This window comes from Mixophyes fleayi, chromosome 4 (genome assembly GCF_038048845.1).
Source record: "Mixophyes fleayi isolate aMixFle1 chromosome 4, aMixFle1.hap1, whole genome shotgun sequence".
Classification (NCBI taxonomy): domain Eukaryota; kingdom Metazoa; phylum Chordata; class Amphibia; order Anura; family Limnodynastidae; genus Mixophyes; species Mixophyes fleayi.
In genome coordinates, this window is record NC_134405.1 from 167,182,627 (window position 1) to 167,254,715 (window position 72,089).

The 72,089-nt window shown below is 41.0% G+C and overlaps 1 protein-coding gene across 4 annotated transcripts; it reads left to right on the forward strand.

Moving 5' to 3' along the window:
* The first annotated feature begins 21,106 nt into the window (after positions 1-21,106).
* CBLL1 (Cbl proto-oncogene like 1) lies at positions 21,107-35,529 on the forward strand. 4 transcript variants are annotated; one of them, XM_075208815.1, is made up of 7 exons: positions 21,107-21,208; positions 28,294-28,461; positions 28,861-28,961; positions 30,632-30,715; positions 31,647-31,720; positions 32,156-32,197; positions 33,935-35,529. In XM_075208815.1, exons 1-7 carry the CDS (start codon positions 21,121-21,123, stop codon positions 34,965-34,967), a joined length of 1,590 nt encoding a protein of 529 aa, XP_075064916.1. In that variant the 5' UTR covers positions 21,107-21,120; the 3' UTR covers positions 34,968-35,529. The 4 variants fall into 4 exon arrangements, with proteins under 4 accessions (XP_075064916.1, XP_075064917.1, XP_075064918.1 ...); XM_075208816.1 differs by having other exon boundaries at positions 28,864-28,961; XM_075208817.1 differs by having other exon boundaries at positions 28,294-28,452.
* Positions 35,530-72,089: the final 36,560 nt, after the last annotated feature.

Below are 72,089 nucleotides of genomic sequence, written 5' to 3' on the forward strand. Positions count from 1 at the left end.
TTTCGTGGTCGTCTATTTAGATGATATCCTCATCTATTCCAGATCTCTGTCTGTACATCAGAATCACGTTAAACAAGTTCTACGAAGACTGCGAGAGAACCACCTTTACGCCAAACTAGAAAAGTGTGAGTTCGAGGTGCAGAAAGTATCCTTTTTAGGTTACATAATCTCTTCTGAGGGATTCTCCATGGATCCAACTAAGGTTCAGGCTATTCTAGATTGGGTGCAACCAAACAACCTTAAGGCGGTGCAGAGGTTTCTGGGCTTCTCCAATTATTATAGAAGGTTCATTCCAGGTTTTGCGGACATCGTGGCTCCCATTGTCGCCCTAACCCGTAAAGGAATGGATCCAACTAATTGGTCGCCTCAAGCAGTAGCCTCATTCGAAAGCCTGAAAAAAGCCTTTGTCTCTGCTCAGGTCCTTAGACACCCGGATCCAGCTAAATCATTTGTTCTTGAGGTCGACGCCTCTGACGTCGGTGCTGGGGCTATACTATCACAGAAGGACCCTCATACTAATCGTCTACACCCGTGTGCCTATTTCTCCCGCCAGTTCTCTTCAGCAGAAGCCAACTATGATGTCGGGAATAGGGAACTGTTGGCAATCAAATGGGCCTTCGAGGAGTGGCGACATTGGCTGGAGGGTGCTCCACATCAGATCTCTGTCATTACCGACCACAAGAACTTGCAATATATACAATCGGCCAAACGTCTAAATCCCAGACAGGCCCGTTGGTCGTTATTCTTTACCCGGTTCAATTTCCTGATCACCTATCGACCGGGTTCCAAAAATGTCCGGGCAGATGCTCTGTCCAGAAGTTTCTTGGCACACCACGTTCCAGTTTCGAACCCAGAGCCTATTATTCCTCCTTCCATAATCATGTTGGATTAACCCAAGATCTGAGTATCACACTTCAGAGATTCCAGAAATTAGCCCCTGATACTACTCCAGAACAACATCTTTTTGTTCCAGTCCATCTAAGGAAGGCGGTTCTTGCAGAGGCGCATAATAGTAGGTCTGCTGGACACCCTGGAGTTTATAAGATGCTGGAGATCCTTTCCCGTACGGTCTGGTGGCCATCCTTGTTCGCTGACGTCAAGAGTCATGTCCTCTCGTGTGAAATTTGTGCCAGGAACAAAGTCCCCAGGACTCGCCCGGTGGGTCAATTGCTTCCATTGCCCATTCCTGCAAAACCTTGGACACATTTGTCCATGGATTTTATTGTTGATTTGCCACCTTCTGCAGGACATAATACTATTTGGGTTGTGGTGGACCGTTTCAGTAAAATGGCACATTTCATCCCATTAACCAGGCTTCCTACAGCTCGAGATCTGGCCATTCTCTTCATACAACATGTTTTCCGGCTCCATGGACTTCCTTCCGATATTGTTTCTGATCGTGGTTCACAATTCATAGCACAATTCTGGAAATCCTTCTGCACCCTCCTCGGAATCCGGATCAGTCTGTCATCTGTATACCACCCTCAGTCTAACGGGCAAACTGAAAGGGTTAACCAAGCACTTGAACAGTTCCTCCGATGTTATTCCTCAGAATTCCATGACAACTGGTCATCTTTGCTGCCTTGGGCAGAGTTTGCCTACAATAACTCATCTCACTCATCTACTCAAACTTCCCCGTTCTACTGTAACTTCGGTTTCCATCCCAGGTCTAATTCTCTGTACTCTCTCAAATCTGCTGGTATTCCGGAGATTCATTCCACAGTTGCTGATCTGAAAGTAATTTGGGGGAAAGTTCAGTCCTCCTTGAAAAAATCCTCATTGTCGGCCAAAAATTTTTCGGATCGCCACCGTACCACCTGCCCATTCAAAGTGGGCCAGAAAATATGGCTATCAACTAGAAATCTTAGGCTCAGACAGCCTTGTAAAAAACTAGGGCCTAAATTTATTGGGCCATTCATGATTACCAAACAGATCAATCCGGTAGCTTTTAGATTGAAGATTTCTAGTTCACTAAAAATTCCGAACACATTTCATTGTTCATTGTTGAAGCCGGTATTGTATCCTAGCCAATCCTCAACTGTGCCTGGGGGAAGTTCGAGTAAGCCACTAAGATATGTGGTTCAAAGGATTTTAGATTCCAAAAAAGTGCAAGGACAGGTGCACTTCCTGGTGCAGTGGAGGAACCGCGGGTTAGAAGAGCGATCTTGGGTTCCGCGAAGACAACTCCATGCCCCTAAACAATTGAGGGAATTCTTCAGGAGGTTCCCAAGAAAACCTGGATGTCGGGGTCCCTCGACCCCTCCTCAAGGGGGGGGGTACTGTTACGAGCCGCGGCGGTGCCCAGCCGCCGCGACTCACTCACCTGCGTCCCGGCCGTCGCTATGGCGACCGGGACGTCACTTCCGGCCCTGACCCGGCCGTTGCCGGGGCAACGAGAAGACGCTTCAGCGCTGCGTCCCGGCAATGAGAGGAAGCCGGGCGCAGCGCTCACCATATGTCCTAGCCTGTGGGCTAATTAATGCAGCCTATTAATTATGCTGGGGGCGGTGTCTAATTCAGAAGCTAGGCTCTGATTGGTGGCCACTGGTATTTAAGGCAATGAGGTCTGCTGCCTCATTGCCGGTTATAGCTCCTGTGTTCCAGTCTGCTAACCTGCTAGTTCCTGTCCTGTATCCTGATATCTCTATTTGACTCCCCGTGTATGACCCTTGGCTTTGATTTGGACCATGCTCGTGTTTCCTGTGACCCTGATCTTTGGCCTGTTTATCCGTTCTGCTATTTGCCTGTGACCCCTGACCTCAGCTTGTTCATCGATACTGTTGTCTGCTGCCGGCCCTTGACCTCTGCGTGGACCTGACTCCTCTTGCCTGGGTTCTCCCCAGCTGGTACGCACTTCACGACCCTCTGTCAGTCTGCGGCCCAGTCTGTCCCCACCATCAGGGGCTCCAGTGAACACCTGACTGGCAGAGTAGATTCCGGGTTGTGTTGTGCCGGCTGTAGGGGTTCCTAACACCATTACACTTCTATATCTGTAATAAAGTTAATAAAAGTTTTAATCCAACGCCTGAAATGTGCTCACCTTGCACACTCCTCGAGATCAGTTTGTGTTGTGGTCCCTCTAGCACATTTATTTTTTCTTGTTTGATAACAGGTGTTATTACATCAGTGGTACATACACTGGCCTTCTCACCGTTAGTTCTTGCTTCTGACAAAACAATAATCATGCGTTTGCATTGGTTCATGTGACAGTAGAATGAAATACATAAAGTCCTTCAAACAGGTACATTACATGACTACACGGGCTACTCACTTTTTTTTAAATGTTTCCTTGCCTCTTGTGAACTTGGAATTTATTTCTTTTCTTTCCAAGTTTTTCCTTCAGTAATCACAGTAGTTTTTGCATTATCAATTCTTTTCTATTATTACGTTTTCTGTACTTTCGCTTTTGACAGTCGTAATCGTACTGGTCCAGTACTTTTACCATCATCTCCATCTCTCTTGGGCACATTGACTTTGCTCTTTCAACTGCAGTGCATTCTTCTTGAGCATCTCCATCCCCTATCTTAACTTTTCCAACATTTGTTGGCCCTTCCAGCACCATTTGTGACTGCGTCTCCGTCTCCATTGCCTCAACCCCCACTAACACTTTCTCTTCACTCGCCATCTTCTCACGTTCCTCTGCGCCAGACAGGCTCCTCTATAATTTTATACACTCAGACATGGGCGTTTGTTTATGCTGTGTACCAATCAGTGATGATGCCCGCAGAGAATGGAGCACTGTGGGTGATGCCTATTCATGTATAATAACATCGTGTATGGATTTTTTTTTTTATAACTTTAACCCATTCATGACCATTACATACGAAGGGATTTTACGATTCTTCTGACCTGATCATTCGTTCACATATACGGTAAGTTCTTTCTGATTAGTGCATACATGTGTACTTGCATTGGTTTATTGTACAGCACAGATGGGACATATGTTTATTTTTATTATACCCAAACAGAACACAATGGCTTACAAAAGAAATGCTAACCTAATGAAGGATTTTATTGAGACCTACAGGGCTCACCCATGTTTGTGGAAAGCCAAATCCAAAGAGTATTCTAACAGAATGATGCGAAACATGGCGATGCAAGAGCTTGTAAAAGCATGTCTGCCATATCACCCTGGAGCAACTGTTGAAAGGGCAAAAAGCAAGATCCAGAACCTTAGGACTGTGTATAAAAAATAATTAAATAAAGTTGAAGCAGCCAAAAAATCAGGAGCTGCAGCTGAAGACGTGTATGTGCCAAAGCTATGGTACTTTGATCTGTTACACTTCGTGAGGGACCAGGTACGTCCACTAGCAGCATGCCCACAGACAGCAGTTCATCCACAGAGGTAGAGCAAGCATATGATATACCTGCAAGCGGCACAGTAAGTACAGTATATTATGATGTTGCCATGTAACAGATTTATTCATGTTCAAAGAATCAACAACACAATAACAACACATAACATGTATAAAAACAGTTGTCATAAGCAATCATTCTGCCATGGCACGACACCATCACCTTTGAAATACATAAGGTACGCTTCCCGATTTAATTTTGCCAATGTACTACTATTTTTAGAGTGTCCACATTCTAATGGTGTCAAGCCCACTACCTCCATGTCCTCGGCATTACTTTCCACATTGGCCTGAGTGGTACGTCCACTGTTGCTTTTATGCCCCACAAAGTTATGCAGAGCACAACAGGCCATCACTACTTTGTCGACTTTGTCCAAACGCAGGTTTATTGCAGAATGAAAAACTCTGAACCTGTTACTTAGAATCCCAAAGGCATTTTTAACTACACGCCGAGCACGTGACAGTCTGTAATTAAATATACACCTTTCAATGCTCAGATTTCTTTGTGGGTATGGTTTTAAAACATTGTTGTGCAATGCAAAGGCGTCATCTGCCACAAACACAAAGTTTAGTCCATATTTTGTGCTACTCCGCGATGGAAGGTTAAGAGCATTGTTTTGTCGTTTGTTATGGAAGGTAGTATGCTCCAATGCACCTCCATCTGAGACTCTTCCATTTTTACCAATGTCCACAAATAGGAATTCATAGTTCACATCCACTATGGCCATTAAAATAATGCTAAAAAAACCCTTTGTAGTTATAATAGAAAGATCCACTGTTTGATGGTGGCATAAGTCGGACATGTTTGCCATCAATGGCACCACCGCAATTTGGGAAATTCCATAGTCTCTCAAAGTCTTCCGCTATCACTTTCCAGTCTTCCTCTGTCGATGGAAACTGAAACATAACGATGTGTAAATAGTTTACATTTGAACATGCATGCAATTGCATTCCCTCATTCGTTTGCTCTTTTTCAGCCTGCACTACTGTCTGATGGGCTCTTGCTCGATGTTGAAGGCCAGGATGCTACAACAATTATTAGCACTGCACCTGAAAGCCAGGGAACTGCTGACAACCAGGACGTGACCCAAGCTGGCACACTAGCAAAAAACAATCAGAAGCGAAAGAGACGCAGAATAAAGGAAATACAAGAAACTGATGCACTAACAGAAAAGATGCTTAATTGCGCTAACACTTTGATAACAAAAACAAAGGAACAGGACACATTTGATTTCCTGGGAGCAACAATAGCTAGCAAAATGAGAAGTAGTAGCAAGCGCATACAAGCTGAAATGGAGCGGCTGCTCTGCGACCTCATGTGTAGGGCAACCGCTGAAGATTTGTGGCCGGACACAGTTATTTCCCCATCTAACCGCAGACACAAACAATCATACACATTTTACACAGCACAGTTGCAGCATGGTACCATGGGTGGACAAAGCATAATGTCTCAACCGTGTATGACATCCACACCAATAGCATCAGGAAGGATGCCACATAATGCAGGGGACACATCTGGAATGGACACAAGCGAAATTTTGCACTACCAACAATTATAAACTGTTGCTCTGGTCCAAATAATTTATGCATTGCATGTTACAAGTTAAATGTATTTTTACAATGTTATATATGGTAATATGTATGTTAATAAACCGCTATTTTTACAATAAATACTATTGCTTTTCACCAACCTTCATATACTGCTCACTAAGAACTTCGATGATAGCATCACAGGTGTCAGGTATTATCATGCCAAGAGCTTGAGGTGAAATAGCCGTGCTGTATTTAAGATCTGCAAGTGTTCTCCCTGTTGCCAAAAATCTTAGTGTTGCCACCAGTCTTTGCTCTGGCGGTATGGGTCTCCTTAATAGGGTGTTCTCCCTCTGGATGAGAGGGGTTACTAGTTGGAGCAGTTCCTGAAAAGTTTAATCATTTATACAAAGAAAATTCTTAAAGTCATCTGGGTTGTTGTCCCGTATCTCCTGTAGCAGGGGCATATGAGAGACCGTGTCTCTCCTCTTGAACCAATCTTTGCTCCAACAAGATCTACTCTTTCTCCTTCTTTCTCTTTGGTTCCGTACCTGCAGTCTTCTTGCCACAGCAAGCAGGAAAAGTGCAGTTGCTTGTTCTTGTACTACTGTAGCCATTGTAGGATTATAAATTGGAATGAATGAAGAGACAGTGTAGCCTTCTGTTTTTATGCTGTTTTGGGAGTTAACTATAGCGAAAGCTCTGCCCCTTTATGCTAATGTATTTAGTATCTGGTTACATTTACCACAAATGTCGCTTCAGTGTGTACGAAATTAAAATCATTGCTCACGACAACATGGCTGTAAAAAGTCGCTAAAGGGACGTCCGCTCTTCCCTTTATCATCCTAAACAAGGCTAGTGTGTATGCAGTCCACGGACCGAGCGATCGGACCATCGATCGCATGTAAAATCGCTCGGCATAAAAGGTTGGTCGAAATTTCTGTAGTGTGTACCCAGCTTTAGCCACTTCCTCAAATGTGGCAGGTCATCAAATATTACATGCTTTAGTACCAAATATAAAATAGAACTATAGGAATTATATGTGTTTCAGAATATTTATTTTGATTGCACTTACAACTGAAGTATTGTTGAATCGCATAATCTTGGAAACTGAGATCTTCTTGAGAGGGCACATGATCAAGGTTGACATTGTCTGCCATCTGGCCTCAACCTTAACCTTCTCCTTAAAAGACAGCACACCGCTAATTGAGATGTAAAGAATAATGCTACACATATCATCCGGCACATACAGGAGGGCTTCTCCAAACTGGTCAAGGCAATGAAGAAACTCAAAAGTTTGGTCAATGACCAACCTGTTGGAGGCATGTGCAGAATTATATGCAACCTGTGGTTCTGTGGCTGGTTTAACATATGAATGAGTAACCAGGAAAGAGTAAGTGTTTTCTCCTAAATGTAGAAGAAACATACTTTTAAAAAAAACAACCAACCTATGTGTGTATTTGAATACTACATTAATATAATTTAGTCTCAGAAATGTGTTGAATTACAAAATATTTGAGAAAGACCATGGTTCTACAAAGGTTAGCTGTAAAGTGAAAATGAGCTTAAAAAAACATGGAGCATTGTGGCGACTATAGTGCTATATGGCTAGTAATACTTCCATGATCAATGTTGTATTCAGTAATTTTCTGCATGGCCATGAACAGGGCTGCCATCAGGGTGGTACAGGGGGTACTCTTGTACCGGGCCCGGGCTCACCAGGGGGCCCGGCGGCACAGACTTAGCAGGGGGGCAGCTGCCGTCAGCCTGGCTGTCACTGTGACAGCCAGGCAGCTGAATGCGATCGCAGGGGCAGAGCAATCATTCCCCTGCGATCATGTGATCTGCCTGTGACAGCCAGGCTGTTGTCAATCGTGATCGCAGAACAATGATTGCTCCGCCCCTGCGATCATGTGATCCTCTTTCTCTCACGTGATGGGCTTCACACTGATGTTCCTGCCACCAGAAGAAGAAGCAGAGAGGCTGCAGCAACTAACATATTGTAAGAAATTTTATTTAGTTGCTAGTTAATTAAATCTCAGGCGCAAGATTGATAATATATAGACGATCCCAAAATAAGTGTGTTTGTGTGCTGTGAATGTTATTGTGTATACAGTTCCCAATTGCAAATAAAGGTAACAAAACCCATATTAATTAAATCAAATAGCACCAATTTGATTACCAACTGAAAGCTGCCTGCTACATTTCTGCTGCCACAGGAATGTAGCAGGCAGTCCACAGTAACTGTGTACTGGAAAGATCCAGATACACAGAAATGTAACACGGCCAACAATTTAGTTAGCAGTAGTATTGCTGTGTGAAAGTCAATCATAGGCTCTCGGTCAGTGTGCACTATCTGGAGAGTGTCTATGCAGGTGGTAGCTGAAAGTGGTATATCACCACTGCGCCTGGCATCCTGAATAGGCCTGCAAATCACCTGTTTACACAGTCTCTGGACCAAATTTTTGTTGTTGTATGTATATAGCCACTTCTACAAGAATGTTCTAAATGTCAGAATAGTGAGACAACAATTATTAAAAGGCGTACTAATAAACAATGCTGACAATAGTGAAAAAGAAAAAAAGACTATTAATATAATGTTAGCTAAAACATTATAATCAAAATATGTCATAACAAAAATATATCGTCTGAATAGAAAAAAAAGGCTATTATAATCATAGGAAAAGAAAAAAACCTTACTGCTGGTAACAATCCTGCAATGTTGTTTTTCCAAATTTCTGACTTTTAAATTTCTATTAAACTTAAAAATATCAAAGCTACACATAAGCCTAGACAAACACAATTGTACTGTAAGTGTTTGCTGACATTTGCAATTGGTATAAACAAAATATGTACCATTTACTTACCTCTACGGAAACGCTATGTAAATGCACAGCCTCCCACAAACAAAAGTCTGCTCTGTTAAGGGTAGAGTGAGATGCGCAACTGCTAGAACTGCTTTGCAAGATGTTCATCGTTACCAGCCCCCTTTCCGAGAAACTTGTTATGTTCCACAGTACTCAGTTGCCTCCAGGACTTAAGCTCGGGTGGTAACAGTTAATAATCTAGCACTTCAACAGTGGAGAGGACAGAACGCAGTGAGAGGTAGTGAGCAACCAGGATGTTATTAACAGGACTCTAAGCCAGACATACAAGAGTTAGTGTGGAATGGTCTGGCACTTGCCTGGTGGAGTGGACGGCACATGGTAGCAGGTAGTTAGTAACCAGACAGTAAATAGCAGAACTCTGAGCAAGACAGACAAGGGTTAATGCGGAGTACAGACAAGCCAGAGGTCAGCGTTAATGTACAGATATATAGGTGCAGATATGTTTCACAAGCCAAAAGGTCAGGACTGGAGAAGACAGCAGAATCCTTTAAACAAGCCAAGGGTCTGGACAGCTAGATAGATAGGTGCAGATCTGTTTAACAAGCCAAAAGGTCAGTACTGGAGAAGACAGCAGAATCCTTTAACAAGCTGGTTTCAATTCAGAAAGACAGAATCAGGTAACAATACAAAGGTACACTGGATCATTCAGTATCTATCACCGGCACTTGACTGACTGTTAATAGGACGCAGTTTATAAAGCCAGAAAAGCCAATCAGAAGATGTTGGATGATTAGAAGCAGTAATTGTACAACTACAACTACAACTATAACATAACCACTAGCAAAATCAGATAAACTGCAGAAAAATATCCTATTTCTTAACATGCTCAATCATGTAATAAAGTCGTGAGCAATGAAGGAAGTGGTATCCATGGCGAGCTCCACTATTAGGCATCTTTAGACAACTGCTTAGGGCTTCAGGCTCTGGTGGGACATCACTGTGGTCGAGTAAAGATTAATAATGTCTCAGAATGAGACATTGTTAATTTAGTTAATGCAGGCATAGGATCGCCGAGGGTGCATTACTGTCACGGGCACTAGGAGTTCTGCCCAGGATTCACCAGTTGACTATGCTTACCAGAGGGGCAGAGTCTGCACAACGGTCCTCTGGCAGCAGGGTGAATAGTGGAACGTATATAACAGCAGATGGAGAGAGGATGCCAATGGAATTGATGATAGTCAGTGACTTGCAGCTATACTGGTAGATGAGTCAGCAACTTGCAGCTATACTGGTAGATGAGTCAGCGACTTGCAGCTATAGGGGAAGGCTGGTTTCAACCATGGAGAGCAGGGTGGACGTGAGCAGGTGAAGGAAGGTAATGGGAGAGTCAGTGGTCTGTGGATAGCAAGTTGTACCACTGCTGTGATGGGAAGACTTGTCCAGGTGCAGGTAGGTAGCGGGAAGTCAGTGGTCTGCGTATAGCAAGTTGTACCACTGCTGTGATGAGAAGACTTGTCCAGGTGCAGGTAGGTAGAGGAGGCGTCAGTGGTCTGCGGACAGCAATTTGTACCACTGCGAGGAGGTGAGGACTTGTCCAGGTGAGGATAAGTAAAGGAATGAATAGAGTCAATAATTGTATGAATACAATGAGAGCACAGAGGAACTTGCTCCAAACAGATATGCAGCGTTATAGCTAATAGTCTATGGCGGTATGTATACCGCTGCTGAGTAGAGAAGCTTGTCCACGAGGATCTGCAGGCACAGCAGGAGCACTGAACGGCTGAAGCGGGTATGGGAACCGCAGGTGAGCAGAGCAGGTAATCCAATAGACAGCTGAGGACACGAGCAGGATACAAGAGTCAGTAGCGGGTATGAGAACCGCTGATGAGCGGAGCAGGTAATCCAGCAGACAGCTGAGGATACGAGCAGGATCCAGAAGTCAGTAGCGGGTACGAAAACCACCGATGAGTAGAGCAGGTAATCAGCAGGAAACTGAAGACACGAGCAGGACACAGGAGTCAGTAGCGGGTATGGGAACCACCGATGAGTAGAGCAGGTAATCAGCAGGAAACTGAAGACACGAGCAGGACACAGGAGACACCTTCAGAGACTCACAGGGAATGAGACTCAAGATCAGGCAACGATGTAATGAGCACAGGTGCCTTAAATAGGGAGAGGTGCCTGATCCACCAATTAGATTAAAAGCAAGGGTCATAAGAGTTCTTGGGTGCTGCGCATGCGCAGTCCATCAAGATGGCGGACGGCCGCGGCTCAGGACAGGCGCCAGCAGGAAGGCTAGAGAACCACGCACCAGCGCAGATGCACTCACGGTCCGGTGAGTGACAATTACATTATCCATCCTGCAGAAACCCAGGTCTGCTTTGTGGTACTGTTAAAGTGCAGAGCATATGCTGTTTTACAGTTTCATGGCTATGGGTTCTAATCTGTGTTGAGTTCGTATGTTATCCCTTTTTTTGCCTGGGTTTCCTCCCACAGGCCAAAATTTGCTCCAAAACTTACTCTAGTGTATGTGTATGTGTTTGTTTGGTAGTGAATTTAGACAGTAAGCTCTACCGTGGCAGGAGCTGAATGATTAAACATTCTCTGTAAAGCATTTGGTCCTATATAAAAGATAATGACAGCAATCAGGAGCAGTGTCAGAGATTTGGAAGGAATCAGGGGTGCCTGTATAAGTGTTTGAACGTAATTCATGGATACATCAACTCTCCACTTTGAAGATGTACATCAAGAAAGAAGCTCCAACCACAATTAGCAATTAAGTGCTCCAGCATTACATTGGGGCTTACATAAAGGTATTTGCTTGTTACATGGCAACCCTTCATTTGATTGGGGGAACTTTAGAACATCACTGATCACAAAACAAATGGACTGAGTAGAGGGAGATATTCATTTATGACAATAAGCTTCATGAACATTCTAACTTTTCCCCTATAGGAAACATATATGGCATGCATTCAAAACTTACAGCACTACACAGCCTACCATGAGTGACCACAATGACAGTTCAATAACAGAAATAACTGAGACTATAAAGTAGGGATTCTTAACCTGCGGTTTTGGGCCCAAAACATGGGAAGCAGGGCCGTCTCTTCAGGGCACGATGGGCAGGTGCCCGGGGGCCCTGCAGGCAAGGGGGGCCAGTCCAAATCCTAAAAAAAATAATAAAAAAATATATATATATATTTTTTTTTTTTAAATACTTACCTTGCGGTCACATCAGCCGTGATCTGGCTCCCTCCCTGGTCCCCTCTTCCGTGCTGTGCTCGCAGTGAATGCTGGGCGTGATGTCACGCCCAGCATTCACTGCAACCACAGCACGGAAGAGGGCAGAAGAGACTCAGCGGCGCGGAAAAAAGAAGAGGATCGGACTTAAGGTAAGTTAAGGGGGCCCCTATATATATATACCCTATTTGCTGGCGTATAAGACTACTTTTTTACCCTGAAAAACATGCCTCCAAGTGGGGGGGTCATCTTATACACCGGGTCCAGTATCGCGCGGTATCCAGTGCGGCCGCGGCGGGTCAGCAGCGTGGCTGCGGCGAGCATCAGCAGCGATACAGGGGTGCCAGCCTTTTTTGGCGTGACCGGCCCGTCCTGCTGACAGGGAGGGCAGACAGGGAGCAGGGACCAATCCAATCAGGCTTTGTATACAGCCAACAGCCAACCACAGTACTGCACCATTGTACAGTACAATACAGCATAGAAAATGTCCAGCAGTCAAACCCCTATCAACCCTATCATGGCACCAGCAAAAAGAAAGAAATATGATGCAAGTTTTAAACTTAAAGTTGTAAACTTTGCCATGGAACATAATAATTGTGCTGCTGCAAGACAATATGGAGTAACAGAAAAGATGGTTCGGGACTGGAAATCAAATGAAAAAGCATTAAAGATTATGCCAAGGGGTAAGTGTGCACTTGCTCTCTCCCTCTATTTGTTATCTTACTTCTATCATTGACTAGTGAATTACGTTTAATAAACTTGCACTGTTTTATGTTTACTGTACATGTTTGATAACATACAGCCTTGTGACAGTTTTCCTGCATGTCATAGGCATTCGAATTTAAATTAACATGTTGAAATCAAATCTGATGTTCTTTTACAATTTATTTGGTGTGTGGAAGGTGTGCGGAAGAGGGGGTAGTCTTATACGGCGAGTATATAACAAACTCTATATTTTGAGTGGAAATGTTGGGGGTCGTCTTATACGCCGGCAAATACGGTGTATATATATATATATGTAAAAAAAAAGTGATTATATATATAATCACATTTTTTTTTACATACATATATATATTTTTTACACACACACACACACTATTATATATATATATATATATATATATATATATATATTTTGGTTTTTTTTTTAGGGGCCCGGTACACTGCATTGCCTGGGGGCCCATGAAGTAGTTAAGGTGGCCCTGATGGGAAGCCAGTGTGAATGCCCATCTACTTCTACTAAGCCAAGTGTATACTGTTATATACTATTACCTGATAAAAGAATACTCTTTTTTTGAATGGTATTATTTTGCAATTCTCTGTTTTAACAATAATATACTTACATTGTGGACAACAGTAAAGTGATTAAAAAAATGTACAAAGTTAAAAGCAAAACCATGCTGTCCCAAAGCTGATTCACCAATATTGTTCGAGCAGAAAATGGCTAGAAATCCACGCTGTATAAAGTTGAACTAAGCGGTATGACAACACTTACTTTGGATCCCAACCCATAAGGTAAGAACACCATATCGAGAACATTTTGACTGTATAGCGCTATTGTCACGGGCACTAGGAGTCTTGCCCAGGGATTCACCAGATGACTGGGCTTACCAGAGTAGTGAAGTTAACACAACAGTCCTCTGGTAGCAGGGTGACTAGCGGAACATATATCACAGCAGATGGAGAGAGAATGCCAATACAGAATAGGAAAGTCAGTGACTTGCAGCAATCTTGGTCAGTGAATCAGCGACTAGCTGATATTGTGGAAAGGCAGATTTGAACACGGAGATCAGGATGGACGTGAGCAGATGCAGGGAGGTAGCAGGGAAGTCAGTGGTCTGCGTACAGCAAGTTGTACCACTGCTTATGGTGAGAAGACTTGTCCAGGTGCAGGTAGGTAGCGGGGAAGTCAGTGGTCTGCGTATAGCAAGTTGTACCACTGCTTATGGTGAGAAGACTTGTCCAGGTGCAGGTAGGTAGCGGGGAAGTTAGTGGTCTGCGTACAGCAAGTTGTACCACTGCTTAATAGGTGAGGATGTGTACAGGTGTCGATGAGTGGAGGCATACAAAGGATAATAGGATGCAGACACTGAGAGCACAGAGGAACTTGATCCCAACAGATATGCAGCGTATCCAGCAAAGTCTATAACGGTATGTGTGGCGCTGCTTGGTAGAGAATTGCTCAGCACAGATATGCAGGCTAATAACGGATAGTCAATCACAATTATGCATATAACGACTGGGTAGTACGGTTAATTCCAAACAGATATGCAGCGTAACAATAACAGTCTATAGCGGGTATGGATACCGCTGCTGAGAGTGGAAACTTGTCCTAGCGGATATGCAGAGTAAACGTAGAAAGTCAATAACAGATAGGCATACTGCTATTCAGTAGAACAGTCTGTCCACAGGGAGATGCAGGGACTGCAGAGACGCTGGACGGCAGAGACGAGTGTAGGAACCACAGGTGAGTAGATCCGGTAATCAGAGTCCAGCTGAGGACACAGGCAGGAAACAGGAGACTGTAGCAGGTATGGAAACCAGCGATGAGTAGCACAGGGAATCCACAGGAACTGAAGACACTAGTAGTACACAGTAGACAATAGCGGGTATGGAAACCAGCGATGAGTAACACGAGGAATCAGCAGGAAACTGAAGACACTAGTAGAACACAGGAGACACCTTCAGAGACTCACAGGGAATGAGACTCAAGATCAGGCAATGAGGTAATGAGCACAGGTGCCTTAAATAGGGAGAGTTGCCTGATCAACCAATTAGATAAAAGCAAAGGTCACAAGAGTTCTTGGGGGCTGCGCATGCGCAGACCATCAGGATGGCGGACGGCCGCGGTTCAGGATAGGTGCCGGCAGGAAGGCTAGGGAGCCACGCAACAGCGCAGAGGCACTCACGGTCCGGTGAGTGACAGCTATTCACATCAGAGTGAGGTGGGGTGAATTGGGTGAAGGGCGCGGTGTTCCTGGACCAGCTCCCCATTGAGTGTATTGGGCCAGGTGGGTCAATCATTGACACAGGACTATTACGGGACTCCTGTAGCCTAAGGGATTTCTGTAAGACCAATATTGACTGATCAAAAGTGGTACCAATTCTGCTCAGCCACCGGATGCCAGCCCAAGCAATACAAAGTGAGTCATTTTGGTAGCATGCTCCCATAGGCATGGCTCTAGTGTTTGAACCCACCCTGCACCAGAGACATCTTGAGAAGGTGTAAGTCAGAAAAGACAAGAAAAAAAAGAAAGAAATTGCCCCTCTTGTGGTAGTACACACAAATTGTACCATAGTAATTGTGATGGTTCCAATTTGAGGGGGTCTGGGTCTTGCTGTCCCAACTTTCAGCACCTTTGTCCCAACAGTTGGAGTATTGACAGGTTTAATCTGGTCTGCTGTGGTGTTAAGGATGGCCTAAAACAGTGATGGGCAACCTTGTCTTTATCGAGGGCTGCATGTGGAACCCCCCATCCTTAAAAATGGGCGCAAAGAGGAAGAGCACACGGCGTGACATTTTTATATATTACCTCTCTGTCTGTATGTATTACCCAGTATTGTCTTATTGTCAGGCGCTGTCCCCGCACCTTCATTTGGTACCGGGGACGGACGCCTAATTCTGACGCACTTCCGCCTGGCCACCGGGCGCATGCGCGGGAGCACGCGTCACGTTGCCTAGCAACGGGACACTATTCTCCTCACCTGACCCCCGTTCTCCTATCAGGATCCAGCACTCCCTTTGTCAGGAAGTCTCTGGCACCATTAGGGTGCCAGAGTATCGTGGTATAGTTCCCCTGCTCCAGCGTTTTACAGTTCCCAGCTGTTTCCCGATTGACTCCTTGGCTCCCGACCCGGCTTATGTTACCTTCCCTGTGGGTCTCCCTTGGGCATTATTCTCTTCTTTGGCTTTGACCCCGGACCGTCTGACCACGCTTTTGTTCGCCTCCTCTGTACTGCGCTGCCAGCCCGGCTTGACCTCAGATTTCCTTACTACGTTTCTGCCTGACCCTAATACTGTCCAACCTCTGGTCTGCACAGTATCTTTTTTCAGCACCACTTCACTGGTGGCTAGCCTGGAGAGTGGCTACCTGCGTGCTCTTGCAGCGAATTCCAAACTTCCTTGTGGGGGTCCCTGGCAAAAACCAGGAGTACGTTTAGACTCCGCGCCTCCAGGTTAGCAGTGTCAATACCAGTAAGTGCCCTCAGTGTTTGAACCGTGACACCTATAAATATTTGTTCCCAATTGTAAATCGCTACGGAATTTGGTGGCGCTATATAAATAAATGTCGATGATATATGTATATTTTATTTTTAATTTATTATCTATTTTTATTTATTTTACACTACTTTCAAATTTATATTAGAAATGTACCAGATATTTTAATACCACACATTAACTTCATATATCCGCCCATGCTTTCATCCATCTTATTAACCACAATTGAAGCACACATCACTCTGAGCTACAAGATTATATGTATTGTATAGCAGTATGGGTTTTGGCGCTGCCTTAATTCTCTGTGGTAATTTGTTTTGTAGTAATACGGTTGTTTTTTGTATATTAATCCCCATGTAATGTGTACAAAGGACTACTAAACCAGTATGTGTCTGTTATTTATATCCTGTTTTGTTAAAGCAGAAAATAAGACTGAGAGCAGCTGGCTGGAGGGGCCGCAGGTGAGAGCTTGACAGACAGCCTGTTGCTCACCACAGTCCTAGAACAGAAGCCCTGGGGTGTGGCCACATCTCCATTGCAAAATGGCCACACCTTCATTTTAATGTGACCACGTCCCCTTACTGCACACATAAGACCTGGAGATAGTAAAAAGTTGGGAGATATGATTACGCACCCCACTGGGCATAAATTGCTTACAGAACTACAGAATTTTTTTTTTAAATAAATAATTTTTTATTGAATTTTTCAAAACATACAACAAATGGTAACATGAAAATAATTACTTAAGTAAACTGTACTAAGAAATATTTATCTAAGATATATAGATTTTTATAAATATCAACATTAATTGGATTGAAAATTAAATAGTGCTATTACAATTAAGAGCTTGTCATAGGCTGAGGTGTATAAATAACTAGCAGTATTATTTTTATAAACTGTAAGCATAGTACTCTTTGTATGTTAAATCTAAAAATATAATAAGTGCTGTCCTTATTGCTCTAAACGAATACCCTGTTATTATTATAATTTAATTATATAGCTCCACTAATTCCGCAGCGCTGTACAGAGAACTCACTCACATCAGTCCCTGCCCCATTCGGGCTTACAGTCTAAATTCCCTAACACACAGAGAGACAGACACACAGAATAGGGTAAATTTGTTAACAGCCAATTAACCTACCAGTATGTTTTTGGAGTGTGGGAGGAAACCGGAGCACCTGTAGGAAACCCACGCAAACATGGGGAGAACATGCAAACTCCTACCAGATAAGGCCATGGTCGGGAATTGAACTCATGACCCCAGTGCTGTAAGGCAGAAGTGCTACCACTTAGCCACCATGTTGCCCACACCTGTTTAGAATAGGTGGATTGCTTGGCTGTTTTAACCCTTGAAATACCAGTGTGGAAAGTGTTAACTATTTTCGCTATCAGAGCGCAGTGTGGGTTCAATTGGGTAATTAAGTCATAGGGCTAGATTTACTAAGCTGCGGGTTTGAAAAAGTGGGGATGTTGCCTATAGCAACCAATCAGATTCTAGCTGTCATTTTGTAGAATGTACTAAATAAATGAAAGCTAGAATCTGATTGGTTGCTAGAGGCAACATCCCCACTTTTTCAAACCCGCAGCTTAGTAAATCTAGCCCATAGTCTTGCTACGGGCCTTAGACATAGCTGATGGCAGTTGCAGAGAGGTGGGGAAGTGTGTGCCTGTCTTGGGAAAGGGACAAGTTAAATCTGTAGCCTAAGGGATCGGTGAAAGTGAGATTGAGACGAGACTGGAATCCTGTGTGTTACCTTACAGTAGAATTCCTAAGTCATGAGTTTACAGAGTGCAGTGTGTGACAGGGAAAGGTGGTCAGAATCGGTTTCCTGACAAAATAGAGCTGATATATTGTTTGACTGTTTGATTATATGATAAGATATTAAATCAGAGAGCTGGCAAAAATGGCTATCCCTGACACACACCTTTATCAATTAATTCAACACCGGTAACTGGATTAGGGGAACAATAAATTGTAAATTAGTTCAATGTTCAATCTTCTGTAATGTGTTGATTGTGAGTTTGTGCTTGGAGGTTTACCATGCTATACACTTATATTATCTATATTGTACATTATCATCATCATCAACATTTATTTATATAGCGCCAGCAAATTCCATAGAGCTTAATTGGGAACAAACATTTATAAGACAATACTGGGTAATACATACAGAGATGTAAGAGGGCCCTGCTCGCAAACTTAGAATCTATGGGAAAATGGGAGTTTGAAACACAGGGGCATGTGCTACATCATATTGCCCATTGGAACAGCTAGAATTCTAGTTCTATTAATAAATCCAATACAAATTTACCAATTTATAGATACCAAACATGTATAGGTCCAGTGGATTAATTGAGCTGATACTGATTTCCTCTCATTCCCGGAGTGGCAGACAGCTTTATTTGACATGTGGGTTACTCTTCATCATAGTATTTATGAACATGTGGTAGATCACTAATTATATTGATTGTAAGTTGTATTTTGGAAATGGAATTATATTTGCCTATATAAAATATAGCAAGCCATCATGTGGTCATCTCAACCATCACCTACTCAGCCCACCTCCTCTTGGACCGTCTTCCCTCTGACTCCTCTCGCTTTTCTCTGCACCTCTCAGTGGCTCTTAACCTGTCATCCGCACCCACCCTCTTGGGCTCAGGCTACCAGCTTGTGCTGAATATCCCTCACCCTTTCTCTCTAGCTGTGCTTTGAGTTTCTGGAGTTATAGAGCTTATTGTTAATTGTACCATGCTGTTTCACCTTGTACTGTACTATTGTTTGTTCTTGTACGGCGCTACGGACACTTTGTGGCGCTCTATAAAAAAAAAATAATAAAAAAAAATAATAATAAATGTGGCCTCCTTTTGTAAGACCACAAGCTGAGAAGTTCCTAAAAGCCTGTTCAGATGCCAAAAACCACTCTAGTACCCAGCCATATCTCATCCCAGGGGGCATTTGAAGCTGCTCAGTGTCCCCTACAGGTGAGAATGGTGTTTTGTAGCTCTTGAGTCTGCAGATCCACAGAATAAACATTAACCCTTTGAGAGCAAGGCTCTGCTTTTTCATTTTCCTTACACCCTAACTCAGTGGTTCCCAAACTTTTGCAGTTCGCGGCACCCTTAGAGTCTCCAAATTTTTTCAAGGCACCCCTCCAAAATAATTATTGAACAGTCCTGTTTTAGAAGTAGTTGGGTCAAAAAAATGTAATAAGTATTTAGGTCAGGACAGAAATACTTATTTAGTTGTATGCAAAAATGCCCCCTCTGCATCCAGACACTCTGCCCTCAGGCACTCTGCCCCCTCTGCATCCAGACACACTGCCCCCTCTGCATCCAGACACACTGCCCCCTCTGCATCCAGACACACTGCCCTCTCTCACACTGCCCCCTCTGCCCTCTGTCACGCTGTCCCCCCTCCTCTGCTCTCTGTCACGCTGTCCCCCCTCCTCTGCCCTCTCTCACGATGTCCCCCCCCCTCCTCTGCCCTCTCTCCCGATGTCCCCCTCCTCTGCACTGTCACACTGTCCCTCCTCTGCCCTCTCACGCTGTCCCCTCCTCTGCCATGCTGTCCCCCCCTCTGCCACGCTGTCCCCCCCTCTGCCCTCTGTCACGCTGTCCCCCTCCTCTTCCCCTCTCATGCTGTGTCCCCCTCCACTGCCCCTCTCACGCTGTGTCCCCCTCCACTGCCCCTCTCACGCTGTGTCCCCCTCCACTGCCCCTGTCACGCTGTGTCCCCCTCAACTGCCACTCTCACAATGTCCTCCTCCTCTGCCCCTGTCACGCTGTGTCCCCCTCCACTGCCCCTCTAACGATGTCCCCCATCCACTGCCCCTCTCACGATGTCCCCCTCCTCTGCCCCACTGTCACACTCCTCTGCCCCTCTGTCATACTTCTCTGCCCCTGTCTGCCCCGCTGTCACACTCCTTTGCCCCTCTGTCACATTCCTCTGCCCCGCTGTCACACTCCTCTGCCCCTCTGTCTGCCCCGCTGTCACACTCCTCTGCTCTTTGTTTTTTTCTATGGCTGGCTCGCGGCACCCCTGGGAGCCGCGGCGCACACTTTGAGAACCGCCGCCCTAACTTACAAACACCAACTATAAATGGATCATACTTGCCAACTTGATAATCTTGGAATCCGGGAGCCTGCGGAGGAGGTGGGCGGGGCTCCAAAATGTGCCCGCCCCATGACGTAATGCACAAACTAGTCATTTCGGGCGGGGGCGGAGCCAAACAAATTGCGGCGTTTGGGACCTAATTCTGCCCACTTCACTAGGAAGTGGAGCACTTCCTAGTGAAGTTAGCAGATCCGGGAGATTTCCACACTCCCTCGGGAGTCCGGGAGACTGTCGCAAAATGCTGGAGTCTCCCGGACATTTCGGGAGAGTTCGTAAGTATGAAATAGATTCATTTGATATACAATATTTACAAGGCAGTTACGATTATGCTTTATTCCCCACAATTATGTTATTTGTCAATCCTTAAAATGCCTCCCTGTTCACTACAGCGTGTGGTAATCAATCTTTATTACATCAAAAGCGCGATAACTTGGAAGTTTGGGAGTACAGCATTATGTACTTGGTTAAACTGATAATGATGGAGGACAACTTCAAGTACGGAGATTAACATGGCGCAAATATCAAAGATATGTTGTAACATATAGCAACCTGGTACCAGCTTGTTATCACTATGTAGGCAGGGAAGCAAAAGCTAATTGCTGATATGTTACAACATGCGTCCTTCATGCACTCTGTTGTATATGTATAATGTAGACATAACACCGACAACCATTGGAACAGTGGGCGCGCAGCGTTCAGAGCGGGAACCAGATCACGTCGCGCGCACCCTCTACTGTCAACAAAATAGTGCACGAGGCTTCCTCTACGTAATCCGATCGCGCTGAGGGCGTTCTTACTGAGCATGCGCATCACACATACCAGTGATTGCGCATGCTCATTCCGCAGCGACGTCGTCGTTCTTTCCGCTTCCTCAGAGCACTCTGTGACTTCCGCACTGGTCGCACCATGGATCACAGTGGTGAGTATGGTTGTGATTGATATGCGGGTTCATACTGCGCCCCCTCCACACTGCTCCCGGCCCCAGCATCTTGCGGGTCATGACGACTGCCAAGTCCAACTATGTGTTATTTCTATTGCTTACATGTAATCTGACGCTCGGATGAGGCCCTGCTGCGCCTTTAGTTCCCGCTGGTATAGCAGCCACTGTCCGTGAGGGCACACCGACTGCTGCTAAGCATAATGTTCAGCATATGAACCCTAATCTATGTTTACTGACCATTTTATTAAACATAGTACTGAGTAACTTCTTATTGACCTGTGGTGACAGCACACTTCACCAGAACTATAACTAAAGAAGCAAACAGAGGTGTCTACTAATGTACTCTGTTCAAAAAGCATTGGTTTGATATTTGTACATTAGTTTGTGTATCAAATGATGGCATTTTTGTCACTTAATCTGTAATAAATGTTGGTTTCTAGTATTCTTTCTCTTTGATATTTCACTTGATTTCCCCCCCCCCCCCCCGATTGTTACAGTTAGTAATGGGTGCAACCCTGTCCAAAAGTCTTCTGTAATGTATACATGACTTTAAATGTTGACAAGCCAGCCTTTTCTAAAGGATCTCAAAGTGGTTGGCTAGTGGATAAAGTAATTCACTTTGCAAAAGACACAAGATCTTTTGCTTTTTAGCTGTAAAATATGTGAGAGTGAAAAGTAACTATTAGATGTCATGGTTTAATTCAATATTTGTTTTCAGCATATTGATATATAAAACATCTGCATTATTATTATTATTTATTTAGCCCTAGCATATTCTGTAATACTTTTCAATTGGCAACACAAACAGTAATAAAACAACTGGGTGTTACAGACAGACCAAAAGGTAAGACGTCCCTGCTTGCAAGCTTACACTATAGGACATTGGGAGCTAGAATGAGGTTTAGTGTTACATAGTGCATATTAATCCAGATAAGACTGCAAGGTTAAATAGTACCTAGTGGGCTATAAGATCCACAGCACTGTTGGTCAGAAGGTTGAGTATAGAAATAACACATTTAAGTCTTGTGCATAGGGAGGTTAAGACACAGATTGTGGAATTTGATCAGCTTTTCTGAAGTGATGGGTTTTCAGAGAACACTTGAGTTTTTGTGTAGAAAAGAGGGGTCAATTTGGGATGAATTTTGAAACAAGTTAAGAGATGTATGTTGGGCAGCTTTGTTGATTGCATCGTATGTTCGTCGAAGTATTTAGTATTGGATTTGGTAATAAACAGACAGCCAATTTAAAGACTGATAGAGCGGAGGCAAATCAGTCTAGCTAACATAGTTGCTGAGGTTGAAAAAAGACACCAGTCCATCAAGTTCAACCTATTTTTGGATCTCCAGCGATCCCTCACTTATATTTGAAATTGATCCAGAGTAAGCATCCGCCAATCTTTCAATTGTGAAAATCCCCCCCGACTCAATATTGCAGTCCTATTTTTAACCTATATCCACTACTATCCTTCATTTTAATTAACGGTCGTATCCCTGGATACACTTCTCCGCTAAAAATTTGTCTAACCCTTTCTTAAACATATCAATTGAATCTGCCATCACAACCTTCCCTGGCAATGAATTCCATATCTTGACTGCCCTTACTGTAAAGAACCCCTTCCTTTGCTGGTTGTGAAATTTCCTCTCCACTAACCTTAGGGGCTCACCACGTGTCCTGTGTATAGTCCTTGGGGTAAAAAGTTCTCATGAAAGTTCTCTGTATATTGACCCTTAATGTATTTGTACATAGTAGTCATATCTCCCCTTAGACGCCTCTTTTCTAAAGTAAACATGTCTAAACTGGCTAACCTTTCCTCATAACTTAATGACTCCATACTCTTTATCAATTTTGTCGCCCTTCTCTGAACCCTTTCTAGTTCCAAATTATCTTTTTTTATAGAGTGGTGCCCAGAACTGTGCTGCATATATATGCTAGCTAATATATGTAAAATAAATTGTAGGGGTAAGATTCTGCTTTGGGGAAGACCAGTAAGGAAGGTAGTGCAATAGTCAGTGTCGCAGGAAAAGAGTGCATGAATGAAAGTTTCAGCAGTATTTTGTGTGAGATATATGCGTATTCTGGAAATCTTTCTTAGATGTATCTAACAAGAGCAAAGTATAGTTCTGATTCAAATATTGTCATGTCAACAGATATGGAGATGTTGGGTAACTTCTGTTGGCAGGTGGGAATATTATTACCTCTGTTATGAAAAGATTAGGTTGAGGTGGCTAGAGGACATCCATGGCAGAAAGACCGTTAATAACACGGGTAATAGATACATTTGGGTATTGTCCGCATAGATATCATGCTGACATTCAAAAGAACCTATTAGTTCTCCAAGAGAGAAGAGCACAGAACCTAGGACTGAGCCTTGTGGTCCTCCAACTGATAAAGTAGAGAGAAGGTGGATCCAGGAGAATTAGAAGCAAGTGATTGGCTTTAGATTTACAACTGATTAATTGCCAACCTTAGTCAGTGCAATCTCTGGAGTGTTGGGATCGAAAGCCTGATTGAAGGTGGGGTCCGATAGGTTGTGTGAATCAAGCATATGCAATCCTCTCAAGATGCTTGGATGGGCATGGCAGCTGAGGGATAGGATGGTAATTTGAGAGAGAGTTTTGTGTTTTAAGAATAGGACTAATCTTGTTCTATACCTTACCTGCATTACAAACTCTTGATGTGAACACTGTTGTGAGCTGTATTACCATAGCACATGCTGTACCATTTCTTTTTGGAAAAAAAAGTGAATAAAATTTATTTAAAAAAAATAAAAAAAAATAGGCGTAATCACTGCATACTTAAATAATGATGGAATGATACTAATAGGGAGAGAATACAAATTTTATGTTGGGGTGACCTCAGAAGACAAGGATCAACTGATTTGTGAGTGTGTAGGATCCAGAGGACAGTTGAGAGAGTACATACTTTATCTTTATTTGTGGGGTCAAATGAAGAGAAGGTGGCGAAGGCTTCGTTGAATGAATGAACAGGTTGTTTGTCGTGGAAGGGAAACAATTTCATGTTGAATCTTATTATTCTTGTCCTTGAAATAGGAAACAAGATATTGGATGCTGATAGTAGTCAGAGGTTTTGGGGTGGGAGGTTTCAGAAGAGCTTTAAATCTATTTAAAAGTCAAATGATAAAAAATCACGGTGCACACACAAATATTGATCAATATAGCATCCAACACAGATGTACATACTATGCACAGTAAAATATTGTGAAGTTATACAGTGTTGATAAGCACAATATCGATAGTGATATATCCAAATCCAACAGACTAGTCCGCGTCTTCCCCCTCACAGTCCCTGTCTCCACGGGCAGGTAGTTATCTATGAAGTTAAAAAGAAGAGAGGGGCGCTTCTATGGTGCATTTTCTTTTATACATTTTATTCATATAAAAACATTGAGATGCACGTACCAGAAATAGTTAAAATCACAGCATATAAAAACACTGATCAGTTCACTCCTACGATATTTGTAACCGGAGCGGACCTCGCACACAGCCGACTATTTCCAGTCCCTCTACGCGTTTCATCTCACTGACTTCATCAGGAGGGGTGGGTCTAATGAGATCCCACAGTCGTCTTATAGGGCAACATGATCACTCAGTTTGATATATATCCGATGGTCTCATTATTGTAAATCTTTATACACTATCATTTACCAAAAGCAGACTCTCTCATATCAATATAAATTGTCAGCCCATTTACCAAAAGCAGACTCTCTCATATCAATATAAATTGTCAGCCTATTTACCTTTCACATAGTGAGGGAATCACAGGTGTATAATTACCTACAATGGTTAACTCTAAGGTTCCCAGTCTCAAAATATATTAGTATATACATATCAAATCCTTGTTTGGTGTTCCATTGAAAAATAATCAATATGTCCACACAAAAATATCTGTATCATTGCCGATTAGCTACTTAATCTCTTGTGGACTTATTAAATAGTCCAGATATCCTAAGTTTACAGCATATCCATATTAGATCTTTTGTTTCGATCTTAATTTTTTGTACATTTTCTAGTAGCCACATACTGTAACACTGTGATGGCCTCAATAGCCGATCTCCCCCTCTCGTGCCTTTCTCTATATTTTCTATAGCCTTAAATCTCAAACAATTCGGATCAGCATTATGAGAGCTCGCAAAATGTTTGGGAATACTATGATTTTCAGTTTTATGCTGAATATTTCTCGTGCTCAAAAATACGAATCTTAAGCGCTCTTTTGGTTTTTCCTATATAGATTTTACCTCATTTACATTCAATTAAATAAACTACATAAGTAGTGTTACAATTCATGAGCGCATAATATTCCTAATTTTTGTTGTAGTTGCATCAGTGAAAATTGTACGATTATTATGTACATATTTGCAGGCTTTACAATGTCCACAGGGAAAAAATCCTTTAGCAGAGGTAAATCAATTCTCTTTACATTCGGGAACACCCTATAAATGTGAAGGTTAGGTAGCGAGATTTAAGAGTTCTCGGTCTCTTAAACACAATCTGAGATTTCACAGGTAAGTAGGTCAACAACAAAGGATCTGATTTTAAATTCAGCCAATGTTTAATCAAGATACTTTTAACATCATTACCTGCTATATTAAAGGTTGTAATGAATGAACATACTATTGATTTCATATTGCTGGGCTCTTTTTTCTTATATTTTAACAGTTCATTCCTATCTGATGTTCTTACTTGATCTAAACTATTCAGCAACAGTTCTTTAGGATAACCTAGTTCCAAAAACCGTTCGAACAGTTTCTGTTTGTGTCTTAAACATTTCCATACATTCACAGTTTCTACGGATTCTCATGAACTGTGAAGTTGGAATATTGTCTTTCCATTTTTTTTTTTTTTTTATAATCACAACTCTGGTAGTCAATATAACTTACTGTCTACTTTTTTAATATAAGTATATAATTATATAGTGTTACAGTATGTCACTACTAGAAAATGTATTAAAAATTAAGATTGGAACACCAGATCTAATATGGATGGACATGTTGTAAACTTAAGGTATCTGGACTATTTAACGAAGTCCATAAGAGATTAAGTAGTTAATTGGAAATAACAACAAATGTAATGGCACAAGATTATGGAAATGATCTGAAGGGCCAACTGCATGGGATCTGCAATCCCGTAAATTCAAAATAGATATAACAAACAGATTGCAGTCAGACCTCAAATCATCAAAAAACAGTTAATTGGAAATGATAGATATTTTTGTGTGGACATATTGTTTATTTTTCAATGGAACACCAAACAAAGATTTGATATGTATACAATAATATATTTTGAGACTGGGAACCTTAGTTAACCAGTGTAGGTAATTACACACCTGTGATTCCCACGCTATGTGTAAGGGAAATGTGCTGACAATTTATATTGATATGAGAGCATCTGCTTTTGGTAAAGGATAGCTATTTGTGTGTGTGTATGTATATATTATATACAAGTTATCCCGTGCATGATACTCATGCATTCTAGTCAAATCAAGCTACTTAAGGTGTTAAAAAGGTTCTTGTCATGCATTTTGGCCATAGCCCAGGCCTCAACCACCAACCACTCCCCACTGTCACCCCCGGCAACCACCAACCACTCCCAACTGTCACTTCTCCTTCAAGAAATATATATATATATATTTTAAAAATCTTTATAAACACTTTTAACAATTAACAAATTAAAAACATCTTAGTATACCAAATTTCAGCCCTTTCTGAATTTTTTTTTCCACACACACTAAGAATTTAGTAGGTCAGTGTATAACTCTGCCCAGCAGGTGGCGCTGCAGCTCGGTTTTATTTTTTCCCACACACAGACAGACTAACACACGCCACTAGACATTTATATATTAGATAGATATATATATATATATATATATATATATATATATATATATATATAAATGATTGTATAAGTTATAACATTGGGTTTTGTAGTGACTACTATCTGTGTATAAAGATTTACAATAATGAGACCATCGGATATATATCAAACTGAGTGGTCATGTTGCCCTATAAGAAGACTGTGGGATCTCATTAGACCCACCCTTTCTGATGAAGTCAGTGAGATGAAACGCGTAGAGGGACTGGAAATAGTCGGCTGTGTGTGAGGTCCGCTCCGGTTACAAATATCGTAGGAGTGAACTGATCAGTGTTTTTTATATGCTGTGATTTTAGCTATTTCTGGTACGTGCATCTCAATGTTTTTATATGAATAAAATGTATAAAAGATAATGCACCATAGAAGCGCCCCTCTCTTCTTATTAATGTCATCTATTTAAGTCGTTTGGGGTTAGATACCTGAGTAGAGCTGAGATATTGGAAGTACATTTTTGACAGTGTCCAGAGCATATAAATAGGAGTGGTAGATAGCAGTATATGTGAGGAAATCAGAAGTATGAGAGTTACGAACATGACATTCTACTTTGTGACAGCATTATTTAATTGGTGAAGATGTTGTACTGTCATATCGGGAGAGGAGAATGCAGAGATTGGGGAGAGATAAGTGTTGAAGGTGGAAAGCTGTTGAATGAAGTTAAGATTTCTGCAGGAATGAGGGGCTTGATAGAGGTCGATAGCAGAGAGATTGAAGTAATAAAGTAAAGGTTGTAGGTGATAAGGTCATGATCCGATAAAGGGAATAACAGTGTTAAGGAAATCAGAAACTGAGCATAGTCTAGATAATACAAGGTACTGATGCTGTAGTGTTGGTGTCTAAAAGTGTTTTTAATGTAAACAGTCATTTTGTCAGGTACATGAGTATAAATCTATACTATAGGTTATGTGCATTAGTGGAACATGATGATAAAAAAAAAAATTCAATCTGTATGCAAATACTTAAATTTCAGAAAAGGAAAAAAAAATTCACCTTGGTATCTCAAAGTTTATTGCTATGAGGCGTTTTGGCGCATAAGCAATGTTAAAGTACATGTCCCTGAATTAACATACAAATCTTTACCATGCATGATGTTTCAAAAGTAAACATGCAACTTAGTTTGTTTTTTTTGTTGCAAAATTATACTTGATCACTGATGTTAATTATACTGTCATATTTTAGACAATGATTTACAAGGGACAAACAGTATGGGATCCCTGAGTGGACTGGATGTCCGACGACGAATTCCAATTAAGCTAATTTCAAAACACCCAAACAAAAGTAAACTGTCTCCTCGACCCCCAAGAAATATGAACAGAATCCCTGCAAAGCCTCAGCAAGGTGAAGAAGGTATAGTGTATTATACATTAATAGTATTCTGTTTCTAGCATACTCCTGTTATGTTTAAAATCTATTTTTAGATGTGGTTTTCATCTGGACCTCGCTTTTACATTAAGATGTTAGCAGATTTGTTAGTTGTGAGAGAGAGGAATAATTGTATGCTTTGTTTCAAAAACTAAGTGAAGATGTAGTAATGTACATGTAGGCATCTATGTATTCATTTCTAGTGCTTCCATATTAGTTTGAACAATTTGTTAATAGGGAGACTTCTTACATTCTTCCTTGTTCACAATACATTTACACCCCTGAGTGTCAGATTTAATATAATACAACATTTGTGTGGTGTAATTTGTACTGATATAATCCTTAAACACTTTTTCTTTTCTTCCAATTTATCTAACTTTCAAGAAGGTTTTGATTATAATGAAGAAGAAAGGTATGAAAATAAAGGAAATGATATATTTGGCAGTCAACGCAGATTTCCAGCACACATGTTCTGGGATTTTAAGGTACTGTATTAGAATAACATATTGTATGATCAATAATCATTGTTCAGATTGCAGAGTCTTGTCTATTGCATTGAGTACATAATTAAAATCGTGTATGCTGCTTGTGATATTGTGCCGCGTGTTTAGTATATTCTGACATTGCAATATGCAAAAATAATCACTTCTTTTATAATTTCCAGTGCCTGTTTGACAAACGTCCGCGATACTGTTTGGTGCCATTAATGAATAGCATTATCGTTAAACTGGACTAAAATAAGCCAATTCTGTCACTCGGCTTGAGCTCCTAACAGGATTTGTTTCCATTTTAGCTCCACAAGTCAAGCATCTGGATCAAATATGTGTCTGTTACAGCTGTTGGCAAATGACCATGCTCATAGTTAACACTTGTTTGCCCACTGGAATAATGGATGTGTGAATAACTGAAAATTTCTTCTTTTTCTGTTTTTCCCTTAAGGGCAAGGCTTAACATATTCATAGAGAATTCAGTTAGCCGCAATGTTCCTAACAACATCGCTGCTGCGCATTTGTTACAGTTACTGTGGTAAAATCTCCGCTAATTTTTCCTCGCACCTCATAAATCAACTGAGATTTCTGTAAAAATCTTGCGGTTGCGATGTGAGATGCCAATATTGCATCAATATCACTGTGTGTTGCTAGCATTATATACTGACAGCTGTGGAAATCTGTCTGCTCTATGATTCTGTATGCCGGAGAAACATCATCATCATCATTTATTTATATAGCGCCACTAATTCCGCAGCGCTGTACAGAGAACTCACTCCCATCAGTCCCTGCCCCATTGGAGATTACAGTCTAAATTCCCTAATATAGACACACACTCACCCACAGACACAGACAGGGAGAGAGAGAGACTAGGGTCAATTTTAATAGCAGCCAATTAACCTACTAGTATGTTTTTGGGCTGTGGGAGGAAACCGGAGCACCCGGAGGAAACCCACGCAAACACAGGGAGAACATACAAACTCCACACAGATAAGGCCATGGTCGGGAATTGAACTCATGACCCCAGTGCTGCGAGGCAGAAGTGCTAACCACTAGGCCACTGTGCTGCCCTATTTCTTGGATACACCATGTTATCTTGCTGAAATGACGCCATGTCTGGAGAAATGGTAATTGTAGGCACACATTCATTAACAATATCCAGGAAGAGGGAAGAACATCACTCACAGATAGGATGATGTGTGTGGATATATATATCATTGTCTTTGCAAGTAAAATCTGTATTTATAAAGGGAAATAATACACCCCTTCCTTAAAATATAATGATATGAGAAGTCTGCTCTTAAGCTCCATGGCCTTTTAAAAATGCACTTTACCTCCGGTCTTGTGTTCTAACATGGTCTCAGGACTTCATGTATTACGAAGGTCTAGGATAGGGTTTCCCAAACCCAGTCCTTAGGGCTCCCCAACAGTGCAGGTTTTCCATATCTCCTTGCTGGAGCACAGGTGTATTCATTACTGACTGACACATTATAACAGATCCACAGCTGGTCCTAATTATGTCACATGTGATCCGGAAAACCTGCACTGTTGGGGAGCCCTGAGGACTGGGTTTGGGAAACCCTGGTCTAGGTCATACATTATTCCATTTATCTTCTTTGCTATTTGTGGAACTTACTTTATTAATGTAAACATGTATGTTTTCACAGCTTAACCTTATTGGAGAAAAGGATGATACGCCTGTTCACTTCTGTGACAAATGTGGTTTGCCCATCAAAATATATGGGCGTATGGTAAGTAGTCATCTTTAAACTTTATTTTATTTTGTTTCAAGGAATTTCTTGTTATTAGAACCTTTTTTGTTGTACATGTCTTCAGGTATGATTATATGCAGCATTCACAAAAAGTGAAAATTATGGCACTCAGTGTCCAATGGTCATCAAAATAAATATGTGAATTTACCCTGTAATTGTACCTTAAACGTTAGACAAACAATTGAACATCTATATTAAGATCTTTATTTCCCTGCATTTAATTATAAACCAGAACTATATTTGTTGCTCTTTGAAGGTAAAATAAGATTCATAATCTAGAATAAAACACTTTTGCTCAAGTCTTAAATATCATGGCTCAGGATCTCCTTTCCTCCCCTCCAATATGTAAATATGCTTTTAAGAGAATAACGGGTACTGTTGCAGTATACCGATATAAAACATTAGGGCACCTGCTTAATTCTCCCTTTTACTAGTATTAAATTGTAATTTTGACTTTAGACTAGCACTAAATCTGTACACCTCATATTAGAAAGTAAAACTATGTTATGGAAATGCTCCAGGACACCCAATATTTCCTATGTGTGCAGACTTACAAGTGGTAGCATAGAGGAAGGAGTAGTCTACTTAATATCTTTTAATACCAAATCCTGAATTTTGTTGAAGGCGTATCCCAGTTAGTAGCATAAATATCAAGACCCTATCAGTCAGAATCAAGAGGTAACCATTCTAAGTATGCCAAAATATTGGAGGAAAACAGAACACACAGTTCATGCTATATTCCTGACTTTGCCGATTTGTTTTAGAGACACTGGTTTATATTAGTCTAGTTTGAAAACGGCTGCAGTTTCAAGTTGCAATTTATTCTGCCAGTGAAGAAACATTGTGAATTATGCTGCTGACTAAATAATCTGTTATGTATGTTCTGCTTGTATTTATACTTTCCTTCCAGATTCCATGCAAGCATGTTTTCTGTTATGATTGTGCTCTCATACACGAGAAAAAGGCAGATAAACTTTGCCCAGGGTGAGTTTAACTTTGTTTTTCAGCATCAATACATCCATTTGTTTGGGTTTTATATTATTATATACTCCATGCATTGCCCTCCCTTACATTGATGTATGTGTATCTTGAGATTATGAATCATAATGAGGCAACACTATAATTATTTTTGTTTGAATCATACATTCAATATTGATCACTCCCATTATTTTTAATAGTTTAATTATTGGCAAATATCTCCATTTTTATTTCTGTTAATTTAAACTTTGCAGAGCATATTTCTCAAATTCCAAATATAAACCATACATGGGTGATTTTGTGTTTGTTCTAACATGTTTAATGTTGTACCCAACAATTGTTTGTTTTTGCCACCTGTATAGTAGATCCTAAAATGTGCATATCGTTATTTTCTTTCTTTTTATTTTGTTGTGTAATGTCTCTCTTTCCCCTTCCCAAAAGAACACTTGTTGAAGAAAGTACTGACACCTATAAACGTGTGAGGTAGGTTCTGACAGAATAGTGATTTTTCTTACATCACTACACAGGGTTGGTGGTGGAATGGCTTTTTATTGTTATATTTGTAAGAATGGTGTATTTTAAAAGGACTATACTACAAGAAAAGTATGCTCAGAGCAGATGTAATAATGTGGTGGTCTATATACCTCTTAGATATGCTGATATACACTTCGGTGCAAGGAGGATCTTTCCAGTGATCTAAACTGTACACTGCATAGGTATTCACCAAAGATGCTCCTAGTACATAAAGATAAAATATTCAATAAATAAATGTTTGTTGGCATTTGCTCTCTATGTACCTTCAGCTTTGTCACATCTATGCCACATTGGAAGATTTTAATTCTGTTCTGAGTAAACTCGTTTTTTCTTATAGTTCATCTTTGAAAGATGAAAATATATTAAACATATCATTGGCTTTGCATTCTTCATATAATGGGAAACTTTTATCAAGACAGTATTTTGCAGTACATTGCATAACATTTAAAAACAAAACTAAAAACAGAAATATTTTGAAATACTAGTAGCAAATCACATTTACCTTCATTTTGTAAACTACAAAAAAAATTATCGTTTTTAGTACAGTAATTCATACCACTAATTTATGTAAGGTAATGTATTGTTATAATTCCTTCTCTGTGGCATTTTGGATGATCTATATTTGTAAGCTGCAGGTTATTGCTGCTGTCAGTAAACGGACTAAGGGCTAGATTTACTAAGCTGCGGGTTTGAAAAAGTGGGGGTGTTGCCTATAGCAACCAATCAGATTCTAGCTTTCATTTATTTAGTACTTTCTACAAAATTACAGCTAGAATCTGATTGGTTGCTATAGGCAACATCCCCTCTTTTTCAAACCTGCAGCTTAGTAAATCTAGCCCTAAGACTAGATGCTCACCACAGATAGCTATGTTAAATATATGATGAGCGAAGAATCCTAAATATAATTGCAGCCAACCAAGTTTTTCACTTTGCAGTGTTAAATTATATTACACAACCTCTTTTAACATTTTATTCTCCCAGTGTATTCCATCTTGCAATATCTGTGTATAAAACATCTGTGCTATTTAATCACACCAAGAATCCATTCATAATATCTACTTCATATTTTCTGCATTGTGAAGTAATATAAACAGTTGTTTTTGTCTTTTAATACTAAATTGCCCATTTTATTTTTTTTTCCGATCGGGAATAAAATAATTTTAGGTTTCAGAAACAAAGCGCTGCTTTATTTAGAAGTTGAAGTCCTTCAGATATAACTAAATTCTTCTTTGTGCTGTTTTTAGTTGAGGTTAAGAACATCATCTTACACACATTTTTTACACCCCCAATCAAACAAATTTAGATTCTGTTCTTTATTTTGGAATTATTTTTTTTTGTTTTTGTTAAAATAGTTGATCTATCTAAAGAATTAAATGGCATTATTGTTAATTTAAAATCTTATATTCTAAAAAATCTAATACTTCAAGTGGGATCTTTCTGAGATTTCATGCATCATGTGTAATTGTTTTTAAATGGGGCCTGCACCGATTTAATAAGCAATGAGCAGATGCTAGTTGCTGTTTTGGTACATAAATTATATTTTTAATCATAAGATCTATTTCCCCTGTAGCACTGTATGTGAATCAGTGGTTGTTTTGAAGCAACTGACTGTAACAGACCTACTAAATCTGCTGAGACGTGCTTCTATACTTCAAACTATTAAATAAGATATGTTTTCTTTTCCAGTTGTAACGATCCTGTCCAGAGGATTGAGCAGTGCGCACGTGGCTCTCTCTTCATGTGCAGCATTGTTCAAGGATGCAAGAGAACATATTTGTCGCAGAGAGATTTGCAAGCACATATCAACCATCGGCACATGAGAGTTGCAAAGCCAACCAGTCGTCCACAGCCTGAACCAATCCATCCTCCTATGGCCCCACCTCCTGCAGAAATGGCTGACCGTTTTATAATGCCTCCAGATAAGCACCATTTGAGTCACATGCCTCCAAAGCAGCACATACTGATGCCCCCACCCCCAATTCAGCATGTGCCTCATGAGCATTTTAATCAGCAGCATGAAGATATGCGGGCGTCCCCTGCAGAAATTTCCATGGCGCCACCACCACCCCGCCCTGTTAGTCAAGATGCTTTCCGAATGAATACTAGAAAACACAGCAACTTAATAACCGTACCTATTCAAGATGATTCCAATTCTGGGGCTAGAGAAACTCCTCAGGCTCCTGGCCCATCTCTTCATCATCCTGAGTATCCTGGTCAACCAGTTGTAACTCACCCTCACCATATTATGCCTCCACAGCAACATTATGCACCACCCCCTCCTCCACCACCCCCAATAAGTCATCCAATGCAGCACCCACCTCAAGCAGGTGGTACACCTCACATGGTGTACAGTCAAGGACCCCCACCACCAATGACAACTGCTCCACCACCAATTACACCTCCCCCTGGACATATAATTGCTCAAATGCCACCATATATGAATCATCCTCCTCCTGGACCACCTCCACCACAACATGGTGGTCCACCTGTTAATGCCCCTCCTCCACATCATTACAATCCTAACTCTTTACCACAGTTTAATGAAGAGCAAGGAACTCTCAGTCCACCTTTCACACAGCCTGGGGGAATGAGTCCGAGCATATGGCCTGCACCAAGAGGGCCACCACCACCTCCACGAATGCAGGGTCCTCCCTCTCAAGCCCCTATTCCTGGACCACACCACCCTGATCAAGCTCGATATAGGCCATACTATCAATGATTTATGTGTATTGACTGTTGGATATATTTTTATGCTTTGTTTGCAAACTTACATTAATATGTATAGAAAGACTTTGTAACTCTATTTTGGGTTTCTGTGCATACATATTGTTTTACTCATTCATCAATATTCTTTAGCCAAAACCATGCTTTAATTATGACATTATGTATTCAAAATGCAAAGCTATTTTTATGTGTTTCAAAACACAACACTAACAATTTAATGTCCTTTACTACTTTGCTTTGCTGAATCTTGCTTTGTGTTACAACACATCTTTAGGTATCAGTTTTGATGCTCTTATGAAACTGTTCACAATGAATGTATACTTAGATGTACAGTTGTCTCTTCCTCTTTATGATAGTGTGAGTAATATGCAGTGAAAACTGATATACTGTAGTCTGGTATTTTTACCAGTGGTTAAATAAATATACTGTTACCTAGAATTATTTTCCTTTCTGGTATATATTGTGAAAAGACTTGTTTGCATTTAATTGTTCTGACCACACACCTGTGCATGGGAAAGCTATATTTTTATGTAAATAAATTAACTAGTTTTTCTTTAGTTATTTTTTTAATATATCGGGTCTCTGGTGTTGAGAATAATTATCCTTCTGAAACCCAATAAACCAAATTGTGTGCTTTGTGTTTAAATGAAAGAACTGTTTTAAAATAAGAAACCCTACAGTTTATGGTTTCGTGTCTTCATTAATGCCTTTTGGTTTCTCCATAGTGTTCTACCAGTTTGACTTAACATGTAGTACCTTGTCTTCTAGTGCGGTTTATAACAATTGCATCTCTGAATTTTGTTTTCTGCTTGCGGCTTTGGATAAGCAAGCTGCAATAGTCTTAACCTATTAAATGTGCTTTTCTAGAACCATAACAACAAATATTTTACTGCATCTACATAAATCTAAAAGTATTCATTACTCTTCTATAGGGTTTTGCTTTTTTATTTTAAATCATAAGTAAATGTATGCATTTACCATGACCTCTTCCAAAGCAGACATGTCCTCCCCACGTCACTCTAAAATGTATGTGTTTTTGTGTATACTAACTATTCCTAATTTACCTTGTGGTATGAAGAGATTGCGACATGCCTTATACACAACTGTAGAAAGCACTGTTTGGCTGCTAGCTTCACATACTATCTTAACATTGTTTTCTAATCAGATTTTTCTTGGGCACTGACTATCATTGAGTCTTTAAGATGTTTGATTCTGCTCAGCTACAAATCTTATCAGGCTTCCTAATATACAAATAAATAAAACTGAAAAAGGAAATTTACTTTTGAAGAAATAGTGTTCTGACAAACAGCATTAACTGCAACCTTGAAACTGACACCCTAGAAATCAGCAGTCATGTTTGCTGTGATCTCGCTCATGTATGCGGCCACAAGTCTTCAATCTGTACAGAACATTTCTGTTATTGCCAGCTCCCTAATATGTCAGTTTAAAAAAAATTATGTAAATTATGTATTTTAACTAGAGGACATTACCAGTCAAATTTAAAATTCACTAAAAATAATAGGTCAGCCCACATGTTAGTAATCCCTGATAAAATATATATATATATATATATATATATATATATATATTTATATTTATTGCTTTGAATTATATTTGACATTGGTATAAAATGTAATTTAACCATACACAAAAATAGCCTTACAGGGGAGAGTTTGTGGGTATTACTGTACCCCAGCATTGCGGATTTCTTCTTGCCCCCATAGAGAAATCTGTGACGTTACATTGCCCAGGAGTGTCCCCGCGATCATTTTGTGTGCACTCCTTGGACAATTGAAGAGTCCCCCCTTAAATTAATGGTTTTAACTGATCTAAGCGAGAACTAATTTTCAGTGTAACTGGTGAAAAAGATTAATTGGATCACTATAAATCAGAATATTTTGAGAAGACTTGATAGGGTCCTCCCCCCCCCCCCCCATATATGCAGGCAGGGGCATAAAAGGGGTGGGGGGGTTAGGGGTGCAATTGTATCAAAGGATTGTTGGTGATGCTAAATTAAATTCAAAAAGTATATCTGTATACTTTAATGAAATTTGTGATATAGTTTAGGAAAGAACATTTTTTTTTGGGGGGTGGGGGTTGCTAAGTGTAATGGAACATTGGCTCAATACTGCAAGATCAAGAACTTCTGGGACTTTGCAAATATATCCCATTTCCCCCAGATACTAAGACAAACCTGCTACCTCTTAGGCAGTCTGTGGCCTATATTTTCCACAAGTAGTAAAACACTCTTTTTATATTCTATGTTGAAGCAGAGGTATGTTGTGGAAGCATAGACCAAGCCCCCCACCAACCAGCATTTTTGTGCAACCGTACAAAACTAAAATATATGCCCAAGAGTACTTTCATCTGTCCTTCTCAAGTAGGTGTTGGAGAATATACATTATATGGGCAAAAGTATTTGGACACTTGACTATTATACCAACAGGGACTGTAGTGGCATTGTATTCAAAAACATATACTTTAATATAAAGTTGGTCTCCCCTTTTGCAGCAATAACAGCTTCCACTCTTCTTGGAAGGCTTTCCACAAGTTGTTGAAGTATTTCTGTGGGAATTTGTGCTCATTCATTCTGTAGAGCATTTATGAGGTTCGGCGCGAATGTAGGATGAGTAGGCCTGGCTTGCAATCTCCGTTCCAGTTCATCCCAAAGGTGTTCGATGGGGTTGAGGTCAGGGTTCTATGCGGAACAGTCAAGTTTTTCCACATTGAACTCATACCATGTGTTTGTAGTCCTTGCTTGGTGCACTGGGGCATAGTCCTATTGGAATTAAAAAAGGGCCTTCTCCAAACTGTTGCTACAAAGTTGGAAGCATAGCATTGTCCAGAATGACTTGGTATGTTGAAGTATTAAGATTGCCCTGCACTGGAGATAAGGGGCCTAACCCAAATCTAATGCAGTCAGACAGTTAACATTCTCCTGGCATCCACCAAACTCGGACACTCTCATCTGACTGCTAAACAGTGAAGTGTCATTCGTCACTCCACAGAACACGTTTTCAGTGCTTCACAGTCCAGTGTTGGTGTGCTTTGCACCATTCCATCTGACACTTTGCATTGGTCTTCGTGATGTGAAGCTTTCATGCAGGTATTTGGAAATACAAACGCATTCCATTAAGCTCCCTCTGCACAGTTTTTGTGCTTATATTAATGCCAGTGGAAGTTCGGAACTCTTCAGCTATGGAATCCGCAGAGCGTTGGCGACTTTTACACACCATGCGCCTTAGCAATCGTTGACCCTGCTCTGATTTTACATGGTCTTTTGCTTTGTGGCTGAGTTGCTGTTGTTCCTAAACACTTCCACTTTCTAATAATATCACAGTTGCCTGTAGAATATTCAGCAAGGATGAAATTTTACAATATGTCTTAGTGCAAAGGTGGCATCCTATCACAATACCACGCTTGAAGTACCTGAGCTCTTCAGAATGACCCATTTTGTATTGCAAATGGAGACTAAATGGCTAGGTGCTTGATTCTATACACCTCTGAAAATGTGTCTGCAGGTGTTGGTAAAACCATTTTACTGCTGTTGTGAAGAGACAGCATCTCCACCCCCTCCCCCACTGTTCCTTTTATTCCTGTGGACAATTGTGTGGGCAGGTTTATGGTCTAACATTTTGACCTCTATTTGAATGTTTGCATCTGTTTAATGTTATGGTGTCATTATAACCTGTCTGGTATGGGATGTGTTATGGGACTGATGCAGAGTTAGATTCAATTTGCTCCCTTAATTGCAGGCATATATTGTGTACACTAAAAAAGCTGCAATTGTGGGCAAATGCAAAGCTCTAAGATATATGCAGGTCTTCTACTTTAGCATATGCGTTCATTTAATGCCAGGCATTCTGCATATACACTAATGACCATGTTTATAAGCATTTATTTTAGCAAAATATGTGTTTAATGTTGGGCAGCAATAAAACTTTAAAAAAACTTAAATACAGACTACTCTTTGTACATGGAAAAAAAATGTGAAATGCACACGTAAAATATAATATATGCACATGCAGCTACGAATGCACCCATCAGCAGTGCTTTCGGAAACAGCCAATCACAAGTAGCTCACTATTGCCAGGGACCGTTATCATCTGTTGTTTTAACCTGCCCTTGACCCACCCACAAATAATATGGCTTGCATGTGTGAATATCCACTGTGTCCCGGTCTCCTGTTTATAATTATACAAACGTGTTCTTACTGTACTATTTCTATGTTAAAATGCCCCATCCCATCCCTCCAGGCTTAAGTGGGTGTATTGCGCAAATCTGTATAGGTTATATATGTGCAGTCACATATGAGCATGCACAGAGCAATTCCATGGAAGATACTCTGCACAAACTGATGTACTCACTCTGCATCAGCCCTTGTGTGTATAGAAACACTAGCAGTGCAGAGCTGGTAATCGCTCCCCAGGGAGCGGCTTGCATTTGTCAAAGGAGTTGAACATTTGTCTCTGAGACGTGTATCCTGGAATGATAGGGACAGTGTGTAACAGCAACAGCACACCCTTACTGAGCTAGCTGTCATAATACTATGAGACGAGTGCCACAAGATCAGGGGCTGCCGATACCTTGGTGGCTGGGATGGATTTAGGATGGCTGCTGCCTCATGGTCGCAAGCTTATGGTCTCCATTGCTCTAGAGCAATGTTCCAGAAAACAGAGGTCTTAGTCACCCCAGCAGAGAAGGCTATAAATGGCCAAGCACTTTATGATTGGGGACAGTGGGGTTTATTGTTGTGATGCATTTGTTTTATGCTTATAAAGAATATACCAGCTGTGATTTTTTTTTATTTTTTATCCATAATGCCATAGACCTTGCACCAAGGAGTATCTTCTATTTCTACTCCCAAAAATCTGCTGTGAAGGAATTTAAAATGTTTTGCCAATTTAGCAACTTGCTGAAAACTTGAAGGGTCTGAAATGTGGAATGTTTATATCCATAAGGACACAATTGTTACAGGATACATATATCTATCTGTAGTCTCTTTATATGGCTCACCATCTAGAATCTGGAATGTGACTGATATCTGGTTACTGAAGTGGCAGTTGACTTGACCGGCAGAAAGACACACCAGGAAAAAATATGCTCAAAAGCCCTGAAAGAAGTTAGCTAATGAGAACTTTCCCAGCTGATATGACACAATGGGGCATATTCAATTAGCTTTCTGATTCGCGGTAACGCGCGTTACCGCGAAAAGTGCACGTTTTTGCGGGTATTACGGTACCGCATTAATGCAGATTTTCGTTCGCAACCCTATGGGCTGCGAACGAAAATCCACCGTATTGCGGTAACGTGTATTATGTTTCGCGGCTGTTCCGGCGCATTACCGCGAATCCGAAAGCTAATTGAATATGCCCCAAGGAATGGAGGTATAAGTATATGGAATAATTATTCTACACGTTCAAGGTTCTTTAAAAAGTTTTCCTTTCTTCAGACGCACATCTTCCAAAATACACAGTGACAACTTTATTAGGTATACTTTTTTAGAACCTCCAGAACAGCCTGAATTCTTCATGGCATGGATTCAACAAGGTTTGCGGGTGTGTAAATGTCTCCACAGAACCCAATATCGTTCCTCCAAGCCACGATCTTTACACTGAACCAAGAAATGGATTTGCCCCTGGACCTTTGTAGAGTCAAGAATTTTTTCCATGACTGATGATCCTCCAAGTTGACAGGTTGAGATTTCCGTAAGTAGCGGAGCCTAGACTTGCATGCAGGGATAGCAGGCTTCAGGAGAGAACAATGGAAAGTGTTCAGAATCCTAAGTGAACGAGGAAGCTTTAACCTAAAGGCAACAGGATTGACCTGTTTAACAATAAGAAATGGTCCAATGAATCTAAGGCCAAATTTTTACAGGGCTGTTTGAGCTTGATATTGCGAATGGAGAGCCAGACATTTTGACCCACTCTAAATAAACAATTTTTTCGATAACAGTCTGCAAATTTTTTAGAGAGGAAAGAGGCCCCTAGTAAAGCAACGTGAACATCCTTCCAGACAGTTCTTTGAGATGCAAAGCAGTGGAACGCATCTCCAGGAGGCCAGAATGGTTGAGGAAGGACAAGGAATTGGATCTTGGACGAAAACCAAAATTACAGAAAAATGGAGAGATTCGAGTGGAGGAATGACACGAGTTATTATATGCGAACTCAGCCCACAGGAGCAAAGATGACCAATTGTCTTGAAATTTGGTGGTATAAAAGCGTAGAAATTGTTTCAAAGATTGGTTAACTCTTTCAGTTTGTCCATTGGACTGAGAATGATAGGCTGATGAGAGACTGATGTTAATCCCAAAAAGGCTACACAAGGACTTCCAGAACTGGGCAACAAATTGGGAGCCACGGTCAGAAACAATATTGATAAGTAAGCCATAAAGACAGAAAACATGCTGTACGAATAGCACAGACAAACTCTGAGCAGTGGGGAGCTTGGTCAGTGGAACAAAATGGGACATCTTACTGAAACTGTCCACTACTACCCAAATAGTGTTGTTTCCTGAAGAATATGGCAGATCCACAATAAAATCCATTGACAGATGTGTCCAGGGTTTCGTAGGAGTAGACAGGTTCTGGAAGTTTTGTTTTTTTGCGCAATCATCACAGAAAAGGACAAAACTCTTGACATCCAAGGACAAGGAAGGCCACCACACTGAGCGTGCAAGAATCAAGGGTTTTGGGGATACCCGGATGCCCGGCCGATTTGTTCTCACGGGCCTCAGAAAGGACAGCTCTTCGTAGATGAACCGGAACAAATAGGTGCCCTGCAGGCATTTCAGGAGGGGCTAACTTCTGGAATCGACACACAGTGTTAACTAAGTCTTCAGTCAAACCAGCATGAATAATGTAATGGCCTCCGGTGACCAATTACTGGAATCCACTGCTTTGCGGGTAAGAGCTGTGATGGGAGCCACCAAATCAGAAAAGGCTTGGATGAATCTCCAATAATAATTTGCAAAGCCAAGAAATCTTTGGATAACTTTTAGATTCGTGGGATGTACCCATTCCAGAATTGCTTGGACCTTGCTATGATCCATAAAGAATCCATTGGGGGAGAATATATATCCAAAGAAAGACACCTTCTGAACTTCAAAACCACATTTTTCTAGTTTGGCAAAGAGGTGATGCTCTCTGAGTCTTAGGAGAACTTGTTTGACAAGGACCCGTGCTGTGGCAGAGACTGAGAATAAATCAGGATGTCATCCAAATATACTACAGCGAACTGTCCAAGGAAATCATAGAGAACTTCATTGATAAGATCTTGGAAGACAACAGGCGCATTACACAGGCTGAATGGCATGATCAAGTGCTCATAATGGCAAGATTGAGTGTTAAAAACCGTCTTCCACTTATCGCCCCACCCTGGTGCGTATGTAGTTGTAAGCACCACGAAGATCAATCTTGGTATAAATAGTAGCATCTCTAAGTAGGTCAAACAGGACTGAGATGAGTGGTAGCAGATAAGTGTTTTTAATGTTGTTCTTGTTTCAGCCATGAAAATCAATGCACTGGCATAGACTACCGTCCTTCTTAGATACATAAAAAACACCCAGCTCCCACTGGAGATTTTGAACGTCTAATAAAACCTTTCTGTAAATTTTCCTCCACATAATCCTTTATTGCCTTAGTCTCAGGACCAGAGAAGGAGTATAAACTTCCTTTCGGTAATTTGGATCCTGGAAGTAGATCAATGGTGCAATCAAAGTCACGATGTGGAGGCAGAGAGTTAGCCGCCTTCTTGGAAATTACGTTCTGGAATTCATGAGAAGGAGGAGGAAGTTGTTCTTGTAGGGGCTGCAGAAACCGAAGAGACAAGGTCAAACAATTTTGAGAACAATGAGTACTCCAGTGAACAATTTGTCCTAGACACCAATCTATAAGCGGGTTATGGAGGTGGAGCCATGGATGACCCAGAATTAGTGAAACAGAAGAACAATTAATGAGATAGAAAGACAGGGTTTTGGAATGAAGAGACCCCACTGTAAGTTGTAATGATGGGGTCGTGAAGGAATTCCTGCCTCTGGGTAAAGGGCCTCCATCCAGACCACAGACAGTGATTGCAGTGTTGATTTTCATGAAAGGAATCCCAAGAGACTTGGCAAAGTTGATATCTAAAAAATTACCTGCGGCACCACTATCAAGAAAGGCTGAGATGGTGGAGGAATGTGGTCCGAAGGCAATATGAGCAGGAACTAGTAACGCATTTTTGGGAGAAATGAACTGCAAACCTAGACATTCTTTAGGCCTGTTCTTTTCCCGACTTGTTGGGACAGGAACAAAGAAGGTGACCTTTGGTTCCACAATATAAACAAAGACCTAAGGTGCGTCTCCTGGTTCTTTCCTCCTGGGAGAGGCGATAGGCCTCTAGCTGAACAGGTTCCGCAGCTTTCATAGTAGGAGGAGACACAGAAAGGAGTGTACTTGAAGTAGGTGCTTCCTTCTCAGCTCTTCTTTCTTTGAAGCGTCTGTCAATCTTAATAGCGAGCTGCATAAGTCCCTCCAGGGAACTAGGTGAAGGATATTCTACTAGGGAATCCTTAATTTGTTCTGACAACCTTAAACAGAACTGACTGCGTAATGCTGGGTCATTCCACTCGCTGTCAGTGGACCACCGCAGAATATTCAAAGGCATTGAAAAATGAATCCTCTGATCTTAAGGAAGGACTTTCAGAAGGCATGTTTTAAGCCCAGGACTGAGGATCACCCTGAAGGAGCAATATCACTTTAACCACTTTCTGCTGCTCAGAGCCGGGGGAGCAGGGTTCTCTGTATACTTTAGGGATTGCTGTACATGAAAATCCCAGTAGATCATCAGTTTTTGAGATGCTAAGACCACGCCATCTAGCACAAACAATCAGCCCACAGTCAAAGTCACTTAGATGATATTTCTTCCCCATTCTGGTGTTTGGTCTGAACAATAACTGAAACTCTTACCTCTTAAAATACATACAGATTATTTATATAAAGTGCATTTCACTCACTGATGCTGTGTATATTTATCCCTTATGTGTCTTAATCACATCAACATTGGTTTTTTTGCTCTAATTACAATTACACTTGAAATATTGAGCTTTATGAAGTTACTCAATATGTCATTGTCTGGCTTGCCGTTAATTATTGCTGGGCCATAATCTATATATTATGTAAGATATTTCCTGACTGGGAAGAGGTTAAAGATTATCAGGAAAGAATTACTCTTTGCTCTGGAATTTCTGCTGAAAAGAATCATTTGTTGTTTTTAACCCTTTTTGGGTCAATTAAATTTTCTGTGACCATTAAGCATCGAGAAATATTTGTTGTGAATTCCTTGTCTGCTAATGTTAAGTGGTAGATGTTATAAGTTAGTCAGAGCACGGTTTGGAGTATTTTCTTCTGTAATTTATGTAGGTAATGGGAAGATTTTGTTAATTAGCTTTAGAAAACTTGGCCCAAAATGATCACGTGTGGGGCTCCACTGACCACCACAGAAACAGTCAACCTGCTATGTGCGTGGTCTTCAGTCGTCTCCACTAATGTAATTCCATGGAATTTGTCTGCTTTGTCTGACCAGCCTGTCCGATCTATTAAATGTGGCCAAATTGTATTAAGATGAGGGATCAGTTTTAAAAGCCGGATGTTAACATGTATGATTTCTTTGGCCTGCTTACCTAGGTGCTGATGAAAACAAGCTCAATTACAGACTCAAAAAAATATTGGGTTTCACAAAGACATTTAGTATCTTAATGAAATACATTAATTTGTGGAAAATAATTAACATTTTGTAATATGGTAAATTTTGGAAACATTTTAGCTAGTCTAATGGTCAAGATAGCCCTACCATAATTTTTTGATCAAGATCCCTTGGGCAGTTGATAGAAGTGAATTATATTTACTGTTAATTTCTTTTGCTCAAATTACTCCATGGCAGTCATTACAATGGGTGGGTCCACATCTAGGCCAAGGTAGACAGAAAAATAGAAACACATGAGTGGGAATATTGGGGTGCCATAGAGTATCCCGAGGAAAAGGACTGAATTGCATATGCAGAACATTTATGTGTAACTTTATTTGGTCTCGTGATGAAAGCACTCAAGAGATGAGCCCCCTCAGCCCTTGGTACTGTTATGTATTGTGAGTATTATTCAGTCTGGTTCTGATAGAACCACTTTCAGTTCTATTAGTTTTGGATTCTACCACCAGTTGAGATACTCACTTGTAGTTCACGTTAATCGAATGGCAAGATGCAGAGATATTTGTCTGCAAACCCACCAAGTGAGTGAATCTGGAGTTTTCACATGTGCCACTTCGCCCAGAGGAGAATTCCTACAGTGGAAAAAAGCATGCCTAGAAGGCAAAGAACCCTTCATATTGTCAACTGATGTTGAACTTGTAGTTGATGAGCCAAGGATTGAATATTGATGAATCTATCTTTTGGTAGAGACACTTTGTTTTGTATGGTGTCTATATGGACCAAGTAGGACACATTATCCCAGATCGGATAATGTACTCTGACTTACCCATCACTAAGGTGTTGTCCAGATAGTGCCAGAGAGTGATTCCTTGTTTCTGTAATTTTTCCACCAGTGTAATTAATACCTTGGTGAAAGTTTTCAGGGCTGCTGCTAGACCAAAGGGATGACAGGGCAATTGAAAGTGGTGTCCCAGTAAACAGAACCTGAGGAATCTCTGATGATGAACTGCAACACATATATGGAAGTAAACATCCTGAAGATCTATGTATCCATGAACAGCCCTCTCATTTTGTCTTGCATGGACAAAGTGATTGAGTCTCCATAACGGCACAGAGAGTCCCTGAAGATTTTCTGAGCAGAACATAAAGGCCTGTCACAACCTGGGCTGGAGGAACAAGAGCGATCACACAAGCTTCCTACTATGTTTACAGACTGATTGTCACGAAACCCTTACTTGCTATGTTTTCTGAATCCGTGGAACTAGATAAGTTTGCTGGTACTTGGTTGTCTCCAGGACTTAATCTCAAGTAATGATAACTTAAAAGGAGTAGGTTGGCACAATAGGATATGAGGCAAAGATAATAGACTGATCAGAGAGTATCACAATCTGTAGGACAGATGATGCACCTATAGGATCCTGATGTTGCAGGTATAAATGATGGAATAGGAAGGATGCAGTACCCGAGTTCAACCAGTACTACTCTTGGTAGTAGAGAATACTTGTAGTAGTGAGCCACAAAGTAATGTGCATGTTACTATTCAAATGTTTGGCCAGTACTGATATTGCAGTGATGTGCAGCACGCGTGTTGATAGTACTTGACAAAGCTGGAGCAGTAGGAAATGCAGTAGTGTCAGTAAAGTAATGTCCAAGCACAGCCAGAGCAAGCTTTTTGGGCCAGATGAAAGGTCAGTGGTATTGCAGCCACAGAGATAAGAAAGTGGAAGACTATAAACAAGGTGTGCAGAGTAAACAGGTGCAGAATCCATGGAAGATTACAAACGGCAGAGCAGTGATGAACATGCAATAGGAAAAATTCAGTCCAAGCAGCAAACAGGATAATCAGGATCACAAGCAAGAATCATATATACTAATAAGCAGACAAGATTCAGAACAGCACAGAACAGGAGGACGGAAATGCTACTGTGTGAACTCTATAACTGGCAAGGTCTGAATGAAACAGGTTCCTATTCAAAGCAACTGTCACCAACAAGCCCCCAGGAGACAGGAAAAGTATGTAACTGCAATCACTACAAGAAGACACAGCAGACTTGCACCACAGCGCCTGTAAAAAACACCAAAACACTTTTGTTACCTGCTGTTCCTAATACTGATGTTTAAAATTCCAACTCTGCTGAAGCTGAAGGGGTTCTGGATTTGACAATGAAGTTTCTCTAGGGAACATGATGAAATATTATCTTGGTATCTTTTTCGACAATGTCCAGAACCCATTAAGCTTGAAAAGTATTCTGCATACTGGGAAAGAGCCAGGCAATAGTCATTGTGAGGTAAATATTCATAAAGATCAACATTTATTTATATAACACCAAACAAATTCTGTAGCTCTTTACAATTGGGAGCAAGAACAGTAATAAAACAATACTGGGTAATACAGACAAGGTGAGAGGTAAGAAGTCCCTGCTAGCAAGTTTACAATCTATGCTTTAAGGCTGAATGCATGAATAGGTTGTTTTGATGCAGTGACCTCCTTGTCTGGTGTATTGTCTCCCAGGCTTATCAAGTGTTGGTGAGATGAGGAGGAGGTTACTTCACCTTTCGATCCAATGACAGGCTGTTAGATTTGTGTCAATCATGGTGACTAGTTTATTATCAAAGAGCAAAGAACATTGAAAGGAGAGTATTGCTGGACTGTTTTTAATTTGAGCGTCTGCTTCTGATGGATTCAGCCAGAGAGCTCTTCGATCCATAGTTTTGGCTGAAAAGGTAATGGTATCCAAATATGCCTCACAATAGAATTCTATTCCTTAATGCATAGCTTCAATGTTTTTCAGCAAACATTGTCTACTAAAATTTTAGTGTCTGTATGCAGAGTCTTACCCTTCATAGTTTGAGTGCTTTCGGCACTGAAGCCAAAGCTACCACTGATTTCAAAGTAGTTCCAGAAGAAATGTGAAACCTTTTAAAACAACTTTCCATTTTCCTATCTATATGATCCCTCTCAACTTGATCCCATTTTTTATTACTTAAGTTCTTTACTACTTGGTACATAGGAAAAACTCTTTCTTTAATTTCCCATGATTCACTACCAAAGAATCCAATTCTGACTGTGAAATCCTATCCTCTAAGTCCACACTTGTCCACTCTTTTCACACATCCGGCGTAGCATATAAATCCTCCTTAGTCACATGTGATTTCACCATCCAGGCTATCAGGTCCTTAAATTGTTCAGGGTGGTGGGGATTGCTTCATTTATGCTGGGAAATACATGCAGCACAAAAGAACCCTTCACAATCAGTAGGGAAAGATTTGTGAAAGGTTCCATAGATGCGATGTTGCTGGGTCTGACTTTCTTTCTTCCTCTCCACAGGCTCTAAAAGAGCCCAAAGATGGAAGAGTATTTATTAAAATCTATAATCCAGAAAACAAGCACTCCTAATTTTGAGTCTATTTTGGGAGGTGGAATAGGGGGGTGCTCTTCGGCTGTTTGGGATTGAGCTCAGGCTCCTGCTGGCAAATGTCCAGTTGCTACTTTGCTCCATTTACCACTACAGTGGAAAATGGTGTTTTTTAGGGAACAGGGAATACTAATACAAATAGTTCTGAGGTTCACTTGTGTGGTCCTCCATGTTGGTGTCCTTCAACCCCAATGTGGTGAGCACATGTGCAAAGCACCTGTGCCCAAGCCATTTTCAAATTTTAATACAATGTTCCATTCCTTCAAACCACTTTTGTTACCTAAGATAACAATTAGTGGTTTCTGGGTAGCCAGTCCTCATCCTCAGCTTGCAACACCACTGATGCATCATTAGAACACAGAAGCAGGTAAGAATCTACACATAAAAATAGAAATCTACTACCTGTCCTCTCTATGTTAGCTAGAGACAGAAAATTCTATTTTATTGTCTCTACCTCAGGCTAGAAATGGGCTAACCCATTGTAATGGCTGCCATGGAGGATTGAAGAAGTACATTATGCATCTGCATACCTGACAACCAGAGGTATTTCAAAGTGTGGTAATAACATACACCTGCTTTTCCCACTTTCCAATGACATATTTGATGGTAAATATTTTTTTCATTTTTATCATTGAGAACTCTAAGTAACTTAATAAACAAACAATGTGATCAGGTTACATTAGGCGCATATGATCATTGAAGTACAGATTTGGAAAACAGATATACGTATCTTATGCCTATATTTTACCCCCCCCCCCCCCTCATTTAGCGATTAGAAAGGTCCACAACAATAAAATTCTTTAGGTAATGGCAGGGCCACCTTAACAACTTTATGGGCCCCCGGGCAATGCAGTTTGCCGGGCCCCTAAAAAAATATATATATATATATATATATATATATATATATATATATAAATAGTGTGTGTGTGTGTAAAAAAAGTATATATGTATGTAAAAAGAAAACGTGATTATATATATAATCACTTTTTTTTTTACATATATATATATATATATATATATATATATATATATATATATATATATATATATATATAGGGGCCCCCTTAACTTACCTTAAGTCCGATCCTCTTCTTTTTTCCGCGCCACTGAGTCTCTTCTGCCCTCTTCCGTGCTGTGGTTGCAGTGAATGCTGGGCGTGACATCACACCCAGCATTCACTGCGAGCACAGCACGTAAGAGGGGACCAGGGAGGGATCCGGATCACTGCTGATGTGACCGCAAGGTAAGTATTTAAAAAAAAAATTATTTTTTTTTTTTTTTTAGGATTTGGACGGGCCCCCCTTGCCTGCAGGGCCCCCGGGCGCCTGCCCATCGTGCCCAATGGAAGAGACGGCCCTGGGTAATGGTAATTTCTGAGGTGTCAGAGATGTAGGGCTTCTACAAAAGTGGGCATAAATGTAAATATGTGTATTTAAATCAAAGAAGAAATAACCCTATGCTCGGTATAACCCATATTATATATAGTACCCGCTGCGTGGCTCTAAGCCCATGCTCGGTATACCCTATATTATATATGGTACCAGTTGCATGGCAATATAAATGCCCATATATGTACACAAAACAAAAAAGACATTTGTTATTAGCGCTTATCCTTATCACTGCATATATATTTATATTGCTAGATACACACAGATAGGCAGTGTTAAGGATAAGCGCTGACAACAACTGTCTTTTTTGTATATATGCATATGTATTTAAATACATGTATTCTGTGCATCTGCATAGCATGACACAGAAATATAAGGTACCAGGTATCTAAATCTGTATCACATTATAAAAATTGTAAACTATAAAAGTTATAGCTTAAAGCTTACAGACACGTTGCAGCTAATATTTTATGTAAGGTTGCATTTATCAGCTAGTACAGTGGTTCCCCAACTGGGTGCCGGTGGTAAGCAAGGCGGGGGCAACTTGGTAATTATTTTGGCTTGGGGGTGCCTTGAAAACATTATGGAGACCCTAGGGGTGCCTCAAACTGAGAAAGTTTGGGATCCACTGAGCTAGTAGTTCTCTGATAATTAGCCCAGTTTTTTGCAGTTTAAAAATGAATGTGAATGGCAGAAGTGCACATCAATATGTCTCCATTGTACAGCTATGCTTTTGTCAATTCTGCATATGGAGAGTAAGAGTAGAATTTACATAATATATATAATATACTGCCCTGGACCTAGCATTGCCAGCACATTTACATTTAGACTTGAGAGTTCAGTAACTGTATTCTTCTGCAGTATAGTCATAATAAAATTGGCATATACCTGTTCATGTGGACTAATGGTATCTGAATACCCAGAGCCGTAACGAGGCCGGTGCGGGCGGTGCCGCCGCCCCGGGCGCAGTCCCAAGGGGGCGCAATGGCCGCCCGCACCTGCCTCTGTGTGAGGAGTGAAAAAAAATAAAAATTAAACAGACCTCAGATTCAGACTGCCGGCCGCCCGGCGCATCCAAAATGGCGGCCGGCACCCGGCTCCACCCCCTTCTGAACTCTGCCCTCTGCCTCATGACGTTGCTAGGCAACAGAGGAGCAGAGAACCAGAGAGGAGCCAGGCAGCGACGGCTAGACAGGAAGAAAGAGGAAAAAAGTAAGTTTAAAAGCAGGGGAAAGGGGATGTGTGTTGCTATTATGGAGGGGGGGGGGATGTGTGTTGCTATTATGGGGGGGGGGGATGTGAGCTGCTATTATGGAGGGGGGGGGATGTGAGCTGCTATTATGGAGGGAGGGGGGGGGATGTGAGCTGCTATTATGGAGGGAGGGGAGGGGGGGGATGTGAGCTGCTATTATGGAGGGAGGGGAGGGGGGGATGTGAGCTGCTATTATGGAGGGAGGGGAGGGGGGGGATGTGAGCTGCTATTATGGAGGGAGGGGAGGGGGGGGATGTGAGCTGCTATTATGGAGGGAGGGGAGGGGGGGATGTGAGCTGCTATTATGGAGGGAGGTGGGCATGTGAGTTGCTATTATGGAGGGAGGGGGGCATGTAAGCTGCTATTATGGAGGGAGGGGATGTGAGCTGCTATTAAGGAGGGGGGATGTGAGCTGCTATTAGGGAGGGGGGGTGTGCTGCTATTATGGAGGGGAGGAATGTGTGCTGCATCTTGCTATTATGGAGGGGAGATGCTGCTATGCTTTATGAGGGAAGGGGGAGTATGCTGCCATAATGTGTGAGGGAAGGGGGGGATGTATTAATGTGTGATATGAGGGTAGGGAGGTTAGGTGTCTTAGTACATGGGTGGGAGGTAGGCTATTAATTTAATGGTGACGTTTAGGTGGGGGCTAATTATTTAATGGGTACTATTTTATTTGTGGGGTGCTGGTGGGTCAATTAAATTTATTGTTGGGGCTTTTTATTTTAATGGTAGGGTCTATTAATTTCAGGTTAGGTATTTATCTGTTTTGCAGTCACAAGAATGCTCTCTGTATTGTATGGTGGTCATAGGAATGCTCTCTGTATAGTATGGCAGTCATAGGAATGCTCTCTGTATAGTATGGCGGTCATAGGAATGCTCTCTGTATAGTATGGCGGTCATAGGAATGCTCTCTGTATTGTATGGCGGTCATAGGAATGCTCTCTGTATAGTATAGCGGTCATAGGAATGCTCTCTGTATAGTATGGCGGTCATAGGAGTGCTCTCTGTATTGTATGGCGGTCATAGGAATGCTCTCTGTATAGTATAGCGGTCATAGGAATGCTCTCTGTATAGTATAGCGGTCATAGGAATGCTCTCTGTATAGCATGGCGGTCACAGGAATGCTCTCTGTATTGTATGGTGGTCACAGGAATGCTCTCTGTAAGGTATGGCGGACACTAGGAGGCTCTTTATATTGTATGTGTGTATGTGTATATATATATATATATATATATATATATATATATATATATATATTCATTTCGTGCGATGGTGATAAGGGGGCACGATGGGATAAAGATGGCTCCATGGCACGGTGTGATAAAGAAGAAACTGTGATGGAGGGCACAGTGGGATGAAGGGACGTGTGATACAGATGGTACTGTTACATTTGTTTTAATTTGTTTCAGTGAGTTTTATTTCAATAACCAATTCATTTGTTATACAGCTAGCATGTGACAGCTGCATTTAAAGTACTTTGATCTATGGAGGCTTATTACATAAAGATCCTTACAAAGCCAGACCGTGGAGAATGGGGAGGGAGGTGGTTTCAGTGCGGTCTAGAACTTGTAAAGCGCTAGACACGCCCCCACAGTAGGTTAACCATGCCCACTCGACAATTGACACTCCCACTTAGATGGGGGGCGCCGCTTCCCTATCTCGCCCAGGGCACTAAAATGGCTAGTTACGGCACTGTGAATACCAGCTACACAGGTGTTGTATACAGTCACCATGCACGCCTCAGTTTACTATATGAAGTACTGAAGAAAGACCATCAATCTGTTGGTAAATGCTTTCACTTGTAAAATTGGGAGCCTGGGAGAGAGCTGCCCTTATGCCCTTCTGCCAGTACTCAACTTTTTGATATATCAATACATCCTGAACAATGGTTACAACCATCAGAGGTATTTGTGATAATATTAATAGTATAGCATATTGCTATATGAATATTGTAACAACTAAAGATGGGTTACTGCATAAAACAGACGGCACCTATTTAAGGTATATGAGGTGCAACATTAAGCATCATGGAAAAAAACTGGGTGGATCACAGGATGTGTTACTTGCTAAATTCTGATTGAGCTCATTCATTCACCTAGAATTGTGCCCACATTCAAAAGCAAGAGTTAATTTTGTGGAACAGGATATCTAAATGAGATCCAAGGGGTGCATTTATGGGGTGTTCCCTAGTTAGTAGGTGGCCACAAAACCTCAATCTCAAATCTTGGGCTCAGAAGGTTCTGATGGGACAGCCTTTGTGAAATCCAAGTACATTTAATGCATGTATGTGCATTTATAAAATGTCCAAACACCCATGTAATAAAAGCATCCCAACACACAAGAGTGACACATGTAATAAATATAGTCTTGATGTCTCTCTCTACCCCTAATGCACGCCCACCTCTAGCTCATCTCTTCAACCTGTCTCTCTCCACTGGTGTATTTCCATCCTCCTTTAAACATGTACTCATTTCACCAATTCTAAAAAAAATAAAAAATCTCTTAACCCAGCCTCTATGCCACCATATTTCTCTCCTCCCCTTTGCCTCCAAACTACTTGAGCGACTTCTGTACAACCACCTATCTCAATTTCTTTCCTCTTCTCTCAACTCTTTGCAATCAAGCTTCCACCCGCAACGTTACACTGATACTGCAGTCACAAAAGTGATCAACGATCTACTTATAGTCACTTATCCATACTCATCTTCCTGGGCCTCTTTGTCGCATTCCACAATGTGGACCACCCGCAGCCTCTTATCTGCTCTTGTATCATCAACCACTTGACTATTGCAACTTCCTCCTATCAGGCATTCCCCTCACCCATCTATTCATGCTTCAATATTAAATACTGCAGCAAGACCGATCTTCCTGTCTTGCTGCTCCACATTGGCTGCACCACTTTGCAAATTCCTACACTGGTTTCTCTTGTCCTGCAGAATCCAAATCAAATTACTCTTCCTTACCTACAAAGCTCTCAACAACTCCACCCCTTCACAAATCTCAACTCAAAATACCTCCCAGAATCTTACATCTAACTTTGATCTACGCCTCGTCTTGTCTCTGGTAGTCACCTCTCACTTCCACCTACAAGACTTTTCATGTGCCGCTACTCACTTATAGAATTCCCTACCACGCAGGATCAGACTCTTCCACAGCCTTCAAATCTTCAAACGCTCTCTGAAATCCCATCTCTTTAGTAGAGCTTAACCTACTCTGACCTATACTACCTACACTAAAGCACCCTGATAACTGTCCCAATCACCACTCTGAGCCACACTCGTTCCTTTTCTTTCAGCTGTGCCTTCTTCCAATTGGAATGCAAGCTCTCTCATGAGCAGGGTCCTTCCTACCCTTTGTTTTCATATCTGCATTTATATTATCTACCTTGTATGTCCCTATTTTTTTTGTATGTTCTGTTTTACTCACTGCATAATGCTGCAGAACATCAATGATAATAATAATATCCCCTCACTCTGATGATTATTGTAAGACATAAGTGAGACTGAAGCAAGCAGGGCAAAAATTTTAATAGTGAAAGCATGCAGTAATATTTTTACTTTTTATACTATATGTATTTCCAATTAGATCCACAATCCTGCAAAAATACTGATTTTACGGGTGCAGTTACAAAAACAAGATCAGGAGCATGCACTTACGTATATGTGAGATGGATAAATAGGTGCATTTACACAAATGAAATGTAATGCTGTGATACAGTTTTATACATTTATTAATGACCTTCACTATGTCTTCACATTCCAGGAATGTATGCTCAGTGACAGAACAATGAGTTTCTTAATTGTTTGAACTGGGATTGTAAAGTGTACTTTTACCCTCTAGATAGTAGAATAGGTATGGTATACAGTTAATCATGGTACAAGTATTGGTGTCATAAGCTCTTTTAAAAAATGTACATAATGTCATTATTAAGTAACTTTTTAAAATCAATTAATCATTTTATATTTCAGTTTACGTCAATTGAAGGTAGGAACAAGGAGTCTGATTATTCTATGTTAGTGGTTCCCAGCTAGTGAGTCGGACTACAGTTTTGTGTTATAATTTTGGGTTCAGTATGTCATAGGAATTTAGATGGCATGAGGAAAAATACAAATAAGTACAAAATAAAAGAAATAAGAAATAATACAATTCATTAACTAAGATTATTAACATTTCTGTCTTTCACTAAACAATTAATAATGTATTAGTTGTGTCAGCAGGTGTCTCACCTAACCCAAAAATTTGGGAACCAGTGCTTTAAGTGCTCCTTCTGTTTACCTGCATCCTGTGAAAACCATAGTTTGTGTGATAAGTGGCACTCAGCAAAAAAAAATGCATTACTGACAACATCGAAATGTAGACGTCTATATGAACCTTGGATGTAGAGAAGATATGGACTGTCCCCAGGGCCGGATTAAGGGAATGGAGGCCCCCGGGCTTAGAGTACTGTGAGCCCCCCCCGGGTAAGGGTACTCTGAGCCCCATCCGGCTAAGAGTACAGTAAGGCCCCCCCGGCTAAGGGTACTGTGAGGCCCCTCTCCAGATATATATATAACACAGCTTAATATAATAGCTCTGCTCCGTTCCTCCTGTACTCTGCCCGAGCACTTACTTCCTATTCCTTGTGGTCCAGATCCGTCCTTTCTTCACTGCAGGCTGCAGCAGCCATTCTTCTGTCACTCCCTGTAGTGCTTTTGCGGTGCGCTGTAAGCTCCATACTGAGGAGATTTCGTGAGAATGAGACTATGACTCTTAGTCTTACTCTCACGACATCTCCTCAGTTAGGAGATTACTGCGCACCGCGGAAGCCCTACAGTGACAGCTGGCAGCTAACAGCATAACATTTTCTGTTAGCTGCCAGCCATTCTCCATGACCTGACAGTCGGAGCCGGGGTCGAGGACGCCCACCGACCTGATGAATGCCGGCAGTACACAGAAATAAAAATAATAAAAAAAAATCAAGTTAAAATAGTTTCAAGGGCCCCCCAGATGCCCGAGGCCCCTGGACTCTAGCCCAGAAAGCCCCCAGGTTAATACCTCCCTGACTGTCCCATGTGTGAGGATGAGTGTTATCTCCCCTCATTTTAGAAGAAAGAGCTTGGTACTTAGAGCCTTTTCTGTTCTTGTGAAAATAGTGGATTAAAGAGATATTGCTAGTCAAGGATAAAGAGGCCTATTTCATAGCCCTGAGGAAATTAATACACTGACAGAAAAAAGATCCCCAGCATACCCCAATAATCAGTAAAAGAAGATTAATGGTTACAAAATATGTTATAATAAAAAGATTATTTCCTAAAGGAATCAGACTGCACTACAGAGCTTGTCCTTGTTTACTCGTCTGTGAATTTGCACAAGATAACAGCAGAACCCTGGTCTGGGAGGAAATGCATATGCTTATGGGTCCCAAGTTTCCCTTTTTTGTAATTGGAAATGTGAAATGTTGGTGAGATGTTTGGTAGAATTTACACTCCTGACAAATTATGTTGTCGGAAATAATAGGAATCAGATTTGGTAATTGTTAAACAACTGCATTTCAAACTAAGGATGGCTTTACTGGACTGAGCAAATTTCATGTCACGTGACTATCGCAGTTTCTGGTTTCAAGAACACTAAAGTCCCATGTATGTTATATGTCATAACTTAGTCCTGTGGCTACAGTTCTACATGTACATTACACTTGCAGACATATATCTCTCTTTATATCTATTTATGCTTGTGACTCACTCTAGATCGTAAAGTCTCACAATCAGGGCTCTCTAGACCCTCAGTTTCATGTCTGCAGATTATTTGTCAACCTTGTATGTTCTTGTTCTGCGTGCATATATTTACTAAACTGCGGGTTTGAAAAAGTGGAGATGTGGCCTATAGCAACCAATCAGATTCTAGCTGTCATTTTGTAGAATATACTAAATAAATGATAACTAGAATCTCCACTTTTTCCAACCCACAGTTTAGTAAATATACCCCCAGGTATATGCTCTGTACTGAGGTATAATACATTGTAATAATTACATTTTGTCCTACCTTTTTATAGTGCACCCTCCTATGGTCATGAGACAGTAAAACTATTGGGCATCAGTTGTTCTATGCATAGAATATTACTTCTTGTTCTTGGTTTGAACACCAATGCTATTGATTATGTTCATCTAGCCGGAACGGATGGAGAATGCACTCAGCACTCCGTTTCGGCAGCCGGAATGGATGGGGAATGCACTCAGCACTCCGTTCCGGCAGCCGGAATGGATGGGAAATGCACTCGGCACACCTATCCGGCAGCCGGAACGGATGGAGTATGCACTCAGCACTCCGTTCCGGCAGCTGGAATGGATGGGGAATGCACTCAGCCATCCGTTACGGCAGCCGAAATGGATGACGAATGCACTCAGCACCCCGTTCCGGCAGCCGGAATGGATGGGGAATGCACTCAGCACTCCGTTCCGGCAGCCGGAATGGATGGAGAATGCACTCAGCACTCCGTGCCGGTTGCCGGAATGGATGGCGAATGCACTCAGCTGTCCTTTCTGGCTGCCGGAATGGATGGGGAATGCACTCAGCCATCCATTTCGGCAGCCGGATTGGATGGGGAATGCACTCAGCACACCATTCCGGCAGCGGTGGGAAAATCCCCTAATACTAGAAATAGACCTAGTGCAATGAGCTAAGCTCATTGCGTATCGGAGCTCCTACTACGTAGGAGCTGTTTGCGGCGGCTCCCCCCTTTTTTTATTTTTCTACAATCAAGCAAGAAGATTCGTCGATCTTACAAATATGGGCCCCCCCTGGCCGAAAAACAGAAGACTGCAATCAACAATGGGCCCCCACTGTGCAGAAAAACTGAAGAGATTTCAATCATGTACATTTGGAAGTACAAATTTATTTGGGACGGGGCAAGCATGGACATTTGGATACAAATGAATTTTTGAATTTGTTTACAGTCATTTTTGGATTGATAGCTGCGGACAAGAAAAGAAAACTTCATTGGTGAGTATATCAGGGATTTATTATTTTTAATAAAATATGTGGTATAAATGAGGGTGTTTACTGTCATTATTGGTGTTTATTGTCATTATTGTGGGTTTATTATTTTTAATACATGTTAGTGGTTATAATGAGGGTGTTGTGATTTTGTTAACATTTTATTTTGTGGAACTACAGGTCCCAGCCAGCCCTGGGTGTCAGGGCTTGTTGACACTTGTGGTTCTCCAAGTGCCAACATGCCCTGGGTATGCTGGTGCTTGTAGTTATACAAGTAGCAGCATGCCCACATTATTTAGGGCAACCTGGCTGGCTGGGATTTGTAGTTCCACAAAAGAAAAATGGCGCCCTTTTGTTTTTTTATGACTTATATCGCCGTTATTACCCTACACCCACCACCCAGGCGTGTAGGAAGAGTCCTAGTGCTATCAACACTGGGCTGGGTGTCCCTAGGGGGGGGCACTTGTTTGTTTTGTGGACCCCACTCCCTAGGGAATCCAGCCCAGCGCTGAACAGCCTGGGGTTGGTTAGTCATTATGGCAGGGGAACCCCTACCGCGTGTCCCCCTGCTATAGTGCCTCCAACCCCGGCTGGTTTGCCTAGTGCTGGTTCCATGAAAAAAGGGGGTCCCCATGCAAATTATTTACCCAATTTTCACAGAGCCAGCTGGCAGCACTAGGGTTAAGACTAAATAGAGGGGGGACCCCACACTTTTTTTTTTACTTTGATCTATTTCTAACACTTTTGACAGCTGCAGGAGCTCCAGCTCTATACATGCAGTGTAACAGTAATGTGTTTATACAACACATTGCTAGCAAGCAGCATGCTGTATCTGGCATGTTTGAAAGCAAACTCTTCTGAGTTTGCTTAATCGCAGCTTCATACATTTGAGACTTGTATAGCTGCAGTGACAAACAGTCGGGAGTTTGATCTCTATCGATTTTGCAAATAGCGATTTTTCACAGAAGCACAACTCTGGCGATTTTACATGAAATCTCAGCTTCATACATCTTTGAGTTTCAACTCTCCCGAGAAAATCACTGGGTTTGCAAAATCGCACCTTGATACATTTACCCCCAGGACTCCAGTATGACAGGCGATGGAAGATCCTAATTTAACGTGTCAGCATGCTAGCGATTTTCTAATTAAAAATCAACTATTATTTGGAATGCCGGAGTGATATTACTCTAATACTGTAAAATAAACTCATTCTATTTTGTCTGGTCTGTTTTGGTACATTAGATATGGTCGAGGATGCTTATGTTCTGCTTCCCGTGACTATCGCCGATGTATGTGTAAAACAGAGGATTGATTGATTGACCAATTACTATTCATGCTCTCGTGTTAAGTGATGTATACTTAATATAACATAATACAACATTGGACATTGATGCTCTTTTGAATTAACATTTAGGGCTAGATTTACTAAGCTGCGGGTTTGAAGAAGTGAGGATGTTGCCTATAGCAACCAATCAGATTCTAGCTTTCATTTATTTAGTGCTTTCTACAAAATGACAGCTAGAATCTGATTGGTTGCTATAGGCAACATCCCCACTTTTTCAAACCCGCAGCTTAGTAAATCTAGCCCTTAGAATTAATAGCGCATCATATATTACTAGATGACTTATCAAGAACATAATTTTCAGGGTAATAAGATCGGACATTTACAACCATCTGATTTAACAGAGATATGTAAATAATAGCAACTGATGAACTCCAAAATTGGATCTAGCAGCAGGATGATATAATCATATTGGATGCATCCGATCCCCTTCTCCTTTGCCTGTCATCCGATCCCCTTCTCCTCTGCCTGTCATCCGATCCCCTACTCCACTGACCGTGATCCGATCCCTTACTCCTCTGCCTGTCATCCGATCCCCTACTCCTCTGCCTATCATCCGATCCCCTACTCCTCTGCCTGTCATCTGATCCCCTTGCCCTCTGCCTGTCATCCGATCACCCCCCTCCCTCCCCACAGCAGTGTATTTGTGATCCCTTCCCCCCAGCACTGTGTTTGCGATCCCGATCGCCCCCTCCCTCCCCACAGCAACTTTGGTGCACAGGGGTGACGTAAAAGAAAAGCTGGTGCGCGAGGTATTTTATGTGAAAGAAAAGCTGGTGCAGAAGTGGTGATGTGAGATAAAATCTGGTGCATAGGCAGTGACAAGTGAGAGAAAAACTAGTGTGAATGGGGGTGACATGAGAGAAAAGCTGGTGCGCAGGGGGTGACATGAGAATAAAGGGCAATGGCATGTGTGCATGTGATCACAAAGCTGATGGGCATTGGGGTATGTGTGAGAGAAAGCCATGCACTGGAAATGGAGGGTGCTAGGTTTAGAGAAAATCTTAGGAAAAATTACTTTATCAAAACTGTAGTGGGACAGTCATCCAAAAGAGGTGGTAGAGGTTAGTATAATAGAGCAATATTAAAACTCTTGTTTTTTAGGGATTAAGAAAAATAGTGGAAATTAGATTGGCCAAGTTATTATTAAAGGCCATACAATTTTAGGTTTTGTTACGAGCCGCGGCAGTATGCCGCATCATGGCGTGAGGTAGCAGCCGAGCACATGCATTAGTTTCAATGCACTGTTATATTTGGGGAGGTTGTAGGGACATCCTCCAACTCCAGGGGGAGCTCTCGCATGATGTTATTTGTCATTCATACATGTTCCTCGTTGTGATATGACCTATGCTAGTTCCCAGCTAGTAATTAATCAGCAGCCTCCTGAGGCTGATTATCAGCCCTGTCCTCCTCCTTTCTGATTTGCCCATCATAGTATTTAAGGCAGTGAGGACTGGGCCTCACTGCCGGTTATAGTTCCTGCTTGCAGCATACTAGCCTGCTGTGTCTCTTGCTCTCTGCTCTATTTGGATTCTGATTATTGTTGCCGACCCTTGCCTTGATATCTGACTATGATTGTTTGCCTGTGCCCCTTGATCTTTCGCCTGGACTCTAACGCTGCTGTTCTGCCTGTGACCTCTGACCTCGGCTTGTTTATCGGATACTCTGTCTGCTGCCGGCCCTCAAACCTTGCCTGGACTTCATTCTGCCTTCCTCGGTTCCCCCCAGCCGGTACGCATCTCACGACCCTCTGTTGGTCTGCAGCCAAGTCTGTCCCCACCACTAGGGGCAACAGTGAATACCAGACTCTCAGAGCAGACTTCGGGTATTGCCGTACTGGTTTGAGGGGTTCCTAACAGGCTTACAAGTTTATTATCAATATTTTTACTTTACAAAAAGCCATGAAATTCCATAGACAAAAAACCTTACGGTTTAACATGTCCCATTAAGGTTCCTTACACACCATCTAAAACATAAAAAAAACTATTGAAACTCTTTCACTCAAACTCCAAAAAGCAATGAAATTACGACGATTAAGGCAGAAGCCTTAATGGACATGTTCCTTGAGCGATACAGACATAGTATTCCATCACATCCTGCGGTTAGCTGCAGATTCAGCACTATCATGTAGTGAGACTGCTGTCACTCACAAAATGGTGGATCTGCTAATTCACAGATTTGTATGTTCACTGGAATACACACATACAGTACTATTACATTTTCTTAGTTTAGCTTTATCGTAGTTTAGGGCCTGGGTGTCTTAGAAAGTGACTATAAAGCAACTTCATAAAAAACTAGAATTTTTTGTCTATGGAATATATATACATATATATATATATATATATATATATATATATATATATATTTATATATATATAGATATAGATATAGATATAGATATATATATATATATATATATAGATAGATATATAAATATATATGTATATATATATATATACATATATATATATATATATATATATATATATATATGTATATATAAACAAAAAACAGACATAGGTCCTCTGCACTAACCATGTACAGACTGGGGTGCACGAGGGGGTTGCCCACATTGTATAGACAAGAAAACAGGGATACTCTGCACTCTCCAAACACATAATTAATGCTATATCAAGTACTGTTCTATATTAAAAACAGGGAATGTTTGTTCCACATATTGCAATATCTGTTTGGAGAGTGCGGAGTATCCCTGTTTTCTTATACATATATATATATATATATATATATATATATATATATATATACATATATACATATTTGTATATATATATATATATATATATATATATATATATATATATATATATATATATATATATAAATATACACACACACACACATATATATATGTATAGAGAGAGAGAGAGACATATATTGTATATATTTGATTTTTCCCTCTAAATGCACTGTTTATGAAAAAAATGATTTCCTTGGCTATCTGTATATTTGTATATTTATTGTAATCATCCCATTTTAAGTTAACCCTGATGGTACTTACATAAAAAGTAACATGAAATCACATATGCCTTGAAGGCGGAATGATCTTGGAGGATGAGGATGGATGTCATCTTTGTCCTGGCCAGCAATCCGGCCTTTTCCATTCATACAACCCCATTCCGGATGACAATATTGTGCAGTATGACATGCAGAGCTACGATGTCGCACACAGATAAGGGCTATACCAGACCGGTCGAGGCAACAGAATCTGGCTTTTAAAAGCACAAAAGTCCATTCTATAGCCGATCTGTTGAGGTATGCACGGCATTGTATGCGATCTGTGAGTGTGGATGTGAAATGTGAGTGAGGAGCCAAGTGTGGAAAGGGTAAGCATTGTCTTCTTTGAAGGAAAATAATATATATAATTACATATGTGTATTGTTACAACTAAGGTTCCAAACAAACTTTTTATTAGTACAATGTATACAAATCTATTTAGAAAAAAAATGGTTAGCAATAAGCTACTATTACATAATAGACATTCGTCTCCATGTGGTCTTATGCCTCCTTGCCTCTGGGCTAATCTGCAACACATGCTTGATGGCAAAAGATTCATGGCTGCTTCCCGGGCATTTAGCAACCAGGTATTGACTCAAGAGCCTAAACATTTATTGATGGAAATACTTTCCATTCCTAAGAATAGCTTCATTTTCACTCGATGGGATCAGGGCTTTATGTGTATAATCTACTGCCCCTAGAATGTGCGGAAAGCTGACTATGGTGGCTATATGGGCACAAAGGACTCCTCATCAAGTGGCAGAGGGATGAACTAATGGATGCATAACAGGAAAGCCTGCAGCACAACCTTCAGCGCACAACTAACGGTGAGCTGGGACAATCCTGCCGCAACACCCACTGTGGCCTGGTATGAGCCAGATGCACAGAAGTGTAACCGCCAAGAATTTGGTCAGCTGTAGGGATGTTGTGCAGAGGTTTTAGGTCATGATGACATGAGGAGGAAGCCAATAGCGATGAATCATCACAGCAACTGACATCCCAAAGAGGGTAACACGTGGCCTGAAGACACGCTCCCTGGGCCAATGATGTTGTACCATTTGCTGGTTTTGGAGAGGACAACGTCTGTCGTCTTCCTAAATTATTACTTGAGCAATGATTGGCTATATTTGAGAGGTATAGAAAGAAAAAACATAATAAATGAAAATTACATTATGCATTGTAGAATTTTGGGTCCCCTTTGAAATTACACATTATAGACAAAAAATACTTATAGCTACCACAGCTTCTTCCATATTAATGTTATTATTTTTTTAAGTTTCTGTTTTTAAATTATAATTTTTAAAAAAATTGCTATCCAGTATAATAAAGTGTGTAAGGATAGCGTTTTTAAATAAATATTCCAGTTATAAAGAAAACCCCTATGCTGATGTATGCAAATATTTATATCCATTTCTAAACATACATAACAATGCTAATGTGTGTAACTATGTATAAAGCAGCATAAAAGTGTAAAAAAAATAATAGCAATGCTAATGTATGCCACTACGAATATATATGTAAAAAACAATATATGTAAATGCTTTCAAAGGATCAGAAGGAAAATGTAAGACATTCACACATGCTAATGTATGCAATGCTTATTTAATAAAATAAAAAATTGTTTTGTTACTACAGAGATGTGTATATGAAAGTTTCACCTAACTTTAGCACGCAATGTTTTGTTTTTTAAATGAAATGGCACAATGGCATCCCCCTACAATGGTCTTATATAGTGTTTGATGAGATAAGTGGTGTCAGGTGTGCAGGTGAACTGACAATCATTCCATTAGAATACGAGAGGCAATGCTGTGCTTGCTAATCACTATCAGGCTGAGAGCAGGAGGGGACGGGGAGAGAAAGGAGGACACACCTGTGACAGAGTCTGCAGGAAGAAGAGGGTAAGGAGAGACACAGAGGGGTAAATCACTACCCAGCCTGGCACACGGGCACTATATACTGAGATGGACGGGGGCTTCCGGGGTAAAGTGATGATGGTGCTATAAAGTCAGCTACAGGTAGAGGAGGGAGCGTAGGGTAACCTAAGGAGGGGATGGGCTGCACCAGTGTTCCCTCTAAGCTGAGCAATCTGTAAATGATAGAGTTAAACCTGTATCTTACTAGGAAACATCCTGCAGATTGTGAATGCAAACCTTTCGGGTGGAGCCCTCATTAGAGTGACCTTTTAACTCTTTCCTTTCCAGATTGCTCAGCTTAGAGGGAACACTGGGCTGCACTGCATCCTGGGAAAAGTATCCAAGTCACATTACAAAGGGTTAAATTTGCTTTTCTGGGTGTTATTACATTGCATATCTAAGCCATGCACAGTGCCTGTGGGAAACTATTGGAGTCTGTATGGACCAGTCACAAACCTGTATTCCATTGCTCTACCCCTGTAGTGTTAATGAGGGCATCACTGCTTTTAGGCATAGGCAGAGATTGCATTATTACAGGTAACAGGTAAAAGTTCTCTTTATGTTATGTTAAAGTTACTGTTCGCTGGCACCTCAGCTCATGCACTATGGATAGTGCATAAGGCTCCATACCACTAGCGTTGGTATGATGTTGTTTTTCTCAAAATCTGTTTGTTTTCAACAACAACAAGATATATGAGGGTACAGAAAAAAATTCGGTATCATTTATACGGTACATATAGGTATCATACAGGCCAACAGAATTAGCACGATACTGTTTTAATGGAAGTGTAGTACATGTAAACAGAAGTGAAAATAAAAATCATGTATCCACATTCCAAAAACATACTAGTAGGTTAATTGGCTGCTATCAAATTGACCCTAGTCTCTCTCTGTCTCTATGTTAGGGAATTTAGATTGCAAGCTCCTATGGAGCAGGGACTGATATGAGTGAGTTCTCTGTAGAGTGCTGTGGAACTAGCAGCGCTATATAACTAGCTGATGATGATGATCTGTCAGTTACACCTGCCATGGAAAAGGTACAAGCCTTACTTCTGAAAAGAAGCGTACTTATGACAATGGCAGGACTTGAATGTGTCGCAACTGCGTGAAAATGCCTTTTTTTTTCCTGGGTTACGTTAATCCACCCATTCCCTCCATCATTTTGCCCTTCAAAATGTAAGCAGTTGTTATATCATTTGCCTTTGGACATGAATTTTATGAAATTGTGTTTAGTGGCGTCCTGTTTTAGCACGTGCACAGAGCTATTTCACACAAGATGGGGCATGCAAATGAACTTAAGTCCAAACATGGATCAGGCCCCATGTGAGGAATTTAGGGAGACCCTTTGTCTCATTCCGGACTGATATCTTAGAGAGAAGACTCCTGGGGGAATATGTATCAAATGTTCGAAAAAGCAAAAGTGGAGATGTTGCCCATAGCATCTCATTTATATAGTACATTCTAGAGCATGACAGCTAGAATCTGATTGCTTGCTATAGGCAACACCTCCACTTTTCCTTTTTAGAAAGTTTGATCCATTTTCCGCCTGGACATCAATTCCTTATGATCCCAGTGTGACCACGCATTCTTTGTCTAACCCATTCTTATATAGATGTTATCTCAAAGGTGGCTCCCTTGACCGTGACCATAAAAGGTAATAATACAAATGTACATATACGATTCGCTTAGCACAGCATACCAGTTATGGTGACATTATTCAAGTATAAACAGTAATATACAGTGAAAGTATATTGTCACATAAAAAGCACATTTCTGTTTAACCCTTACAATTCACTCTTGATTTTTATTTGGACTATTTACCATTATGATAATATGAAGTGTTATTAGCACTGTTTTAAATGGCAACATCTCTGTGGTTTTAATACATTTAAACAAAATATAAATTTAATCATAATCCAGATTACAAATTTTACTGCTATAATATAGAAAATACTGTGTAAAATTCCTCCTAACCATTATTTCCATCCAAAGAACCAATTTTAAGGGTTTTAACAGGCTAATCCAGCTACCATCTAGGTCTTGTTCCGGTGGGTTACATTTGTCTTTAAATTCTTCTTTTAATTGTTTTACATGTCCAGCAATTAAATCATTGAAATTATCAGGCATTCAGCTACAGCAGACAAGGCCTACTATTTGACACAAAACCCCTTGTGCTGTGGTCAAGTAGTTCTATACCAAACTATACTGGTTTAATACTTTAGCATGAAATCATAGAGTGTCACTGAAAATCTGTGCGATGTCCAACATCTCATCAGTTACATTGTCAAACAATGTTGCAAAAGCTTCTTATTGATGTATGATTTTCATGGAACCCCCAAATATTGACAAAGAGGATCCCAACTTGCTATACCAAGGCTGATAAATTAAATCATGACTGTGTTGTCTGTTAATTGCTCTTTATTTCTGCATCCTACACAGCTCTTAAATTGATGGAGTCTTGTATCTAAGAAGCCGTAGAAAATCGAGCTAGAGTACAAGTACAAGTAAATGGATTATCCCATTCTTTATTCAACTCCTTTAGTTCAATTACTCCTCTTATCAGAGTATCATTCTTGGGATTGTTCATGGAAGTAGCTGAAGTCAGTTCAACAATTAAAAATATTAAAGCAATTAGAACAGGTAAGCATAAATGTGCATATAGCTTCTTGTCAGGCTTAGGTCCGAATAAAGCACTGTAAAGATTCATCTTCTGTGTTACACTCTTCTCTGGGATATAACATAGAAGCAGGAAGATAAACAGGATTAGTTTCACCATCAATCAACACATAACGGGCCTGAGTCATTAAGGAAAGTAAGGCAAAAAAATGAGTACGTTTTCTCTTGGACAAAACCATGTGACAATGCAAGGGGTGCAAATTAGTTGCATGCAGATGCATATTGATGGGCACTACTTTTGAGGGGTTGTGAACGAACGAATGAATGAGTTCTCCTAAGCATAGTGGCTCAGTGGTTGGCACTTGTGCCTCACAACACCGGGGACTTGGGTTTGACTCCCGACCATGGCCTTATCTGTGTGGAGTTTGTATGTTATGCCCGTGTTTGCGTGGGTTTCTTCCGGGTGCTTCGGTTTCCTCCCACACTCCAAAAACATACTGGTAGGTTAATTGGCTGCTATCAAATTGACCTTAGTCTCTCCCAGTCTGTGTGTATGTTAGGGAATTTAGACTGTAAGCTCTAATGGGGTAGGGACTGATCTCCGTGAGTTCTCTGTACAGCGGTGCAGAATTAGCGGCGTTATATAATATAATAGCTGCTAATAAAGTATAGTAAAAGACAATTATGTCCAAATAATGTAAGGTATGATGCAATTATAGTGCCTAACAATTTTTCCCTTTTTCACATTTTTCTCCCTCTTAAGTTAGCAGGGAACACTGTCTCAGGTCTACCCTAATGTCTGTATAGCCAGTTCTATATTATTATCTTTGGCATCAGAATGCGGGATGATTTCTTTTATTACCTTGCAAGTAAGTCTAGATGATCTTAAACTGTTCTTGGGATTACTAACCAGGCAGATCACTCTATGGAGCAGGTACACTGGCAAAGCAAGAAAGGAGCTATCACCACTCTGAGACATTGGAGTCACATTTATGTGAACTAAGGGTCTGAGTCTCAGGGCCGGTGCTAGCCTCCATGGCGCCCTAGGCATTTTTACAAAATCGGCGCCCCAGCCCCTCCCCCCGCAACAATCGGCGCCCTCCTCCCTCCTTCCCCCTCACCCCGTCTTTCCTTACCTCACTACCACCGCCTCTCTGCTTCGTCTCCTCCCCTCCTCTCACTGACACTAGTGAGTGGAGGGGAGGAGACGGAGCAGAGAGGCGGTGGTGGTGAGCAATAGCCTCTTCCCCCCTCCCCCGTGCATCTGAATGCTGTGCGGCGGCCGTGACAGGTATGGTCAGCGGTTGCCGCACAGTTTTAAAGTAATTTTCATTCTGGAGGGCGCCCTAGGCAAGTGCCTAACCTTGCCTAATGGGAGCGCCAGGCCTGCTGAGTCTACAAAAAATGTTACCACTATGCTAAAACCTAAAAATGGTTCGGTGGATATGGATATAGGTATATCGGTCGCTATCCACAATGAGGTTGCCAAGCTCAAAAAAGGAATAACAAATATGTATACAAGAACATATGGGAATGCGCCACAATATATCTATATTAAAAATGTGGAAAATACTACTAATGGATGGCAGATGTTGAATACTTATATTTTGTTTTTATCACATAATAAAATTAATAAAAGTAATAGCAATGCTGTTGTACAATAAAAACATGTGTAACATGTGATACAATAGTGGAAGAAAGGTGTCTGGCCAGTACACCAAAATTCCACAAATGCCAAACAAAGATTATATAGATATCGTGTTAGAAACAAACAATATATTAGAAAATATATATATATATATATGATGATGTATCTATTAGTGGTACCAATGGTGATCTGGAAGAATTATATCGTTGGAGCTCATGTATCAAAAAATAAAAAAGAGAAAAAGTATAAAAAAGAGTCTATGGCGGATATATATGGAAAAAGGACACAACGGGGCATATTCAATTAGCTTTTGGATTCGCGGTAACGCGCCGGAACAGCCGCAAAACGTAATACACGGTACCGCAATAACGTGGATTTTCGTTCGCAGCCCATAGGGTTGCGAACGAAAATCCGCGTTAATGCGGTACCGTAATACCCGCAAGAACGTGCACTTTTCGCGGCAACGCGCGTTACCGCGAATCCAAAAGCTAATTGAATATGCCCCAACGTGTCTAACATATATTAAAAAGTAGACACTTTGGGGCATATTCAATTAGCTTTTGGATTCGCGGTAACGCACGTTGCCGCGAAAAGTGCGTGTTCTTGTGGGTATTACGGTACCGCATTAACGTGGATTTTCGTTCGCAACCCTATGGGCTGCGAACGAAAATCCACGTTATTGCGGTACCGTGTATTACGTTTTGCGGCTGTTCCGGCGCGTTTCCGCGAATCCAAAAGCTAATTGAATATGCCCCTATGTGTCTCTTATTCAATCTCCACGTGTGTCCTTATTTCTTTTAATAGTATCAGAGTGCACAATTTAAAGCATTGAGGAGATGACAACAGATCCGAGAGTCACTCGTGATTAGTGCTCCGTTTTTCAATAGAAAAAGAGTTCTGTACAGACCTTATGATGTTACGATGTATATTCCCATGTGGCATCTAATTGGATCATCTGTAGATAGTATCTAGAAGCGGCGGGGATATTTGTACTTTTTCGTCGGGTCATCTGTATATTATTCCCGTTCGATATGGCCCCAATCCTGTCCGCTTTAGATACAAAAGCTATGCATTCTCAATCCAGCACGATCGCCCATATTAGTATAATATATAATCTGAGAAGGTCCTCTATAGATGATATGTGTGAGCAGCTGTGATAATCGTGCTCTTCCACAGGGTACCTGTGTATTGGTACCGCTTGATATTGCCCCGATGATGTTCAATATAGATGTAATATTTGTATATTCTTAATCTAATGTATCCGCTATATTGATGTCCAAAAGAGGAAAAAGATGATAAATATTGTTCCTCCGTTACTCAAAGATAATAATAAGAGTCTTCCTGTTCCTCTAACGCGTTTCGTCAGCTCTGTGGCCAACTTTTTCATCTTTTTCCTCTTTTGGACATCAATATAGCGGATACATTAGATTAAGAATATACAGATAATACATCTATATTGGACATCATCGGGGCGTGGTTGGAGGGTGGGAGGGGCGGGGCACGTTAATTTGTGTCATGTTGGCTCCACCCCCTGCGATAAACACGACATTGTGTCGCGGGGCCAAAATGACGTGATTCGCCGTGAATTGCGTCATTTTGAGGACCAAGATGCTATATGCGGGATATTTGCCTGCTCTCCCAAGAGCCCTGGAGACCTACTCAAATTTCGGGAGTCTCCCGGACATTCCGGGAGAGTTGGCAAGTATGATAATAACTACAAATTACACTTACAATTTCTCTCTGTACTTAATGAGACATTTCGACAATCACCGACTTGCAGGACTTGGAAGAATCATCTAGATGTATATATATATTGCATCTGGATTACCTTCGTGTTTTGGTTTGGTTTGGGCAAAACCGCCCTCTGATTTTTTGGTTTTGGTTTTGGATCTGTATTTTTTAGAAATATTGCTAAAATATACTAAAATCACTTAATTTTGCTCTTTCTTTTGTTCCTACATTATTATTAACCTCAATAACATTAATTTCAAGTCATTTGCAGTCAATTTTGACCACCTCACAGTTCACAATAATATTTTCATACACTTTCGGACAAAGACCACAGTGACCTGGCTGGATGGTAATCGACAAAGCAATAACACAAACACACAGCAGTTCCTAGCACATCTAGGACACATTGCCACACAGTAGTGGCAGAAAAGAAAAGTGGTGCAAGATGGAATTGTCCTTGGATCATAAAACCAGTTATGGTTCATTTGATCGCTCCACCCGTTTCTTGGATAACTGTGGTAATTCTACAGCTAATATATGGCAATGGGCGCTGACCCAAACCCCCCCACCCGTGTTGCGTGCTTTTATCAGACCCAGACCATTCCAGGATGCCAGACAATGCACTAAAAAGAGCCATTGTAATTCCCAGCAAAAAGCAAGTTCATCAGTGAGCTTCAAATCAGCCCCAATTCCCACAAAACTATAATATAGTTAGGTACCTTTGGTGTAAAGTACAGATTACAAACACTGTGCAATACTGATGAAACAGCAGCAAAATGGAAGGTGATATATATACAGGTCTATTTAGACATCCATGCTTACATTACTTTTGCAAGCAACGTTGTTCTTTGTTAATAAAACTGCTGTCTTCATACTGTTCAAAAAAATTAAAAATAATCCTCCACCATTCTTTGGATGTTGATAGTTATAGGTCTTTTTTTCTTGACCAAGATGAAAGGTGTTTATTTACATTTTTGTTTCCCTGACATAAAAACACTACGCACTTTAACATAGGCTTCAGCAGATGACGTAGAGGGATTACTATCATCATGACTGGTGCAAGCAGTTACTTGGTGCTCCTGGTCTTCTGTGTACTGCTGTGAATCCATTTTGATAACACAGTACATTGTGACTGCAGATTAAGAACAACACTGCCAGCCCTATTATTTCTATTTCAGCAATGAAAATTAGCAATAGAGCAATGGAGCTCTCCTCTTTGTGTTTTACCTATATAACACAGCACAATGTGACTGCAGATTTAGAAGATCAAGCCTGCAAGACCTATTATTTGTGTTTCAGCAATGACAATTAGCAATGAAGCAAAGGAGCTCTCCTCTTTGTGTGTTACCTATATAATACTGTACATTATGGGGGTGGGGTACGGCTGAGTGATTCAGAGTATTCCGACAAGTGTGATTCGTACATAAAAACCCCGATGGCAGAAGAAGACAACTGAAATAGAAGCAGGCTTACCTGAAAGACAACGAGGGCGATGTCCGATGGCACCGCAGGCTGACAGGCGGCGATTGCAACTGGAGACCTGTCCGGCAGTGCAGTGTGACGTGGGCGCGACTTACTAATTTAAAGCGCCAATGTCTGGACCCCGCAGGCTAAGTGTTGAAGCAGTTAGCCTGCGGGGTCCGGACATTGCCGGAATAGGGGTATTCGTTAATCAGATTACCACCGCGTTATGGGACTACAGAATTTGGAGCAATGGAGCTCTCCTGAATGTCACTGTAGACTTTGAAGAACACTGCTACCCCCTCCTCTTTCTATTCTACCTATGACATACATATATATACATATTATATATATATATATATATATATATATATATATATATATACATATCATATATATGTGTGTGTGTGTGTGTGAGAGAGTATATATATTTATATCATATACAGATATATATCTATATATATATAGATATATAGCTATAATATAAAAGCCTAGTGGCGTGTGTTAGTCTGTGTGTGGAAAAAACCAACAAGCTGCAGCGCCACCTGCTGGGCGGAGTTATACACTGCCCTACTAAATTCTTAGCATTATCTACTATATAAATGCCTAGTGGCGTGTGTGGAAAAAAAAACCAAGCTGCAGCGCCACCTGCTGGGCAGAGTTATACACTGACCTA

What these genes read in the sequence shown, in the direction of transcription:
- CBLL1 (XM_075208815.1), top strand. Translation starts at nt 21,121, where the DNA reads ATGCTCATTCCGCAGCGACGTCGTCGTTCTTTCCGCTTCCTCAGAGCA. An exon ending in TCGCACCATGGATCACAGTG is followed by an intron (nt 21,209 to 28,293) that starts GTGAGTATGGTT and finishes GTCATATTTTAG; the next exon opens with ACAATGATTTACAAGGGACA. An exon ending in GCCTCAGCAAGGTGAAGAAG is followed by an intron (nt 28,462 to 28,860) that starts GTATAGTGTATT and finishes CTAACTTTCAAG; the next exon opens with AAGGTTTTGATTATAATGAA.